The sequence below is a fragment of the Euprymna scolopes genome, chromosome 46, assembly GCF_053919585.1.
Source record: "Euprymna scolopes isolate OS-2025 chromosome 46, ASM5391958v1, whole genome shotgun sequence".
NCBI classification, from domain to species: domain Eukaryota; kingdom Metazoa; phylum Mollusca; class Cephalopoda; order Sepiida; family Sepiolidae; genus Euprymna; species Euprymna scolopes.
In genome coordinates, this window is record NC_136527.1 from 157205541 (window position 1) to 157277629 (window position 72089).

General features: G+C 29.1%; 1 non-coding gene across 1 annotated transcript; it reads right to left on the reverse strand.

Annotated features, from left to right (window-relative positions):
• Positions 1–30946: 30946 nt before the first annotated feature.
• LOC145271522 (U1 spliceosomal RNA) lies at positions 30947–31109 on the reverse strand. The gene has a single exon (XR_013865933.1). It is a non-coding gene; the product is annotated as a U1 spliceosomal RNA (small nuclear RNA).
• Positions 31110–72089: the final 40980 nt, after the last annotated feature.

Below are 72089 nucleotides of genomic sequence, written 5' to 3' on the forward strand. Positions count from 1 at the left end.
AAAAAATAACAAATGTAGCAATATGAACTTAGATAAAACAACAGTTTTCATAAAGTTGAATTATAACTTCTTATGCCTTTTTTATGTCTTTTTTAAACTTAATATTCTGTTATATTCTAACTTCAGGTTAACTAAAGTGAAGTACCGATATATCATCGATGCTGACAAGTGTGCTATTTGCAACAGTGAGTTTTCCAGTAATGAAGAAACATTCATTGTCAGCCAGAAGGGAACCGATTCCATTAACAGACCTGGAGAGAAGATCATAATTCAGATTATTCAACAGCTTTACAGGAATTTCAAACAACATTGGATCAACCTAAGATACATAGAAATAGACCATGATGAAATGCTATCCCATGCAATCTGCTCTTTGTGTGTGTTTTACTTTAAGGAATATTGTTTTTGTGGTTCTCGAGTAAAATCTAATACAAAGAAAAGATATGTTCATGTAAAAACTATCGAATTTGCAGTGTTAAATTTTGTGAGAAAATCCGAAAAAATAATGGCTAGGCATCTACTGTTAAAATGGAATAGGTTCTGTAGCTGAGCTTGTTTCACAAGAAGCACGTTATCATAGAACATGTTGTAAACAATGTGATTCCAATAAAAAACATTCATTCTTCTGCTGATTCTTCTAAGAAACACACCTTGGTAGACCAGAGAATTTAGAGAGAAAGCAGGCATTTCTGGAAGTTGTTAATTATTTGCAGCAAAATAATGAGAAGCAACTCACCATATTCGATCTTGTTAAAAATATGGATGAAATTCTCGAGGACACTGGTTTTGAAGCATACATGAAATCTCGATTGCTAGAACATTTCAAAGACAAAATCATTCTGAGTGAAATTAAAAATGTTGTTGCATTCTTAAATACAGAAAAATGTATTTCCAATGACTTTTATGCATAGAGTCGCTCAACAGACGATACAAAATCAGAGGCAATTACAATGATAGAGAGGGCAGATAAGTTTATCAAGATATAAATGATATAGTTAAAAATATTACCCATCTAAGAATGATGCGATTCTTACATATGTTTCTAAAACATTATTGATCATTATCAGGAAATACTTGCAGCAATCATATGAAACTTGCGTCAGTAGGACAAGCGATAATGCAGACTGTTAGACCCAAAGTTCTCCTTGCAGTGGAAACGAATGACCAATTTAGATCGAGGTTCTTAATTAACAATGTACAATGTGTTAGTATGTTATAAATGCAATGTAATTAACTTAATCTGAATAAGCATGGCTTCTCTTCATCTTACACAGAAGTCCAGAAATTCAAAAGAAGTGCTGCTCTTGTTGAACTGAATTTATGCAGTTCATAGCTGATAATGTGGACCATAATGTAAGGATTCAACACATTCCACAGCGTTGTCATCATACCATCATTTACGTCCGGGAAAGTTAAAGCAAACCCAATCCCAAGGATTCAGATCCTTTCAGAACATATAACATGAGTTAGAAGGATCAACATCAAGTACCTGGATTCACCGAACACCAACAAATCACCAGTTAAATTTAAAGACCTCCAAAGGCCAAGAAAGTTGTCGAATTCACTTCTAATGTTGACATATTTTTCTGGAGGTTTCACTAATTTTACATCAGTTCAGACCCGCATGGTCAGGCCATATGCAATCAGTGCACAACTAAACATATAATCGACATGGATCGTGATAATCCAACATGCATGTACTAAACGGTATTCGTTTACAGCAATTCTAACCTTTGTCTAGCTACTTTGGTATGAAGCAATGGTGGTAGTGGAGTCACAGCCTAATTCCATATGAGCTTGCTGGGGTCAATTGGTAATTTGATGACAAGTTCTGTATTGCAAGAACGTTTTGTACTTGTGTGTGCTGAAAACACAGTCAAGCGTCTTCTTTGTGCAAGAGCCATTTTTGCTCATTTGATGATGCACTGAATGCTATTTTTTAGCAAAAGCCTATGATTTGCCAGTTTGTTCAAAATGTAGACCTGAAGGAAGCTCAGAGGTTATTGAAAGATCTCTTTAATGAGATTAAGAAACTGAACAATGTTCTGTCATCAGAGTCTGTGACAAAAATTGCTCAGAGAATCAATGTGAAGGATGTGATGCTTGGCCAGCAAAATTATGGATTCAATACCTTGATATGATGAAGATCTTGCAATTGTTTATCAAGGCAGAGCGCATCAGAAACTGGGAATTTCACCGTGTAAGGAAAATGCTGCCAATGTCGGCCTACGTGTACTTGCAGCAAATTGAACGGCTGCTGAAAAGCCATCCTGAAGTGTACCAGGAATTTTCTGAAAGATTTCATGCGATTAGACAGAGTTATCACTACTGGGATGGTTTTTTGACAGATTTGATTATTAAGAAAGTAACAATGAGAAGCATGAAGCTAGAAGTCTTACTCTTGACAGAGGAATGGACAAAATTCAACGATTGATTTGGACACAATTACTGCCAGCCTGCCCTGAAATCAAGTTAAAATGCAAGCAATCATTAAATGAATATAACACTATTCTTAACAAAGTAATTATAAAATTCATATTACACTAATCAAATAATGATAAAATGCATATGACAATATTAACCAAATAATTATAAAAGTCATATGACAATATTCACCAAATAATTATAAAATACATATGACACTATTAACAAAAAAATTATAAAAGGCATATGACACTATTAACCAAATAATTATAAAATACATATGACACTATTAACCGAATAATTATGAAATGCATCTGATACTATTAACCAACTAATTATAAAATGCATATGACACTATTAACCAAATAATTATAAAATACATATGACACTATTAACCAAATAATTATAAAATGCATATGACACTATTAACCAAATAATTATAAAATGCATATGACACTATTATAAACCAAACAATTATAAAATGCTTATTACACTATAAACTAAATAATCATAAAATGCATATGAGACTATTAACCAAACAATTATACAATGCATATGACACTATAAACTAAATAATCATAAAATGCATATGAGACGATAAACCAACAAATTATTAAATGCATATAACACTATTATTAACAAAGTAATTATAAAATGCATATTACACCAATCAAATAATCATAAAATGCATATGAGACTATTAACCAAATAATTATGAAATGCATATGACACTATTAACCAAATAATTATAAAATGCATATGACACTATTAACCAAATAATTATAAAATGCATATAACACTATTAACCAAATAATTATAAAATATATATAAAACCATAATCCAAATAATAATAAAATGCATATGACACTATTAACCAAATAATTATAAAGTGCATATGACACTATTAACCAAATAATTATAAAATGCATATGAGACTATTAACCAAATAATTATAAAATGCATATGACACTATTTACCAAATAATTATAAAATGCATATGACACTATTATTAACCAGTATTTATAAAATGCATATGAGACTATTAACTAAATACTTTATAAAATGCATATGACACTATTAACCAAATAATTATAAAATGCGTATGACACTATTAACCAAATAATTATAAAATGCATATGATACTATTAACCAAATAATTATAAAATGCATATGACACTATAAACCAAATAATTATAAAATGTACATGACACTATTAACCAAATAATTATAAAATACATATAACACTATTAACAAAAAATTATAAAATGCATAGGACACTTTGACCAAATAATTATAAAATACATATGACACTATTAACCAAATAATTATACAATGCATATGATACTACTAACCAAATTATAAAATGCATATGACACTATTAACCGAATTATAAAATACATATGACACTATAAACCAAATAATTATAAAATGCATAAGACATTATTAATCGAATAATTATAAAAGGCATATGACACTATTAACCAAATAATTATAAAATGCATATGACACTATTCACAAAATAATTATAAAATGCATATGACACTATTAACCAAATAATCATAAAATGCATATGACACTATTATTAACCAAACAATTATAAAATGCTTATTACACTATAAACCAAATAATCATAATATGTATATGAGACTATTAACCAAACAATTATAAAATGTATATGACACTATAAACCAAATAATCATAAAATGCATATGAGACTATTAACCAAATAATTATAAATGCATATGACACTATTGACCAAATAATTATAAAATGCATATGACACTATTAACCAAATAATTATAAAATGCATATGACACTATTAACCAAATAATTATAAATGCATATGACACTATTAACCAAATAATTATAAAATACATATAACACTATTAACCAAATAATTATAAAATTCATATGACACTATTAACCAAATAATTATAACATGCATATGACACTATTAACCAAATAATTATAAAATGCATATGACACTATTATTAACAAAGTAATTATAAAATGCATATGAGACTATAAACCAAATAATTATAAAATGCATGACACTATTAACCAAACAATTTGTCCACTATTAACCAAATAATTAAAAAATGCATATGACACTATTATTAACCAAATAATTATAAAATGCATATGACACTATTAACCAAATAATTATAAAATACATATGACACCATTAACAAAAAAATTATAAAAGGCGTATGACACTATTAACCAAATAATTATAAAATACATATGACACTATAAACCAAATAATTATGAAATGCATATGATACTATTAACCAAATAATTATAAAATGCATATGACACTATTATTAACCAAATAATTATAAAATGCATATGACACTATTATTAACCAAATAATTATAAAATGCATAAGACACTATTATTTACCAAATAATCATAAAATGCATATGACACTATTATTAACCAAATACTAATAAAATGCATATGACACTATTAACCAGACAATTATAAAATGCATATGACACTATTATTAACCAAACAATTATAAAATACATATGACACTATTAATCAAATAAGCATAAAATGCATATGACACTATTAACCAAATAATTATAAAATGCATATGACACTATTAACCAAATAATTATAAAATGCAGATGACACTATTAACCAAAAAAATTATAAAATGCATATGACACTATTAACCAAATAATTATAAAATGCATATGACACTATTATTAACCAAATAATCATAAAATGCATATGACACTATTATTAACCAAATAATTATGAAATACATATGACACTATTAACAAAATAATTATAAAATGCATATGACACTATTAACCAAAACCAAGAGGATACTACAGCAAGAAAAGAGCGAGATTTGAAAGATGCATGGAAGCTCTTTGTGTTTCTTTATTTCTCCAATAATAACATTTCACATGGAGTAACTCGAGACAAAAAGCAACCTCCATAGAAGAGGCAATCAGAGCTCCAATGCTTGGAGAAAATGTCAACGAGTACACTTTTTTAAAAAGGATCATGCAATTACACATGTGTTAAAAGTTTCGCTCAGCAAAGATTAAGCAGTTGAAACTCATAAACAACTCCAATTCCAGAAATGGTGTGCGCTATCTACCAATAAACCTTCAACTCCGCAGCAGCATGAACGTTTCTAGTATGAGCTTTGTGGTTACCTACCTGCGCTTTTTGATTATTTTAGACTACTGCAAGAGGCAAAAAACGGTTTGGCAGATGAATATGGGAACTAACTTCCCTGTACAATCAGGTCCACGGTATTCAGATCCACAATATCTCTTAGATGGGTGATGACTACTTCAACGTCTCCCATGGAAAAAATGTCACACATTTGATGGGATCTGTGCGCAGTACTGCAGGTATGCCACAATTAGATATAGAAAACCATGCATTGTCTTTGATGGGTATGAACGTGGTCCATCCATTAAAGAGGCGACTAACAAATGTAGAACAAGGGGTCTTTGTTCGTCTAAATGTGTCACTGACCCTTTTAATGAATTTCATATTAAGAAAGGATGTTTTTCTTGTTAATCAACAAAACGAACAAGTGTTCCTCAACTTGCTGGGAAGGATGAAGGAAGCTTTACAATATCCAATTCATCTTGAGATGCTGAAGTATTCATTGTGAAACTACTGTAGAACTGACACAGACCTGAGCAACCACTAAGATAACAGATAACACTGATTTATTGTTCGTTCAATGTAATCATGCCAATAGAGATGATGATTACAATATGTTCACGCAACAAGCAAAGGTTCGTGCAAAAAGTGTGAAAGTCTGAAACATCAAAGAGATGAGAAAATCTTTGGGAGATGAGGAATTCTCCAACATTCTTTTAATCCATGCACAACTGGGTTATGATTCTGCATCCAGGTTTCATAGAATTGGGAAGGCAGCATCTCCTCAAAAGCTGTCCAAGGTGATGAACAATAGAAACTTCCTCAAACTGGCAGAAGTGTTTGTCAAAGAAAAATGTGCAAAAGAGTTTACTGAACTAGGGAAAAGGTTTTGGTGTGCATATACAATATTAATGACGGGGAAAAATATCAATCATCTCCGACTGATGCGGTTTAAGGAAAAGGTTGAAAAAGCTTAAATATTGAGGCAAAATCATTGCTACAAATAAGAGCAGCTACAAAATTCCACAGCCGTCGAATTTACTTGAGAAAATCTTTTAGGGATGTGGAATGTTCCAACATCCTTGTAATCCATGTACTATTGGGTTATGATTCTGCATCCAGTTTTCATGACCTCCAATCTGTAGTGGAATGGGGACATAAATGGATGGTCACATTCAATGCTGCCAAGACTGAACTGGTTTCCTTCAATAATTACAAGAAACCTTCTCTGCCACCAATAGCAATGGCCAGTGACTCCCTGTGTTTTTTTTGTCAAGAAAAAACGTTTATTTTTGTCAATTATCGTCAGGAAATGTCAGGAATTTTATGTTTCCAAATTTTAATGTTAAGATGTATTATAAAGATAGCGGCAAGGTTAATTGTGGCAAACATTGTTTTTCTTTCTGAAATAGAGGTTATTTATGCCGAATAGGCAAGTTAAAAATCGTTGCTAGTAATTTGTTTGAGGTAAAATACAGCTAGATTGTAAAGATGTGCGAATATTTTTTCTACATAAAGTTACTGCTTATTTGTGATGGCCAATAAATATGTGCTCATTTTATGTAAATTTTATAAAAGAAATTCATCCTTATTGTAAAATATTAAATACTGGATAAAACACAAAAAATCAAACGTAATTCTCCAGCTATATAACAGGTAAGAGTTGACAGGAAACATTTTTAATCTAAAAACAATTAAATACAGAAAAAAAGTGTTGTTAATAATTCGATAAACTTCAAATTAAATTATTATATCTATACGAAGCATCTTTACTTTCTCTGAAATCAAATTTTCTAAAATTACAAAGATTTTTTTATAATCTCAATGTCAGATTGAATAATATAATTCTTTTTTAATCGGATTCATATTTTTTATTGGCGTTTGTTTTAAAGAATGACATAATTAATATTTTTTAAATATTTTATCATAAAAGCTATTGATTAGATGTTTTTAAAGAAAGAAAAGATAAAAATTATAATATTTTTTATTGGATGACAATAAAAATAAATTTATTTAAATGTTTAAGATTATTGTAAAAGTTATTTAATAGAATTTAAATTGCTTTAATAGTTATTGAATTATTTTTTTTAGTTTAAATAAAAAAAGATAGAAACAATATTTTTTATTGGATTGCAATTTATTTTAATGTGGTGAATTAATATTTTCAAGTTAAATTAAACGTTTAAAAAATAATATTCTTTGACAAAATCTAAATATCAGATTTAAAAAAATATATTTTTAAGAGATTTTTTTAAAAATCAGAGATTCATACGTTATTATTTGAGCACGGTAACATAAATGCATAAGTGGCATTTTTCTTTTTTTAATTGGAGATTCATACTTTTATGCAAATGCACTTATTGATCCGCGCTATTTTTTTAAATAATATTTTCCAGTTTAATTAGAGTTTTATGGGTCTTTTTTTATTTATTAGATCTACATCATAGGTAGGAAAAACCCCTCCCCATGTAAAGAATCGCTTTCTAAATAATAACGTTATTATCTCAGCACGGATCAATAAGTGCAGTAGTACCCTTTTTTAAAACACATCCGTTATAAAGCATATTTTATTGCAATAAGAATGAACTTATTTTAATGTTTAAGATTATTTAAAAGTTTATTGAACAACATTTTTAGTGTAAATAAAACGAAAAAAATACAAACTTACCTTTTTTTTCCGTGAATTCAATACAAAAACAAAAAATCGGGATGAATTCTGTTTTTTCTTTTGTATTCAAAACAGAAAATTTGTTTTCTTAAGTTTCTTTAGTAAATTGATAAAACTTTTGTTTTGTGTGTCCAATTCTTTAAAAAATAAAATATATGAAAATATTAAAGAATAAAAATTAAATAAAAATACGATCTAAACGTGAAATCATTAAAAAGAAAGGTAACTGCTAAAGACCAATGGATGTAGATCATCGTAACACGGTGTAATCATTATTTCGTTCCTCCTGTAAAAATATCCGTCTGTTACGGCGTGGGACCAGATCAACATCAACTATCATCACTGCTACGGCGGTGAACATTTAAAACGGCAGTTGTCGCCGGTATTAATATGTTGATGAGACTACGTTTTTCTCTCGACATCAACAAAATATTAAAAACGTGTCAAAATCAGCATCAAGACGAAGTCGAATATAACACTAATAATACGGTTTTTATTTAACATAATAAAGAGTAATGAGTCATGTTTTTATTGTTGATGTTTTTTTTTATGCAACACACGAGTAAGAAAGTAATAAATTAATAAATCGTCCGATATTTTTAATATGTAAAAATGTTCTGGAAAGAAATTTCTGAAATAAAGCACAGTTTATAACTATGTATAGTCACTAGGACTCTTTATATATTTTAAAAACAGTCTGACAGGATTTAAATTTAAATATAAATAAATGCAAGAGAAAGAAATCTTTCTCTGATTGAGGCAGAATGTAATTTTTGCAAAATAAATCTTTCTTTTCTTTTACGAAAAGGAAAAGTTTGTTATTTTAATCGGTTCCATGAATATATCTGATGCAATACAAAGTTGTATAACTTTCAGGTGCAAGGTGCAAAAAAATCATATTAACGATTTTTACGTTGCGAGACAGAGCAAGTGTCGAGGTGCTTGTCTGCACTACAAGGGAATTCTGTCTCCACTGGTTGGGTATCGCGCACAGTGCCTTTTTTATAGGTGCCAGACTGGCTCCAGCGAAAGCTGTTAGAAAAATATTTTTGAAATTCGCTTTCTTTGAATGCCGATTGGATGAAAAGTCAACACGCTATCACGTGATACTGCTATTAACTACGTCCATGACAATTGCCAAGTTTTAGTATTTATACCCGCATAATTTGCGTGGGTGTAAATAATAGATATACGAACAACTGGACTGCTCCTTGTCTTTAATGTCTGTGATGGGTCGCAACATGTTCTTTAGCTTAGTGTGCTGAATTGTTTTCCTATCAAATTTAGATTATATTTGTCGATGTTTAAGGCTTGTGGGGATTGCTTTATTAAAGTTATCTTCTGTGTGTCCAATTAATCACACACACACACATTTACTCACATAAATTAATATACGGAAGTATAAATTTATGCCTTAACTTTAAGTATTTACTTCAACAGGGCTCAATACGTAGGTAGAGCTAGTTAGTAAGTTATAAAATATATATGGCGATTGAGCTACACTGAATATTCCGTGTTTCATCCACTATAGGATTCTTCAGGCTCATATTCTGTTTTTCTATGTTCATATTTTTCCCGTGTTTTCATGAAAATGTGTAGCGTATTTTCATCAGTTACATTGTTAGGAATCCTATACTCCACATATATTCTCATTTTTATATCAGTGCAGAATACATGAATACGAAAATGAAGTTCACAAAACTACTAAAAGACAATCATACCATAATGTGAACATTGGTTAAAAACTAAGAAAATATAGTAATAGACATTATCATTATTATTATTATTATTATTATTATTTCACTCAGGAGACCAAATGACAACAAGTCTCCCAGATTTCCAGTGTTCTCCACCTCTTGACCACTTGTGCAGATGATTGCACGTTATCGCAGCGGTTGTCTTTGATTTCTCGTTGGCATCGGTCATTGGTGTTTCCTGGGGTTAAGGTAACAAAATGCCTCCCCAAGGTACTAGATTTGAACCGCACGCTTCCAGTGAAGATCTGCTTAGTACTCTCCCACCTCGGTCTTTCCATCCTCCCTTACCCTTCACAATTAGTTGATGTGGCGCCAGATGACGCTGTCTACACCAATTTTTTTATTATTATTTTGATAATGATGATGATGATGATAATAAAGGTGCTTGTGCAGTGTATGCACGTGCATGTTAAATAGAATTTCAAAGTTAAATTAAATTTTTATGGTATATTTTGGGGTGTTTGTTATACTATACACAGATTCGAAAAAGTTGTCGAAAAACAAATATATAACAAATAAATGTTATCTAAGGCAAGCTAAGTAACTGTTCAAACGAACTGAATAAGGTTTTAGTGTTTTTGTTTAATGTAAAATGTTTATGTTGTTCGAAAATCATAGTGTTTATTGATATGTCATCCTATGTCACGGTATACATATATTGACTGAGTTTCTAACAGTATTTTGTATAGTTTTTTAGATTTCCCAAACAAGGTATTCAACAGTGAGTTCGCCGCCATTTGAGTTTTTCAAATATATCCCTTATATATTTGTCTTCTTTGACAACATTTTCGAATCTGTGTATAGTTAAACAATCCCCTTTTTCATTAAATTGTTATGTGAAAGTGCATAATAGTTACGAAGCCTCCCCACGTTAAAAATGGCTTTCTCAATAATATTATTTCAGCACAGTGCAAACAACATTTATTTATAAGATAAAACACAATAATGTACTCTTTATTTTTAGTTCATATAAAAACATTAATTAAAACTGATTAGTTAATGAATTTTAATTAATTTGTGTTGTTTCTCGGGAGAGAATAGAAAATTTCCTTAACTCTAACTGCTTTTCGAATATTTGTTCATTCATTTTTTTCTCTTCCTTATTTTTCTTCCAAATATTTCATCAAATTTAAATGTTTCTTTTCGTTTTGTTTCTGTATTGCCAATTGTTTCTCTTCGTTTTGCTTCTGTATAGCCAATTGTTTATCTCGTATTGCCAATTGCTTTTTTGGAACCTTTTTTCAAGTTCTAATCGCTGACTTTGTTGGAATTTAACCATTTCCAAATTTTGTTTGCAAAATTGTCCATTTTGATTGTTTTTGGACGGTATGGAATTACTTAATATGACAAAATGAGTTTTTTTCAGAAACAACCACATTCCTTGATTTACTTTTCTTATAGGATCGACTCTATAGGAAATAAAAATCTTTACACAGTTCGTATTAAGGAATATTTATTTCATATTTATTTCTTCGTGTGGCAATTTTTCTGAGAAAATAATTTGGCGTTTTCATTTATACAGAAAGCAGTAGATTTCCTTTGTCATTTTATCAATTTTCATAACGTGTAGGTACTGGGTTAAATTCCTTGTTGATCCTACATATTTTTTCCGCTTTTGTCTTTTAATTATTTTTCTGTAAAAGAGAGTTTATAGCATTTATTCAATATTGGCTTGCCTTTTTGATCTCTGTACGAAAAAAAGGTTCTTTTCTCGGTAAAACTTTATTTATCATGTTTAGCGAAATCGTTGTTTCTTCTTTTACATGCAATCCCATCGACCAGTGAAAAGATTATTTTAATCGGAGTAAAATCTGACGATTTAAAAAATATTCTGTAAATACCTGCTTTAGCCAATAAAATAAAATATACTATCAGTTACTTTTTCAGTAGTTTTTTTTTCATTTTCCAACGCTAATATCTTTTAACCATACGATGTATAAGCTTTTTAGGACGACAAAGTCTTTTTTCTTCATTACTTTTTTATAGGGATGGAAAAAGTTATTGAAAACTTGATGTCCTAAATTCAGTAGTAATAATTCTCCATGCAATTCGTCCTATGCGTTCTGTTTCAACTCGTAGTTATAACCAAGATATTTACAATATTTTACAGTATTTTTCAGTACAAACTTTTCAGCTGATTGAGATTTGTACATAGTCATCCTATAGCATTTCCATTTTTATATCTGCTGTGCTTTTGATATACTTTATCTATACTGCTTTCATATGAATATCGTTTATTTTAGTGAGACATTCACTCAATTCTTTTCGTGGTACACATGCTTTGACGGAATTTTTTTTTGTTAATTAATAATTATTTTTGCAATATTTTTTTACGAGAAATTGATTCCCCCCGCGGGAGCTACTTTTTTTTATTTCAGTTTTGTGCTTTTTTACAGCAGTTGAATATTTCAGGGATTGTATCTTGGTAATTTTTTATGCCAAACATTCTCTTCTTATTTCAGTTACTCCAACCAAGAGATCTTTTTAGGATTTTAACCGTCCCTGTAAGTACCATTGTTTGTATTTCCCTCGCAATTGGTTCCCTGGGTATATTCGCCAGATAGTTGATGCAATTATTTTGCTCATATAATGACTAAAATGATTGACATGTAAATATTCCAGTTTCTTTTCATGTTGTATATAGGTCTTTGGTTTTCTCCCTCTCAATTCTGTTCAGGCCAGAACCATTAAGGATGTTTACTTTAAATTGATATGCTAAATACTCCCTCTTGTCCTATATAACTATGTCAGGCTAAAGAGCTCCGTTTTCCAGGTATATAGCTGTAAAACGTTTGTAATCATAGTGGATGGTGTATGACTTATTTCCAACTGTCTTTTCTGGTACATATGATACCTAGACGTTCTACTACATTTGATATTCATGTTTTAAGAGATTTTTACTAGAGATATTAACGCACTCTATTTTATTGCATTGTATGCTATCGCCCAAGAAGACTTTACAACGGGACGTCCGTGTGAGTCCTCATATGTCTCACTAAAGATGATTTTAGAGAACAAGAAAATCCACACACTTCACAAGAATGTGGCTTCTCCCCAGTGTGAGTTCTCATATGATTCAGTAAAGATGATTTTTGAGAACAAGAAAATCCACACACTTCACAAGAATGTGGCTTCTCTCCAGAGTGAGTTCTCATATGTGTCACTAAATTTGACTTTACAGAAAAAGAATACCCGCATACTTCACAGGAATGTGGTTTTTCCCCAGTGTGAATTCTCATATGTTTCACTAAATTTGACTTTTCAAAAGTAGAATATCGACACACTGCACAAGAATGTGGTTTTTCCCCAGTGTGGGTTCTCATATGTCTCGCTAAATTTGATTTTTCAGAACAAGAATATTCACACGCTTCACAAGAATATGTCTTTTCACAAGAGTGTGTTCTTATATGTATAACTAGCGATGCTTTTAAGGAACAAGTATATCCACACACTTCACAAGTATGTAGCTTTTTCCCAGTGTGAATTCTCATATGTCTCACTAAACATGATTTATGAGAAGAAGTATATTCACACACTTCACAAGAATATGGTTTTTCTCCAGTGTGCGTCCTAATATGATTTAGTAACTTTGATTTTTCAGAACAAGAATACCCACATACTTCACAAGAATGTGGCTTTTCTCCAGTGTGAGTCCTAATATGACTTAATAGGTTTGATTTTTCAGAAAAAGAATGGCCGCATACTTCACAAGTATGTGGCTTTTCCCCAGTGTGACGTCTCATATGTTTCATTAAATTATATTTTTCGGAACAAGAATAACCACACACTACACAAGAATGTGGCTTTTCCCCAGTATGCCTTCTCCTATGTCTCACTAAAGATGATTTTTCAGAACAAGAATATCCACACACTTCACAAGAATATGGCTATTCCCCAGTGTGAATTCTCATATGTATTACTAACTTTGATTTTTGAGAAGAGGAAAAATCACACACTTTACAATAATGTGCCTTTTAAATAGTGTTATCACTCATTTTTGTCACTATCGTTTATTTATTAAAACAAGATTATTCTCCCACTTCACAAGAAGTTCGCTTTTTTAAGGGTGTGTCATAATATGTTTAAAAATCTGTTGTTTTAGAACAATAATATAAACAATTTACAACAAAGTCGTATTTCTCCAGCGTGTGTATTTATATGACTTGTTCTATTGTATTTGGTAAAGTAATTATATCTACATACTTTATATGAATGGAAAATTTCCATATATCTCAATAACAGATTCTACACATATTATAAGAATGTTGTTATTTATTTATTTCAATTTTCTTATTAATTTGTTCAAGTTTGAACAGCCTACCAGATGCCAAGTATTAAGACATAATTTTATACATTTTTATTGAGCGAACTTTGCATTCATATGGTGTTACTTTTCTATGAGATTTTTTGAAGTTTTGTAGTTTCCCGTAGTGTAGAAAATATTGTCTTTTTAACTTTGAATCGATCTCTTGTTACCTTCTAATGTATTCGGACATTAAACACATATTTAAGAACAAAATATATTACCTTTTACATGTGTCATGATATCACACGTTTCCAAAAAATTGTTAATAGTCTCAGTATAAGAAATCCTTCAACAAATGTTGCCATAGTCTTCCAAATAAAGTAATGTTTGTAATGTTTAATGAAAAAAATACTCCACTAAAATTGAATAGTTATGCTCAATCAGGAACATCTGTAAAAAATATAAAATAATTCAATATTTTTAATATTTTCATACACATATAAGTATTCTCTTTGTTTTTGTCAATATTATTGCATTAAACTTACCTCTACATTCATTTAATATAAATAATATGAGACATGTTAGAAAAGGGACCACATATTTCCTAACTTAACACCAAGCTAGTTGATACAGCTTTTGTTTAAGATATAGTTGAAATTAGTTATGAGATCTTAATGAGGAATGAAATGTTTAAACTTATATATAAAATACTACACTATACAATACTAAAATACAATATATACATACATATATATATATATATATATATATATATATATATATATAGACATCCACAAACAGTATTGTTTTGCTGTTTCATAGCTCATCAGTGCAGCTAGACAGGCAACTACCTTAAGCCAGGATAGAAACCCGATCGCCGAAATGGCAGTCAAGGCTCACCATTACACTATATGGCTGATACTGAGTGGGCTATGCATTAACGATGTTTTGATATATATACATATATATATATATATATATATATATATATATATATATACATATATATTGTATTTTATAATATTGTATGTGTATATATATATACATATATATATATATATATATATATATTATTTCATATTAATATATATAGTGTATTTTACAGTAAGGTATATATATATGTACTATAAAATACAATATATATTGTATTTTTAGTATTAGATATTGTATAATTGTATCTATAAGTGTAATCGTTTTATATATATATATATGTATATATATGAATGAATGAATAGATGTTAATGTAAATTATATATCCAATATATATATACATACATATATATATATGTGTGTGTGTGTATCTTATGGTAACAATGTGAGTAACTTGCAATAGTTCTATCAAAAAGTATTTATTGAAGACAAGTTTTCCGACTTATAATTTATTTATTAAAAAAGCTACAACGAAATTCTATACATTTTTATTTTGTATTTTTATAGCGTTTTGTTTTTATCTTATATATTTGTCAATTTGTCAATCCATTATTTCATCTAAGGTTTGTTTGAGAAAATGTATCCGTTCTTTATAGGGTTTTGTTTTTATCTTATATATTTGTCAATTTGTCAATTCTATTATTTCATCTAAGATTTGTTTGAGAAAATATATTCGTTCACCTCTAATGCATCTGAATATAAAAGATTTGCAAAGTCGTTTAACTTGTATACGTGTTAATTCTTCAGCTGCTTTTAAATATCAGTAAAATAAATGTTTATTTTATTAATTATACATAATGGAAATAATTTGAGGACTTAGCCAACCTTGAAAAAGTCTTTGTTTTCTCAACATTTTAATAAAATAACTTTTAACTGAGAGTATTATAAACGTCCACAAAGCCCACATCAACATATGCATTGGTTATTGTTTTCATATATGGGCGGGTAAAACAATCCAAATTATCTTCGTCATAGACAAGGTTAAAAAGGAGTCTTACTAAGCTCCTATATCACATCGCAACAATATTACACTCCTATGACTTTTTTACAAGTTATTTAATAGTATATACATTGATGAATGTATAGTAATTGTACACCCATTCAAATACATTGATGAATTTATAGTAATTGTACACCCATTCAAAGTACAGTGATGAATTTATAGTAATTGTACACCCATTCAAAGTACATTGATGAATTTATAGTAATTGTACACCCATTCAAAGTACATTGATGAATTTATAGTAATTGTACACCCATTCAAAGTACATTGATGAATTTATAGTAATTGTACACCCATTCAAAGTACATTGATGAATTTATAGTAATTGTACACCCATTCAAAGTACATTGATGAATTTATAGTAATTGTACACCCATTCAAAGTACATTGATGAATGTATAGTAATTGTACACCCATTCAAAGTACATTAATGAATTTATAGTAATTGTACACCCATTCAAAGTACATACTTCCTAATACCCCTGCAAGAAAAGGATACTCCTATCCTTGCGGACGTCTCTATATGTTAAAAAGCCTTTTACTCTAAGAGGTGTCTCCTTTGGACTGACAAATTGCAATTCCCTACATGTTATCTGCTTACCTGACTAATGAAATGCAATAGTTTAAATTTATGTGTACAGACGCCGGTCTGCTACTCGCTTAGTAATAGTACGTCTACTAAATAGTACTCCTTCACATCCAGATGGAAATACGTTTTCTTTGGATTGAAATTAACAGAAACACTGTCTTGAATGTTTTATCTTTAAATATCTGTTCACGTCTAATTCATATGAACGTGAAATATTTAAATCAGATGCGTTTAACTTATAAACATGAATGTTAGTTCTGTAAAATTTGGTAAGATTAAATATTTAAAATTCCATGAAAAGATTATAAAATTTATATCAATCTTATTATTTAAGTATTCAATACAACTAAGGCATGTAGATTGATGATGTCATTTTCTATTTATATATTTCAAAATTTTTCAAATCCTATTATTCCAAACTAATGTTTTATAGGAGTAATATCCATCTTATCTCCAATTCAGCTTAACATAAAATTATTTGTAATTATAATCGTTTACCTTATTAGACTTTTAATGTTTTATCTTTAATGATTTCATTTCTATTATTTAAAGAATATATTTTTTGTAGATATTGAGGATATTACAAAGACTGTTTCAAAGTGGGTTTTCTCCACATTACTATAAAATTATTTTTAACTGACAGTATTATAAACGTCTACAAAGCCCATACTAGCATATGCATTGGTTATTGTTGCCATCTCTGGGTGGGTAAAACTACCAAAATTATCTTCGTAGTAAACAATTGTAACAATGTACTATTATCGTTAAAATACTTTTTCATATATTTCTAAGTAGATTGTAACAATTTATTACTTTTAATGAATAACTTATTTGGATTTTAGAAATCATGTCAATGGAATTGATTAAAGTAAGAGTAAGTCAGCTTGTTTATATGAAAGTCACTACATAAAAAGCACAAAACGTCTTGATATAAGTAATAAAAACTAAAGTAAGTTAAAGCAATATCAATTGATATAAATAATAAAAAACTGAAAATAGTTAAAGCAATGGCAACTGATACCTTGTTACCTTAGTCTAGAAAAGACGAAGGTAAAAAGGTAAGAAAATCAGAGTAAGAATAGAATTCCACATAGGATATAAGAATATGATTGTGTTTTTTTTTATTTAATCAAAGGATAGCTTAATACTAGGCACCGCCAAAACTAGGGGGGGCAGGTCAGTACTTTTTGACGGACCGTCTTTTTAAAAATCTACCAAAAATCAGGTAATTATCCAATCAATACGAAATTTTCAGCGATTATTAGGAGAAGAATGAACTTTATAACAGTGTACTTATTTTTCATAAACGATATTTATATATATATATTTTTTTGCTTACAAACCCCCCCCTTGTTTTGAAGTGGGAACAAATATGCTTAAAATAATCATCTGAAACTGAACAAAACATATTGTGTTGTTGTAAGGGACAGAATTATAGATAAAAAAAAATTGTTTGCATACCTTATTTTGACGTCTGAATATCAGAACTTCGATTGTGTTTAATTATCCCGCTTTTGAGTTTTGAAATGTGAAATTCGGTGAATATGTTAAGTAAAATAATTAATTTAAGTTAAGCAAAACAAAAAAAAAAAATTTTTTATATTTATACGAAAAAAGCCATTTTAAAATTTTTGATAAATAAATTAACAATTTTTTTTTAGCGAGCCGAATAATGCATGACCATTATTAAACAGAGCATGCTTTGAATAATCGATACAAAAAAAAAAAAATCGATAAATATTGTGCCCTTTGTGTTAAAAATAGCATCATTTTTTTCGATCTCGTTTGAAAACGTTTGCCGCCTTTCGACTACGGTGGACCAAACGCGCTGAAATAATTTTTTTTTATTCTGCTTTAAATTGCCCCCTCCCCCCATTTTGGGGAGCCTGGCCCCCACACACATACACATTAAAAACCAAACTCATACAAATGGTCACCCATCTGGTACTGGCCAGCCTCAGCTTAATAATACATTGAAATTTTCGTCACTGAAAAATAATTTTTTTTGGCCTGTTTAGTCTTCCATAGTTTTCGTCTCATCGAAAGAAAACGTAAACAGAGTCGATCTGAACTCTTCGGCGACGCGAAATATCTGGTTACATATATGAATAAGTGGAATTATTTGAAATTCAGGTACTTATATTATAATATTTTTGCATATTCTCTTAGAAAATCATCCTAAATCTTAGTTAGACAATAAATGAATAAATAAATTATTTCAAAAACCCTTTTTTTTAAATATTTAAGTACGTTTTTTGTGCAAGACAAAAAATAACAATTGTTAACTTTTTGGGAAAATTTAACATTTAAAATTGAATTAAAAATAGAAGAAAAAGTTTTACATTATTCTGTTTTCTATATGATAAAATTCAGGGTTTTATCTTTCTGGAAAAAAAAAAGTTACTCAGAAATAATGGATTTTAATAAATGTAATTTAGTTTTAAAAAACAACAACAACTTGATTTTGCGGCCATTTTTGGCGGTGCCTACTTAATACTGATAAGAAAGTGTTAGTTTTGAAACGATCAACTGTTTAGTGCTTATGTTGTGCATAACGTCTTCAAAACCTTGATCAACTGTTTAGAGCTTATGTTATGCATAACGTCTTCAAAACGATCAATTGTTTAGTGCTAATGTTATGCATAACGTCTTCAAAACCTTGATCAACTGTTTAGAGCTTATGCTATGCATAACATCTTCAAAACGATCAACTGTTTAGTGCTAATGTTATGCATAACGTCTTCAAAACCTTGATAATCGCCCCAAATTTCAACATTATCAACTAATTTAGAGATTTATTTTTAACATAACTAATTTTTATTTATAACCTGATATATTGATTTCAAATCAATATATCAGGCTATGAATAAAAATTAGTTATGTTAAAAATAAATTTTTTAAAAATCGATTTTCCTTTGTAGACTACTGCCCAGTTGAGGGTGAAGGAATTAATGTTTTGGCTAATTTTTCGATGTTTGTCGCCCGAGACATCAAACCTCACGCTGATACCGATCTCATGAAAACAGTCGTCTCGGACCAAAGTTTTAGGTAAACATACAAACATACATTTAAACAGACAGGTCAGATTTATATAATAGATAACATTATTATTTAGAAAGCTATTATTAAAATGGGGAATGGATTCCTTACTAAATAATTTGTACATTCATCTAACAATTAAATAAATTAAAAAGTGCATTAAGTAGTCAACAAAAAAACCCAAAAAAACTGGACAAAAAAAACTATAGCAAATGATTGCTATTAAAGGCAACATAATTAACTCTTCTACCTACTTGGATGAGATTTTTGTGTTTTAACTTATTTTTAAGCGTTTATTTAATTTTCAAAAATTTTTTACCGAGTCTTATGGTAGAAGTAAAATTGGCTGATATAAAACAGTCATCTAGGATGTCACGATAATCGCTTAAAAATCGATACTTAAATAAAATACTGGTAGAAAACCATAAAATTAACACTTTTGAAAAGTTGTGTTATGTCCAACAATTTTTAAGGTATCTTTGGTTTATTAAATTATTAAGTGAAATTCCAAATAGTTAACAACTAAAAAAAAAAACGTAAGAAGGCAAAAAAAAAAAATGATATGAGCCACCCATCTCTTCCCCATTCAACCAAAAATTGAAAACTACAAATGATTACAGGTATTATTGCCTGCTAACTGGTCATTAAATCGATGCTCATTTTATGTTAAATTTATAAAGGAAAGTGATTCCACGTCCTAAAATCTTAAATATTTATTATTATTTGTCGTGTCTTTGAACGATATTTTTTTAAACATTGTTGAAACGTAATAGCCAAAATACTTAATTTTTATTCATTTATTATTTTTTTTTAGAGAGTAAATAACGCGGGGTTACTTTGTAAAAGATTTACAAATGTATGTTTCTACATTAAGTTACTAATAATTAATGATGGTCAATAAATATTTGATCATCTTATGTAAACTTTATAAGAGAAAGCGATCCCCATTCTAAAATTACTTTATTTATTTATTTATTGTTTTAGAGAGTAAACAACGCTGAGTTACATTGTAACGATTTACAAATATATTTTTATACATTAAGTTACTAATAATTAATGATGGTCAATAAATATTTAATCATTTTATGTAAACTTTATAAAAGAAAGTGATCCCCATTCTAAAATTTTAAATATGTAATAAAACATACAAAATAAAACGAAATTCTCTAGCGGCATAATAGGTAAGTGTAGACAGAAAAAAATATTGTAATGTTAAAACAATTAGGTACTTGTGCACTTATGTTACCGCGCTGAAATAACAACCTTATTATTCAGAAAGTTATTCCTAACATGGAGAGAGAAAAGTGTTTTGCAACTATTCTGTACTTCCACCTAATAATTTAATAAAATAACATCTCGTAAAATTCGAATTTAACTTAAAAATCAGATTTTTAAAAATAGAACAAAAACATAATTGGATAATCATTAACAATTAAATACCGGAAATTATTATTATTATTATTATTATTATTATTATTATCATTATTATTATTATTTTTATTATTATTATCATTATTATTATTATTATTATTTTCATTATTATTTTCATTATTATTATTATTTATTTTGTGATCAGTTTTCTTCGAATTGAATTATTGTGTTTACGGTTACAGGTGTGTATTACTTTTATTTGGTTTATTTTTAAGTGTTTAAATCTAAATTAATGTCGGGTTTGTATTACTCTACACATAGATTCCAAAAAGTCGTCAAACAACAAATATATAACAAATAAATGTTATCAAAGGCAAGATAAGTTACTTTTCTACTTAACTGGATAATTTTCTAGTGTTTTTATTTAATGTAACATGTTTATTCAGCTCGAAAAACATACAGTGTTTACCGATGTATTGGAAAATTTAAAATTGCGCCCACCTCTCTCTCTCTCTCTCTCTCTCTCTCTCACACACACACACACACACACACACACACAGTTTGAGAAAAGAAGTTTAAAATAAAAAAAAACACTAGACAAAATATTCTTAGAAACTCGCTCAATATATGTTACCGTGATACAGGCTGACATATATTCGGTGGGTTTTAACAGTATTTTGTATAGTTTTTTAAATTTTTAACTCCTTTTCTCAAATTTTCCGTGTGAAAGAGAGAGTCGGGAACCATTTTAAATTTTACAAGACATCGGTAAACACTATGCTTTTCGAGCTGAATAAACATGTTAAATTAAATAAAAACACTAGAAAATTATCCTTTAGGTAGAAAAATAACTTATCTTGCCTTTGATAACATTTATTCGTTATATATTTGTTTTCTGACAATTTTTTCGAATCTATGCGTACAGTAACACACACACACTTATCTTTTATCCCAGGAATTAAAGCAAATAAAGTGGGAAATCACACTTTATATTCACGTTTCTTATAACTCATATAGAATCAATATTTTTATTGCATTGCAAAAAAAAAAAAATGAAATGAATAAACATAATTTAATATTTAAGGTTATTAAAAAAATCGGATTAGAAATGTAAACAAAACATATTTAAAAACTTATTTGGTTTTTGACAACTTTTTCGAATCTATGTGTACAGTAATACAAACCCAAAACTATTTAAAAACTTACCTTTCATTCCAGTTCCAATACGAAAAAAAAATATTTTAAAACTTACCTTTCATTCCAGTTTCAATACGAAAAAAAAAATCGGGTTGAATTCTTTGTTCTTTTTTGTTCAAAACAGAAAATTTGTCAGAATTTCTTTAGTAAATTGATACAACTTTTGTTTTGTGTGTCGAATTCATTAAGAAATAAAATATATGAAAATATAAAAGAATCAAAATTAAAAGATGAAAAACACGATTTAAACATGAAATTATTTAAATAGAAAATCAACTGCTAAAGAACAAAAAACTTAAGGTCATCGTAATAACACGGTGAAATTATTATTTCGTTCCTCGTGTAAAAACGTCTGTTTATTATTAAAACGTATCGAATTGTTTTCCTATCAAGTTCGGATTATATTTGTCAATGATTAAAGCTTGTTTTCGATATCTTTTGTAAATTTCTATTTTGTATGCCTAATTCATTAAAAATTAAAATATATGAAAACATAAAAATTAAAATATACGAAAACATAAAAATCAAAAATATATGAAAACATAAAAATCAGTAAAAACTGAACATTTCATTATTATTTTAATTAGTCAAACTACCGTTAACATCCAAAATGAAAATAGTAGTCTAAATAATCCAATATATAATATAATATAATATAATATAATATAATCCTTATAATAAAAACAACAACAGAACACGCGAATTTAGTAAAATTACTAGCATATTTGGACCAAGAAAGTAAACTATAATCATTACATTATGAAACTTGAAACTGATTCGGTTGAACTTAAGATTCCAGCCCAACAAATGTCACAGTAACATTTATTGAGTAGTTTTCTACCAATATTTTGTTTTATTTCTTATTTTGAAGCGATTATCGAGTCTTCAAAGACATTGCGGTAAGCTTTTCTTGTTCTCCAACAGCGTTCAACATTACATGTTTTTCGCCTTCGGGACAAGATCACAGTGTAGTATCTGTTCTTCAGATGCTGCACTTCAATTTCTTGTTCTCTGTCAGTGGAGGAGAAATCCTTCACGACTGAGACAATTTTAATTTTTGTTCCTTTTCTCCACGTTAAAAACAACCTTGGTGTCTAACTCTGTCCCATGCGGAGACATTGTAAGTATGAACATTATACATTAACTAAAAACACTGCAAACGTATCCATTTACTAGGAAAGATATCCGCGCTTCTTCGCATGGGACTTTGCTGCGCACTCGCCCTTCCCCCGCCGACCTCCCCCCAATGTAAACGAAATGTTTTTTTTTTGTTTTTTTATTTTTTTGGTGGGGGTGCACGATATCTTTTGTAAATTTCTATTTTGTATGTCTAATTCATTAAAATTAAAATATACGCCAATTATGTAAACACAATTTTCATCTCGCAATTTCATTATTTTCGTACGATGAAAATTTTATTAAAAATTATTACTGGTTTACTTTGCCCTTCTTTTAAATGGTACAAAAGTTATATTGATAATATTAATTTATAATAAAGTTACATCGTTTTACATATAGTGGGGGTAATTCAGTGGTGACTTTAGGTAGTGCCTAGTGGTATCATATATGGTAAAAAAATTATATTTTATATTAAATAAATTATAAAGAAAACCTGTTTCGCAGGCAATTGAATACACTTGCTATGGTATAATTACAATAAATCCAATTTGTGTTAACTATACGAACTATGGAAATTAAAATAAATCCTGGACAATTTTATAAACAAAAAAGAAGCAGATAATGTATGGGATGATGGTTTTTGACATATGTAAAATTGGCCTTGTGTCTGACTATCTCTGTCCTCGTGGGTATGCAAGTAAATAAGGACATTAGTTTTAATTATTTATCTCTAACCCCATACCCACCCTTCTCCCGGGCATCGGCGTTGAAAATAAGGGGAAATTATGTATTCTGGGGCAGAAGTTAAAAAAAAACAACAACTTATGAATTATATGGGCGTAATTATAGTTTAAATGAGCAAAGAAAACTAGGGTAAATATGAATAATCACCCTTGAAAATTCCTTTAAAATTAACAATTAATAAGGTTTTCGGGGGATAAAAACGAAAATAACGTTTGAAATTACGGCAAATGAGTAGTTTCCAAGATATGAAGAAATGTTAGTTTTAAAAAAGTGGGTGGGGTCACTTTTCTATAATAATGTAACGTAAAATGAGCACCCACTTTGTGATTACCACACGATGAGAGGTGGATGACAAAGGAAGAAATAAACAAATGCGGAGGAAAAAATCTAACAAAAAAAAACGAGGGGTTAAGAAATGGGTTGAATGGAGAATAGTTGTAAGAGAATTAAAATAAATGAGGGATTTGGGAGTGAGTGGAAGGAAGAGTAGTTTCGAGGAAGAGAGAATGAGATTAGGAGAGAGGCAGAATTAGAAAAAAGAGAGGGAGAAAGATAGAATGAAAAAAGATATATTAGGTAAATGAGGGAGAGAGAAAGGAGAAATAGAAGAAGGGGTGAAGCAACAGAGGAAGACAGACATTTTGAAAAAAAAGAAAGCAACTGACGAAGCGCGGTGGGAGGGAGAGAGAGAGAGAGAGAGAGAGAGAGAGAGAAAGGGCAGTAGGAAAATAGATATTTAGATCTTCACTTTAAGTTGATGTTTAAAGTAAACAACCAGATCCCGATCGGAAACAGATTCAACCCCATAGACAATTTTAAGACTTGAAACCCACGTCACTAACCTAGCTACGGCTTGGATAACGAGAAACAATAACCGTTTCTCCCCCAATGAACGGCGGATCCATGTTGTCGACGACGTACGCTAAATCAAGTGCCACCAACCGCTCGGGGTCGATGTGAGCGGTTACCTCTCAGAACTCCGCTGCAAAGAAAAAAGGCGTGATAAGGAAGAGAGAACCAGACTAGGAGAGAGGCAGAGTTAGAAAAGAGAGAGGGATAAAGAAAAAGGATAAAAATAGAATAAAAAGATATATTAGGTAAATGAGGGAGAGAGAAAGGAGAAATAGAAGGAGAGATGAACGCGAATGTGATGGAGCAATAGAAAGCAACAGAGGAAGACAGAGATTTCGAAAAAAAAAAGAAACAGATGGAGTGGAGCGCAGTAGAGAGGGGGAGAGGGGGTAATAGTAAAAAATATATTGAGAAAAACAGGATAAAAAATCGATACGGTATGAAATCATTGTTTATTTGCCAGACACAACACCAGAAAATCCCTTTACAATTAAGTTGAGAGAATTGAGTTTTTTCACGGTTAATCTGTCTATAATGTCCGCCTCCTCTAAATTCATAATTTTGGTAACTGAAAATATCCGTACGCATCGTTCAAATTGGTTTAAATGTTTAATTTTCTGGGTCATGTGTGGAGTTCAACCAACAGACACCCAAATTTGTTATGATTTCTTTAGTAAATTGATACAACTTTTGTTTTGTGTGTCCAATTCATTAAGAAATAAAATATATGAAAATATAAGAGAATCAAAAACACAAAATTATTTAAAGAAAAAATCAACTGCTAAAGAACAAAGAACTTAAGGTCATCGTAATAACACGGTGAAATTATTATTTCGTTCCTCGTGTAAAAATGTCTATTTATTATTAAAACGTATCGAATTGTTTTCCTATCAAGTTCGGATTATATTTGTCAATGATTAAAGCTTGTTTTCGATATCTTTTGTAAATTTCTATTTTGTATGTCTAATTCATTAAAAATTAAAATATATGAAAACATAAAAATTAAAATATATGAAAACATAAAAATCAGAAAAAACTGAACATTTCATTATTATTCTAATTAGTCAAACTACCGTTAACATAAAAACTTGATAATTTTAGTCTAAATAATTCAATATATAATATAATATAATATAATATAATATAATCCTTATAAAAAAACGCGAAGTTAGTAAAATTACAAGAAAATATTTTGGACTAAGAAAGTAAACTATAATCATTACATTATGAAACTTGAAAGTGATTCGGTTAAACGTAAGATTCCCGCCTAACAAATGTCACCAGTAAAATTTATTGAGTGGTTTTTCTAGCAACATTTTGTTTTATTTCTTATTTTGAAGCGATTATCGAGTCTTCAAAGACATTGCGGTAAGCTTTTCTTGTTCTTCAACCGCGTTCAACATTACTTGTTTTTCGAACGGATTAAATATTATACATTAACTAAAAACACTGAAAACGTATCCATTTACTAGGAAATATACCCGCGCTTTCGCAGGGGACTTTGCTACACACTCGGACCCCTACCCCCACCGGCTGACATACCCCCGCTGAAATAGAAACAAAATGTTTTTTTTATTTTTGGGTGGGGGTCAACGAGTGGGTGCTCATGTTAGTTTAAATGATTATAGAAAAGTGATCCCCCACTTTATTGAAACTAACATTTCTTCAAAAGTCCCACGGTCCTGGAGTTCATACCATGCAAACGGTAAATTTGCGACGGGTTTGATTACCAGACTTGGTGCCAGAAAAAAAAAAATCGGTTTGTATCCACGAGCAAGGGCTGCCATCTTGCTAGCCAAGCTGTAGTGATTACGTGGGATAAAGAATGTCTTCAAATATGAATAACTACTCGTTTGCGCAAGAAATAAATGCGATATTCGTTCTCAGCGTAGCCCAAAACCAGACAAAGTCGACAATTCAAAGGTGAATGCCGAGGGGTCGGTAAACAACAACAAAAAATACTGTTTTATGGTAATAATTATACCATATAGCGATGTATGTGATATCATATATGGTAAAAAAAATATATATATATTTTATATTAAATAAATTATAAAGAAAATCGGTTTCGCATGCAATTAAACACACTTGCTAATGTATAATTATAATAAATCCTGAGCAACACCGATTAAATTTTATAAACAAAAAACAAACAAAAATTAATGTATGGAATGATGGATTTTGCCCTCGTGGGGATGCAAGTAAATGAGGACATGGATTTTAATTATTTTTTTCTAACCCCATACCTCCATCCCCCGGGCATCGGCGTTGAAAATAAGGAAAATTATGTATTCTGGGGCAGAAGTTTAAAAAAAAAACAACAACTTATGAATTATATGGGCGTATTTATAGTTTAAAATGACCAATTAATAAGGTTTTCGGGGGATAAAAACGAAAATAACGTTTGAAATTACGGCAAATGAGTAGTTTCCAAGATATGAAGAAATCTTAGTTTTAAAATAAGTGGGGGATCACTTTTCTATAATAATTCAACGTAAAATGAGAACCCACTTTGTGATTAGCACATGATGAGAGGTGGATAACAAAGGATAAACAGATGCGGAGGAAAAAAATCGAACAAAAAAAAAACGAGGGGTTGAGAAATGGGTGGAATGGAGAATAGTTGTAAGAGAATTAGAATAAATGAGGGATTTGGGAGTGAGTGAAAGGAAGAGTAGTTTCGAGGAAGAGAGAATGAGATTAGGAGAGAGGCAGAATTTGAAAAGAGAGGGGGATAAAGATAGAATGAAACAATATATATTAGGTAAATGAGGGAGAGAGAAAGGAGAAATAGAAGAAGGGGTGAAGCAACAGAGGAAGACAGACATTTTGAAAAAAAAGAAAGCAACTGACGAAGCGCGGTAGAGAGTAATGGGAGACAGAGAGAGAGAGAGAGAGAGAGAGAGAGAGAGAGAGAGAGAGAGAGAGAGAGAGAGAGAGAGAGAGAGAGAGGAAAATAGATATTGAGATCTTCACTTTAAGTTGATGTTTAAATAAACAACCAGATCCCGATCGGAAACAGATTCAACCCCATAGACAATTTTAAGACGTGAAACTCACGTCACTAACCTAGCTACGGCTTGGATAACGAGAAACACCAACCGTTTTCTCCCCAGTGAACGAACGGCAGATCAATGTTGTCGACGACGTACGCTAAATCAAGTGCCACCAACCGCTCGGGGTCGATGTGAGCCGTTACCTCTCCGACATACTCCCAGAGCCCCTGAACTCCGCTGCAAAGAAAAAAGGCGTGATAAGGAAGAGAGAACCAGACTAGGAGAGAGGCAGAATTAGAAAAGAGAGAGGGAGAAAGAGGAAGGATAAAAATAGAATAAAAAGATATATTAGGTAAATGAGAGAGAGAGAAAGGATAAATAGAAGAAGAGATGAACGCGAATGTGATGGAGCAATAGAAAGCAAAAGAGGAAGACAGAGATTTCGAAAAAAGAAAGCAACAGATGGAGCGCAGTAGAGAGGGGGGAGGGGGGTAATAGTAAAAAATATATTGAGAAAAACAGGATAAAAAATCGATAGCGTATGAAATCATTGTTTATTTGCCAGACACAACACCAGAAAATCCCTTTACAATTAAGTTGAGAGAATCGAGTCTTTTCACGGTTAATATGTCTATAATTTCCGCCTCCTATAAATTCATAATTTGTGAAAGTGAAAATATCCGTACGCATCGTTCAAATTTGTTTAAATGTTTAATTTCCGGGGTCATGGGTGGTGTTCAACCAATAGACACACGAATTATGTTGGAGGTTGTTAGACATTTTAGTTCATAGATCTACAGGATGTGACATAAATACTGTTACAAAATAAAACTCAGATTTATTCCAACAAAATAATTTATTACAAAACAAAATTACAGAAAATGATTAGCAAATAATGAAGTAAAAATATAGCATAATATGATTCAAAATGTTTGCTTTGAATGTTCACTAAACTACGAAGTATTTTAGGTGAAATTATCTATAGCATAACATCTAATGACATTTTCTATCAGCATTTGTTCAATTTTATTTTATTTAAGGTGATCCAAGATTAAAGTTGAATAGTTTGGCTTGTCGCGCCATCTTGCAATCAGCAGACATCCTAATTGTAATCTCTGAACGTATATACCATGTGCCGGACAAATAAAGGGTGGGTAGAGCGGTAGCTCTAGATATATCAAAGGTTGTTGACAGGGTATGGCATGAAGGTCTTCTCAAGAAAATCAGATCATATGGTATCACTGAAAAAATACATGACATAATTAAATCCTTCTTAGAGAAGAGAAAAATCCAGGTTGACCTCGATGGTCGTACATCTAAACAATATGATATAAATGCGTGAGTGCGTGAGTGCCTCAGGGGTCTACCCTTGAACCTGTATTATTCCTAATCTTCATAAATGACCTCTCTGAAAAAATTGTTTGTGAGATGGATATATATACTGATGACACCACTCTCTATAACAGACACGACAGGTAAACAAATGAACACATATCTAAAGAAATGGCAGAAAAACTAGAGGATGACCTCCAATCTGTACTGGAATGGAAACAAAAATGGATGGTCACATTCAATGCCACCAAGACTAAACTTGTTTTATTCAATAACTACAAGAAACCTCCTCTAGAATAGAAATTGGCAAAGACTCTTTATCTGAAAGTTAATCTTTTAAACTCCTTGGCCTAACGTTTACAGGAAACATGAGTTGGAAAAATTACATTAAGAGCCTTGCCAGAAACTCTGCGAAAAAGCGCCCTACAACAAAGTGACAATGTGCCTTGTTTCGGGTGAAAATGTAATAAAAGAAAATCATTTATAAAAAGATACAGAATTATACCATGGGGGTAGTGCACGTTTAAAAATCTCCTTAATGTAACTTTCTTTGTTAAGAAAAAGGAAAAAATAGTCTATTGGCATTTTTAAAAAAGTGGTGGAGATTTCCCTCTTTCAGAAATGGCTGCTCAGATCATCACTGATGATTTCTTCATTTTGAAATCTTTTCTGCATTATCAGGTATCTTCGCAAGGACTTTTTCATTTTGATGCTTGTGGGATGTTGAAGTGAGAATAACTTTTCATATGTGAAGATGATGTTATTGAGCGTGCCTTGTCTGATAATAAGGTTTAACAAGAGTCGATTTCTGATGAGTTTCTTTGCAATTGTGGGTGCGGAGAGAATCTGTCGCTTTTGGAGCTTATAAGGTGGCATTAATAGATCACTTCGACATATCCTTTTCTCATAGATCATTTTGGATTTCGTATGATTTTTTCCTTAGTTTTTTAATAAGTTTGAGTGTTCCTAAGTTGTGGGGACGTTGTCTATCTTTGATCAACGAAGTTTCCAGGTAATAAGTAATCGTCCTTTTTTATGAACATTTTGTTGATTTTGAGTTTTGTTTCCCCAACTTGAATATTTCTTGTGCCGTACGTCATTCTCATGTTGCTCTATGGTTAATCTTCTCTCCAATTCAACAGACATTGTTTAAAAATTTACATCTTTTGTTTCTAAAAAAAATTAGAAATCATACATTACATTATCATATAATGACAATTAAATAGTAAATTTATTTTAATATTATCATAAGAAATAGTTCAGAAATTTTGTAACAGGGCTTATGTCCACACTGTATATCGAAAGAAGACACTTTCAGTAGCTGTAGACGACAGCTAGACGAATTCCTCACGATTAAACGTTGATTACATTTACATGCAAATTAGATACAATCAGAACGTTGGAATTGAAGTGGATAATAAAATGGTCGAGAGAAATGGAGTATTTCTTGGTATTACAGAGATTAAGCGGAGGGAGTACAAACCTACGAGTGAGAGGTACTTGGAAGAAGTAGGGAAGGATTTCTGATTTTGATTGTATTATCGGGGTGAGCGCGAACGCAGACCCCACACTTAGAAATAGCATGTCCGAGTCATCCACATTTGGGACGATCGCAAAGGTCAACCCAACCGCAGTGCAATGGATGGGCCTCGCTCTGGGGGAACGACCATAATGATCACCGTTACCCCTACATCAGGTAAGTATATTTTTTTATACGCGCACCACTGTTTTTATATCACACTTCTATACTAACCATCAACAAACACCAATAAAAAACTAAAATACCTCCACATAATTCTCACCAATATCAGTATATCAGAACATTTCATTCACTAATAACAACAATCATAACAAATAATTTACTATCATTTAAACTTACCAACATTTTCACAAAATAACTCAATTCTTAACGGAACTAAAATTATATTGTACGTACCCGTTATGGAATGAAGTTTTCTGAAAAAAAGTAACTTAATTTGATCGAGTACTTTTTTTTATAGAGGAAATCAACTTTTATTGTAATCGATCTATCACCGCCATTTGGCTATTTAGGGACACGAGGAGGGGTGGCTTTATACAAATAACAAAATGAAAAAATGATTTTAAAAAAACACAGAAATTCTGTAAAATAAGTGAAAAATATATATCTAAGCATTTTTTCTGCTCATGTTTCAAAACAAAATAATCTCGTCAAAATTTGACAAACTAAGCGATGATTGGAGTTATCTTCTCCTGGCGTTCCTTTCTCCTAAGCGAAAAAAAAGATGGCCGTTACCTGATCGATCTCATTAAAATTTGATTTTCCTTCGTAAAACAAAAAAAATAAATAAAAATAAAAAAATAACTGCTGGACCAAATCAAGTGATTTCTTTTTTCATGAAAACTTTAATCCATAACGAGTACATACAATATATTTTTTTCAATATTTTTATTTTTTGATGTCTTGATTAAAGTGTACAAGCATCCATTATCATATCAAAGCACGGATGAAACAAAAATAAAATAAAAATTATGATCTAAAGAGTTATTTTCTCTTACATGAGCAGTAATTTAAAAAAAATACTAATAGACGCTATATATATTTTTTCATATATTAATCTCATAGAATAATTTGCGTCGTCGTCGTCGTCGTCGTCGTCGTCGTCGAGGTAATCGATAATATAGCATAGTTCCTGGCTTTACTATAACAGTTATTTTGGGCAAACAACGCTTATAATTAATGTAAATGATATAAAATATACTTTTAAAAGTTGTATTTGTACCGACAGAAGGAAAACAGGTTTAGTTTATCAATTTTAATGTAATTACGAAAAAAAAACACCAATTATTTATTCTGCTAATTTGCTATCGATCTTTCAGAAACAAATTAAAAATAATCACATTTTTATGTGTAATTATTTTATACACTAGAATCATGTATACATATTTTTGTACAAATAAATTTTATTCACTTTTATTTTTGAGAAAAAATATTTTTCTCAGTACGCCACACACAGTTTTATGTACACACACATAATCGGACACCTACTATACACACACACATACACACATATACACACGCGCGCGCGCGCGTGTGTGTGCGTGTGTGTGTGTGTGTGTTTGTGTGTGTATAGTAGGTGTCCGATTATGTTTGTTTCATTATATGATACAGGATGAGCCTTATTAAAAAAGACACCAGAAGACAAGAAACATTTAAGCGTGGTAAGCCATGGAGCAAGTCCATGTATTTATTTTTACTAACCACAAGGGACGCAACTCTTGTATTGTTTTATATTAAAAAGTTGACCGAAGGGGACATAACTCATAATATGACATCCCTCTTTTCCAAAAAAAAAAAAATAATAAAACAAAAAGAATAAAAATTCCATAAGGAAGGAACGTTGACACTAGTACAATAGTGTGAGAGTCCAACTAAGGGCTGTTCTCATCATAAGAAAATCTTTTGAGTGGTCTTATTATACGACCGGATCTGGATACTTTCTGAGTTCCAGGATGAGTGTTCAGTGTTTTGTGGGATGATCAGATTTTAGGACGATGTGGTAGTCACTTTTAAAATGTCCTATGCGATCGAACTGACTTGCATATGCATTTTTTAATTCGATGACGGAGTTAATCGGATCTTTCTTTTGTTGAATGGTGCAGTGGAGGCTTATCAGCTCCAAGTCTCTGAGAGAAGGTAATCCTATGATTGTAGGCCCTTCTGTTGTGACAACAAAGAATTTTTAAGTTTTCAACTTGTCTTTGTGTCCGCATTGTATGTAGATCGATCCATGCTGTATTATGTTTGAGCCGTTGTATGCTGTCAGAATCGTGTGCTCTTTCTTTGTGGAGCCTGGAATGGGTTGTCCTACGTCATAAACTCTGTTGGGAAACATGTTTCGAAAAGTTCGTAGAGGAAGCGTATTCCCTTCTGCACCTGTGTCCACCTTTGCTTTGAGTATACGAGTGCCTGGTCTATTGGGAAGCTTTATTTTAAGTTCCGTTATTTTTTCAGTACGCTCGTCTTTTGGCTGATGAATCGCATTAAAGTTTAACTGCTCAAATTCTCTATACATCTCCTTGGGCTCAGATTTTACTGAGCAGATTTTACTGTTCCGCTTTCTGTATCTGTTTTCTTGCGGCTGCTTTTGGCTGTTCGTCGTTTTTGTTTGGCTGTATTTTCTTGTGCCCTCCTTTTTGTTAGTGCAGACTTTCGCCCAGTGGTTCTTTTTGCCACACGCTGAACATGTGGTGCCCCAGGCTGGACATTTTTCTTTTTCATGTTTATTTCCACAACGTCGACATTAGCTTGTTTTTAATGCACTAATTTCCTGACAATCACCTCGAATTTCATCCATTTGCCGCGTGTGGTTAAGGGACGCTTCGTGCGTTCTACCACTATTTAAGGCCTCTTGGAGTATAAGCTCCATGCCTTTCAAAAGTAGAAGTTTTTGTAACTCCGGGTGTCTAGTGCCGGTAATCATTTGTTCAATGAGACGTCCTTCAGTCTCTTGGTTATCCCTACACCTGCATTTTTTTGCCTGTAGTTTACATCTCGCCATGAAGTCGTTGTTGCTTTCCATATTCTTCTGTTTATATTCACGCAGATAGAAACGTGCAATACGAAAATGGTTTGGGGCTCTAGACGCTTCTCAAATTTACACCAAATTGCCTTCGGGTTCGTCCGGTCAGCATCATCGTCAAATGTCCAGGCGTTATATCGTCGTAATCCTTCCTCACCAGAAAGCAGTACAATGTGGTCGACCTGCTTCTCGACGGGAATGTTTTTTACTGAGAAATATAATGCGCACCGCACCGTTGCTTGAAGAATCTGAACGATTCAAATAGATTATCAGACCCCCAGTGCATAACGGGTTCGCTTGCATTAGAACTCATTTTACTTTAATTCAATTATTGTTTTTTTTTATATTAGTATTATACTAATACCCCCTTTTTAAAATAAAAAAAACAAAGAAAACAAAACAATGGCATGACTGAATGAAATTGACAAACTTATTTGTGCATCGACTGTTGTTTTCTTTTGCGTTCATTCTATTAGTGGATGGATTTCTTTTCTTTCTTTTTTTAAAGAAAATCCCCGTTCGATGTTCGATTATGTTTGTTTCATTATATGATATTATATTATGTGAGTGGGATCATTTTACAACATTGCACTACTTCTTTATCAAAGGAGGAGGTAATACATGGGAAGGCGCAAAACATTACAAGGAAAGCCAGAATGGTGACAACGCGACACATGGCTAAAATGCGCAAACAAACTAGAAACAGGTACTACACTTCTATCGTTAGTTGTTGATTGCATGTAAAACATCAGATTTAAGTCTGGAATTATAAGTTAAGGTCATCGTAAAGTTAATGGAATCGAATCTGATAAAAATAAGTCGCAATTTTAATAATGTAATCATGTGATTATTGTTTTGTTTCTTGTTGGTTCAAATCTATTTTTTGTTATTTGATTGACTTCGCTATTTGTTCAATTCCATCCTTTTTTAATTGTTTATGTGAAATATTCAGTTTTGCATTTTTTTATATTTGGATTATTTGGATTGCTGTTCTCATCTTGGATGTAAACAGTAGTTCGACTAATCCAAATCATAATGAAATGTTCAATCTTTTACACGAGGAACAAAATAATGATTACACCGTTTTACGATGAACATAAGTTCTTTGTTCTGAAGCAGTTGATTTTTTCTTCTTCTTATAATAATTTCACGTTTAAATTGTGTTTTTTATCTTTTAATTTTGATTCTTTTATATTTTCATATATTTAATTGCTTAATGAATTGGACACACAAGACAAAATTTGTATCAATTTACTAAAGATTATATTAAGAAATCATAACAAACAAACAAATTTTCTGCGTTGGATACAAAAGAAAAACGATTTTTTTTTCGTATGAAATTCCTGGAATGGAAGGTAAGTTTTTTTTTGTTTTTTTTTTACTTTACAACAATATTATTCAACAACTTCAAAATAATCTTAAATATTAAAATGAGTTTATTTTTTTTATTGCAATCCAATAAAAAAAAATTGGTTTCATGAATAAAATATATATGAAATGTGACCATGTGGGTCAATGTCAAGTTTCTTTCCAACTCCTCAAAAATCTTTAAACTGACGACTTTTCTAGGTTTTCAATGGTGCTGAAAACGAATATCACATGTAAATTTGGGGCAGATAAGTAGTTTTCATGATATGAAGAAATTACTTTTTTTTTTAAAGTATTGGATAATGGATCACTGTCTTATATAAATTTAGCGTAAAAAAAGCACCCACTTTCTGGTCACCTAATAATTTCGTCATATAAAACAAATTTGAAAATGAAAAAAATAAACAAATTTCTCAGTAAAAAACAGCGCCGGTTTTTGGGGATGCTGAAAGCGAATATCACAATTTAAAATTGCTTTATGATATGAAGAAATTACTAAGTGACCAGAAAGTGGGTGCTCATTCTACGTAACTTTTATATAGAAAAGTGATCCCCCACTTATTGCAAAAGTTATTTCTTTATATCATGAAAACTACTTATCTGACTCAAATTTAAATGTGATATTCGTGTTCGGCATAACCGAAAACCTATTCGTCGTCATATTAAAGTTTTTTGAGGAGTTGGACAGAAACTTGACATTGACCGAAATGTGTTTATTTAAGTAAAATTTAAATGTTAAAATACGTTTACAATATGAAAGGTAAGTTATTTTTTTACGCTTTAAAAAAATCCCATTCAATAACTTTTAACATAATCTAAAACACTATTTTTTTTTTTTTTGCAATCTCCCTCAAAAATATTGATTCTTAAAATTATATTAAACATAAAAAAGGTTTAAATTTTATTGGAATCCAATAAAAATATTGATTTCGTCAATAAAAATGTGGGTGCTCATGCAGAGAGTGAGCCGTGCTGAAATAATAAGGTTATTATTTTAAAAAAGCCATTCTTAACATGGGGAGGGTGTTTTGTACCTATTCTATACTTTAACCTTACACTTGAATAAAAAAAACATAAAACTTTAATTAAACTTGGAAGTACGATTTAAAAAATAGCGCGGATCAGTTAGTGCACTAGCACCGTCTATTTAATATATATATATATATATATATATATATATATATATATGTATATATATATATATATATATATATATATACATACACATATATATATATATAATGTGTGTGTTTAGATTGGATAATATGTTACCCACACATAACTAACGAACTTTTGTAGCTTTTAATCTTGTATATATATATATATATATATATATATATATATATATATATATATATATATATATATATATATATATATATATATATATATATCGATTGTTGATCTCTCTGAACGAAAGCCGCATTGAGATTCTGGGTAGATTCGGTCGGCAAGAACGTTTAGTCGCAGTAATACTATACGTGCGAATAACTTGCCAATGAAGCTCAACAGTGAGATACTGCGGTAGTTGTTGCAGTCACCGCGGTCCCCTTTGTGTTTGTAGAGAGTGATGATATTTGCGTCTCTCATGCCCTGAGGCACTGAGCCTTCTCTCCAACACTGTATCAGAAGACTATGGAGGGGCTCAAGCAGGCTAGCCTTTCCACTTTTTAAGACCTCTGCTGGAATATAGTCCTTTCCTGAGGCTTTTCCTGATGGCAGTCTGTCTATTGCCCTCGATAGTTCTTCTATGGAAGGCTCCCCATCGAACTCATGCATCAGCGATAGACGATCAATGGCATCCAGGGCGGACTGATGTACCATGTTTTCCCTGGAGTAAAGCTCGGAGTATTGTTCAACCCATCTGTCTAGCTGTTTAACTTTGTCTAGTATGTGTTCACCCGATTTAGACTTCAGTGAAGCAGTTTTGTTAATTATGGGCCCTGTAGCTCTCCTGATCCCGTTATACATATTTTTTTATATTTCCTGTATCAGCTGCATGCTGGATAGACTTGGAGAGCTCCATCCAGTAGTTGTTTGCAGCTTCTCTTACAGCCTTTAACTGCCCTTTTGGAAAGCCTCAGTGCAGCCAGCGATGTAGAAGATGGGTTGGCCTTGTATGAGAGCAAGGACAAACGCTTTGCCTCAATCAGAGGGTTGAGGGTAGCAGAGTTGGCATCATACCAGTCATTGCGTTTGCTACCTGTCCTCCTCCCAAAGACTTTGAGAGCTGTAGAATGGATGGCATTTTTCAGTGTTTTCCACTGTTCAGATGCAGTCCGGGTGTTATCTCCTTTGAAGGTGGAGGATAACATCTCGATATGATCTTCTCCCTCCGCCAACATCAAGAGAAGTGCAGAGAGCAAAACCAGCCTCTGCATGTTGCCTTCATAGACCTGACCAAGGCATTCGATCTCGTGAGAAGAGATGGACTATTCAAAATTCTCCCACTGATCGGATGCCCACCAAAACTCCTCAGCATCATAAAATCCTTTCATGATGGCATGAGGAGCACTGTGCAATTTAATGGTATCATGTCTGCTGAGGTCGGGGTGAGGAGTGGTGTCAAACAGGGTTTTGTGTTGGCCCCAACACTCTTCGGCATTTTCTTCTCCCTACTCCTGAAGCATGCTTTCAAGAACACAACGGATGGTATCTGCTTGCACTCCAGGTCAGATGGTGGTCTCTTTAACATCGCCAGACTCCGCTCCAGGACAAAGACTAGGACAGTTCGGATAAGAGACATGCTGTTTGCCGATGATGTAGCTATAGCATCGCATCAGGAAGATGGTCTTCAAAGACTGATGGACAGGTTTGCTAATGCTTGCAGCCTGTTCGGTCTCACTATCAGCCAGAAGAAAACCCAAGTCATGGGACAAGCAACCGCCTCTCCACCCAGCATCACAATCCAAGGCACACCACTAGAGGTCGTATGCCAGTTTCAATATCTAGGCTCCACTGCTTCAGACACCCTCTCATTGGACGTGGAGCTAAACAAAAGGATTGGAAAGGCATCCACAACCCTCTCTAAACTAACTAAAAGAGTCTGGGAAAACAGGCACCTTACCACTTCCACCAAGATGACCGTCTACAGAGCGTGCATCCTCAGTGTTCTACTGTATGGGAGTGAATCCTGGACTACATACTCAACACAAGAGAGGAAACTCCAGGTCTTCCATATGAGGTGTATACGTAGGATGCTTGGTATCACATGGCAGGACAGAGTGAGTAATACTGATTTTCTGCAGAGAGCGGGCATCCCATCCATTTACTCCCTACTGCGTGAGCGACGTCTTTGCTGGCTGGGCCATGTGCGCAGGATGGATGATGGGCGCATCCCTAAAAACCTTCTCTATGGCGAGCTTGCCTCAGGCTCAAGAAAGAGGGGGCGACCCCATCTTCGCTACAGGGATGTCTGCAGGCGTGATGAAGGCTTTCTCAGTGGACAGGAATACATGGGAAGCCTCTGCAGCTGACAGAACTGCCTGGAGAAACTGATACGCCAGGGGATTATCATCAGCGAGAGGACCCTCCATGTTGAAAACGCTGCAAAGAGAGCTAGGAGAGGAGCGAGTGTACAGGCGGAACAGCCAGACGAAGTGGCAAATTGCATAACAACCTTCATATGTCAAGGCTGTGGCAGATTATGCAAATCAAGAATTGGTCTCTACAGTCACACAAAAGGATGCATACAGGCAACATCTTAATACGGCGCTGATCCATAGTCGTTTTGACTGACGGATGCCACACACACACACACACACACACACACACACACACACACACACACACATATATGTGTGTGTGTGTGTTTAGAAATAGTTTTCTGTCCTAATTTTCCTATTATGTCGCTAGATAATTGCGTTTGAATTTTTATATTTTATTCAATGTTTTAGGTTTAGGAATACTGGAATAAGGATTCTTTTATTACGTTTACATAAAATGATCATTTTATTACGTTTACATAAAATGATTTTTTTATTTTGTTTACATAAAATGTTTCTTTTATTTCGTTTACATAAAATGATTCTTTTATTACGTTTACATAAAATGGTTATTTTATTTCGTTTACATGAAATGATTCTTTTATTACGTTTACATAAAATGATTCTTTTATTACGTTTACATAAAATGGTTATTTTATTTCGTTTACATGAAATGATTCTTTTATTACGTTTACATAAAATGGTTATTTTATTTCGTTTACATGAAATGATTCTTTTATTTTGTTTACATAAAATTATTATTTTATTTCGTTTACATAAAATGATTCTTTCATTTCGTTTACATAAAATGATTCTTTTATTTCGTTTACATAAAATGATTCTTTTATTACGTTTACATAAAATGATTATTTTATTTCGTTTACATAAAATGATTTTTTTATTACGTTTACATGAAATGATTCTTTTATTACGTTTAAATAAAATGATTCTTTTATTTCGTTTACATAAAATGATTATTTTATTTCGTTTACATGAAATGATTCTTTTATTACGTTTAAATAAAATGATTCTTTTATTTCGTTTACATAAAATGATTCTTTTATTTCGTTTACATAAAATGAGCACTTAACAGAAACTTAATAGAGACAAAATAATTGGTAAATATTTACCATCGAATCCAACGTAGTTTTAGTGCTAAAAAAATAAATAAAAATGTATTTTTTGTTTGCCATTACGTCTGAAAGCCATTAAAAATATTGCGAAAAATAGAATGAAAAACACAAAAGTTAAATATGTAAGACTTCGTTTTATAAATTAAACTTAAAATGAGCACGCACCCTTTCGTAATCTTTCTAATAATAGATTATTCAATCTGATATTTAGATTTTTATAAAAATTTTGTGTTTATTTACTTTAGTGATTTCTGAGAAAATAATAATGTTTACCATGAACAAAATAAGTTGATCCAAAGTTTGTCGAATAAGGATAATTTTCTTTTAATAAAGTTTTACATAAAATGAGCCCTCATTATTGGTCATCAGCAATTAACAGAAACTGAATATAGAACAAAATAATTGGTAAATATTTACAATCGAAATCAGCAAAGTTTTTCAGTATTCCATTGTTTTTTTTAGTTTTTTTTTACTTTTAGAAATAGTTTCTTTTTTATTTTTTTACACAGTGATCACCACTTATCAAGGCCCAGAAGCCACTCAGGGATGAGGGTTATTGCAAGTACAGTACGTTAGTGTGGAGATTTGATGAAGTGTTTACTTAAGGGGCGGTTCATTAGGAATTTGTTAACATTGAACTTAAAGACATTCAGGATCCTATTTGTTATTTGCCAAAACTGGTGGGGACCAAGCCGCTGATCAGCTACCTTGGATTTAACAGACTGGGCATATAGCTCTCTTGCATTTTTTTTATTACTCTTTTACAGTGGTTGCTGGCATTCCTGAAAGCAGCTTTAGTCTCAGTGCATCTATTACGTTGGTAGCTATGGAAAAAGTGATTTCTGTGCGCGATAGCAGCAGCACATTCTGGGGAGTAGCATGGCTGGCTGTTAGGTTTTTGTTGGAATTTTTTAGATGGTATGAATTGGTCTATGCCTACAATTAACCATTCGGTTAGATCTGATACTATAGAGGACACTTCCTTTTTAAACATGGAATGCAGAGGTAAATCAGATATGAATGTATGGAAGCTATCCCAATCAGCTATAGAGTATCGGTATACAGTACGGTGAAGAGGTACGTCTGGGGACTTCTTACATTTCGTTTTTATCTTAACTGATACGACGGAGTGGTCGGAGGATCCTAGAGGAGAATGAACAGAGTATGAATATAGCTCAGGGGAAGTTGAGAGAAAAAGGTCTAGGAGGCTTGCATATTGACTGGGTGTATTGGGCACACGGGTGGGCTCGCGAACAATCTGAGTGATGTCACAAGCAATGACAAAATCATGACAAAACTTCCCCTCATCATCTGTCTTATTTGAATGGGTCAGCCATTCCACGTTATGAATGTTGAAGTCACCACAGATGTGGATGTTAGCCGAGGGATGTGCAGACAGTATGTGGTCTATTTTCTCAGATATGCTCTTAAAGATAGTAACTCTGCTATTGTGGGGCTGATAGAGCGCAAATATAAATGCAGTGGTGTTAGTAAGTGCAACCCTGAAGGGTAAATTAGGATCTTCTCTAGAGATATCCCTGCCACATGGGAAGCCATCCTTAATGTAGGCACATATTCCATGCCCATGGCGATCTTGGGGGTCAGATATAGCTGTTAAGTTAGAGTATCCGTTAATTATGAACTCATCTAGGGAAGTGGTCGGCCCTATTCCAGTTTCACTTAGAAATAATATGTTCGGTTTCGTCTCCTGTAATTGGATTTCAACCTCTGGAAGGTTGGAACGTAGACGCCTGATGTTGGAGAAGGAAACTTGGTAGTAGGGGTCTACGTTGGAAGATGGGGTTCTAGGTTTAATCGAGTTTTTATTCTGGAGATATTTCATGTTGAGGTTTTTGGGATTTGTGGAATAGGTTGGCATACTTGGTTAGAGCAGTACAGAGAGGGAAAGTAAGAGAGAAAAAGACAGGAAAATGTTTTTTTATAGCACAGGAAAAGGTAAAGCCGTAACAATTACCCATTAGTATGGCATCGACAGGCACTACCAGAGACTACTGCATGGTCCAAAGCTTTTTCTTCACCCTTTGTCAGAAAAATCACTCATTGAATGAGGACTGAGAGACAAAAAAAAAGAAGCTAGAGTTACTGGAGCTGCCGATAACACATCTACTCTCGATTTAAAAAAAAGGGGGGAGGAGGGGAATGGGTACAAGTGACTTATTTATATCTAAGTAGTAAGTCCGGTGCTAAGTTAAAAATTCAGGACACTTTTGATGATAATCTCCCCTCCCATTTTAATGGGTGGAAGTTTCTCGTTATCTATCGAGTTTGAATCATTGGAGTTTCACCTTATAATTAATTAAAGTCCAATAATTAATTTTTATCAATTTGTAAAGTCGGCTTAATATTAATTTACATTCGAGTTGAGATAATTATTCAAGGTTTTACTTTAGGAGGTTCGTTTTCATTGGTAACTTTTTCTTTGCTAATGGCACTGTATTATATTTCGAATGTAATTGAAAATAAGGCTAACTATATTAGATTGGCTAACCAAAAAGCAAGCATTTTCAATATAGGCAAACTTACAGTAATAGTATATATTAAATATACTACTTAAATAAAGTCCTAACTTTATCTACTCTTATAGAGAATAATTTACGGTATTTTTTTTATCGTTAGTTTCTGGCATTTTGTTTTTTTATCGTTTACTTTGTAGCATGGCGGGGTGACGAATAAGACAGGAGAATACAGAAAAATACATAAATAAAACAAGAAAAACAAGTTAAAAACAAGGTAACATAAAAACATTTAGGATGAGTTTTAAGAAAATACTTAACGTGTTTGCCATAATGTTCTGTCCGCCGTCTTTTTGCCAACTGGTAGCTGGCATGTTGTCGTGTCTTTCTAGAGCGTAAGAAGATTTCTGTTTCCGGATAACTTGGACGAGTGCCTATCTATTTATAGATTAAAAGTCGTTTTATTGTTAAAAAAGTTCTAACCTTTTTTTTATATAAAGTCCTAACTTTATCTACTCTAATAGAGAATAATTTCCGGCAAAGTAGTTTTCTGTCCACAATTATCTATTATTATAAATTTACATTTTTACGTGGTTTTCCTGTTTGGTTTTACCATTTTTTTTTATTACACCAAACAAGGCACATTGCCACTTTGATGTATGGGGCTATGATCAGGGACCTAAGTTGCAGGCCTACTATGTAGGGAGTTTAGCAGCAAAATGTCTGTTTACATTACACTTGAATTTCTGCATGCCAGTACAGTTGGAGAAGCAAGAAACCAGGGATCTTTACTCTGTATGGGTGGGACTTTGCTGCTTGTCGGGTTTGTCAGGGGTATTTTCAGAAAGGGGGTACAAGAGCCTTTAGTTCGTCAGAGAACCCACCATTAAAATACTTGTAAAACAAGCGAAGGGATGCAATATTTTGTTGATGGGACAGTGGCTGAAGCTTAGATGACAGTTCAGGATCTATTAGGTTGGCGACTCTCTTTTGAACACTGCCCAGAAGCGATTGACTAGTAGCCGATGCACCAGCCCAAATGTCACAACAATATCCCATACATAGGCGAATGGTAGCTTTGCACCAACCCAAATGTCAATACGCCATACATGGGCGAATGGTATCTTTGTAGAGGTATAGGATATTTTCAAGTGTAAGTAACTTTCTAGCAGGATAGAGAGAGCCCACCTTCTTCGCAGCAGTCTTGGCAATCATCTCGATGTATCTATTCCAACTCATGTTTCCTTCCTTTCACAGAGTTAAAAGTAGACTTCGTAGTCTAGTGGGTGGTGCAATTTTCTCTTCCCTGCAAACTCTTTCTCATAGCCTGTCTCTGCATTATAATTATTTTCATGGTACGTGCTGAGTTTCAGTCTATAGCCCCCCTGCCAAACTTTCACAAGAAACACTCGTCTAGCTGAAAAAATTATCAATAATTTCCCCCACTCTTAATCTGTGCCTAAACATAAACATAGATTCCATGAACAAAGTTTCTTTCTTAGAATGCACACCTTTCAAGCTGACTATAATATGGTCATTTTCATGTTCAACCTAAACATGTTCTTAATGATGCGTTTCTCTTAAGTAATCCAATTTACCAATAATTACGACGACAGTGTTACATTGACCACTGTATGCTTATTAACCCCTATTCTCGAGTGGCATCTGGGCCTTAATAATGGTGACTCTTTTGTAAAAAACATCATAAGTCAAACGTTGATATCTAACATTTCAAATGTAAAATTTTCACTGACTCAAAAAAATATCATAATTTATTATGATTTGTTAAACTTGAAAAAATATATTAATTATTGTGTAGAAACAACTAGTAAAAATAACAAATGTTACACACTATTAAAAACTGTTAAAAACTATTAAAAACTGTTACAAATTAGTAAAAACTGGGATCGAAAATTTAAATCCAACATGTTTCAGCATTTTGTAAGAACATATTCTGTGGAGATCATAAAATTCTATAAAGTTTCTTCCGTTAACAGCATGTGTTCTAGTTATAATTAAATAACTTTATATCTATTAAGTCTGCACTTTATAAACCACACACAAAAGGCATAGTGCCAGCACAGAAATGTTAGGTAAGCCTATCTAATCCAATGCTCACCAAACAATGAAGTACAACCGCACAATATATATATTGTCTGGTTATTATGTGAAGATTATTATTAAGATGAATTAGTATTGATACAGCACATAAACATTTTAAGGCCCAATCGATTTGGCAGGTTAATTGTTACACATTCATAACACATAATACAATTTAATGTCCGGGCAAGTCTGCTATACAAACAGTGAAGATGATATTTAATGACAATATGGATACTTAGGGTTCGTTGAATTAGCATATCTTTCAATATAGCACTTAAAAACATTCGATGTTAAGGGAGAAACACTTTAAAGTCGTTAACAAATTATAATCATATGAAATAATATTTAATTCAATAAAAAACTCAATAATAATGAAAATCATATAAAATAATATTTAATTCAATAAAAAAACTCAATAGTAATGATAATCATATGAAATAATATTTAATTCAATAAAAACTCAATAATGATGAAAAATATATGAAATCATATTTAATTAAAAAAACTCAAAGATAATGATAATCATATGAAATAATATTTAATTCAATAAAAACTCAATAATAATGAAAATCATGTGAAATCATATTTAATTCAATAAAAAAACTCCATAATAATGATAATCATATGAAATAATATTTAATTAAATAAATAACTCAATAATAATGATAATCATATGAAATAATATTTAATTCAATAAAAACTCAATAATAATGGTAATCAGATGAACTATTTGATTCAATAAAAAACACAATAATAAAGATAATCATATGAAATAATATTTAATTCAATAAAAAACTCAATAATAATGATAATCACATGAACCATTTTATTCAATAAAAAAATCAATAATAATGATAATCATATGAAATAATATTCAATTCAAGTAAAACTCAATAACAATGATAATCATATGAAATAATATTTAATTCAATAAAAAAGTAATATAATAATGATAATCATATGAAATAATATTTAATTCAATAAAAAAACTCAATAATAATAATAATATGAAATAATATTTAATTCAATACAAAACTCAATAATAATTATAATCATATGAAATAATATTTAATTCAATAAAAAACTCAATAATGATTATAATCATAGGAAATCATATTTAATTCAATAAAAAACACAATAATAATAACCATATGAAATAATATTTAATTCAATAAAAACTCAATAATATTATAATCATATGAAATAATATTTTATTCAATAAAAAAACTCAATTTAATGATAATAATATGAAATCTTATTTTATTCAATAAAAAACTCAATAATAATGATCATCATATGAAATAATATTTAATTCAATAAAAACTCAATAATATTGATAATCATATGAAATATTATTAAATTCAATAAAAAACTCAATAATAATTATATTCATATTAAATAATATTTAATTCAATAAAAACTCAATAATAATGATAATCATATGAAATAATATTTAATTAATAAAATACTTTATAATAATGATAATCATACGAAACTCAAAATTAATAATAAACATATGAAATAATATTTAATTCAATAAAAAAAACTAATAATAATAAATTAATTTAATAAAAACCTCAATGATAATGATAATCATATGAAATAATGTTTAATTCAATAAAAACACAATAATATTGATAATCAAATGACATCCTTTTTTATTCAATAAAAACTCTGTAATAATGATAATCATATGAAATAATATTTTATTCAATAAAAAACTCAATAATAATGATGATTATATAAAATACTATTTAATTCAATAAAAAAACTCAATAATAATGATAATCATATGAAATCTTATTTATTAAAAAATAATGATAATCATATAAATGTATGAATTTTATTCAGTAATAATGATAATCATATGACATCTTATTTTATTCAATACAAACTCAATAATAATAATCATATGAAATAATATTTAATTCAATAAAAATTAAATAATAATGATAATCATATGAAATAATATTTAATTCAAGTAAAACTCAATAATAATGATAATCATATGAAATAATATTTAATTCAATAAAAATCAAAAATAATGAAAATCATATGAAATAATATTTAATTCAATAAAAGTCAATAATAATGATAATCATATGAAATAATATTTAATTCAATAAAAAATCAATAATAATGATAATCATATGAAATAATATTAAATTCAATTAAAACTCAATAATAATGATAATAATATGAAATAATATTTACTTCAATAAAAACCCCAATAATGATTATAATCATAGGAAATCATATTTAATTCAATAAAAACCTCAATAATAATAATCATATGAAATAATATTTTATTCAATAAAAAACTCAATTTAATGATAATCCTATGAAATCTTATTTTATTCAATAAAAAACTCAATAATAATGATAATCATATGAAATTTTATTTATTCAATAATAATGATAATCATATGAATGTATGAATTTTATTCAATAATAATGATAATCATATGAAATCTTATTTTATTCAATAAAAGAGTCAATAATAATGATAATCATATGAAAGAATATTTAATTCAATAAAAACTCAATAATATTGATAATCGTATGAAATATTATCAAATTCTATTAAAAAAAACTCAATAATAATTATATTCATATTAAATAATAATAAATTCAATTAAAACTCAGTAATAATGATAATCATATGAAATAATATTTAATTCATAAAATACTTTATAATAATGATAATCATATGAAATAATATTTAATTCAATAAAAAACACTCAATAATAATAATCATATGAAATAATATTTAATTCAATAAAAAAACTCAATAATAATGATAATCATATGAAATAATATTTTATTCAATTAAAACTCAATAATATTGATAATCATATGAAATACTATTTTATTTAATAAAAACTCAATAATAATGATAATTATATGAAATTCTATTTAATTCAATAAAAAACTTAATAATAATGATAATCATATGAAATCTTATTTATTCAAAAATAATGATAATCATATGAATGTATGAATTTTATTCAGTAATAATGATAATCATATGACATCTTATTTTATTCAATAAAAAACTCAATAATAATAATAATCATATGAAATAATATTTAATTCGATAAAAACTAAATAATAATGATAATCATATGAAATAATATTTAATTCAATAAAAACTAAATAATAATGATAATACTATGAAATAATATTTAATTCAATAAAAACTCAATAATAATGATAATCGTATGAAATAATATTTTATTCAATATAAAATCAATTATAATGACAAGTTTGTGCTCGTTTGACTTCATTGCCTGTAACAATTCACTATAAAATCTCTAAAAACCATATTCCTTAAAAATAGGAACCAGAATTAACTTTCTAAATATAAAACCATTTTTATAGATTTATTATTAAATGTGCTGATCTTACATGTGATTAAGTTTTAAAAAATATATTAAGCTGAATTAGAGATGAACAGATATTTTTCTTTATTGGTTTGGAATAATGGGATTGACACATTGAGAAATACACGAGAAGAAATAGAAAATGTAATTGTCTTAAGCAGAGAAAATATCAATCTATACGTGGTAGTTGTATTGTTATAACATGTTTAGTTAAAAATCAAAATGATATAGGTTTAGTGTTTGTGTATGTTAATAATAATTTAACTATTTTGTCTTACTAATATTAAATATAAAACATTAAAGTCGCTTATAAGTTAAACGTCTATGATTACAAATAATTTGAACGTTTAGATGAATTAAGAATGAACAAATATTTTAAAATAAACATTCCAACGCAAATTTTCACTAGTTTCGTCTTAAACAGTAGAAGCCTTACAAGCAAAAAACAAACTCTTTCTGATGAACCTCGATATATTTCTCTCATAACAATCGTAAATATTACATGACGATTTTCACGTTGTATATAATGTATATATTCAATAAACATATGTTAAAATTGCAACGGTTTATTTCTCTCATAACAATGGTAAATATAACATGACGTAACTTTATTAAACATTGAATTCGCATACATATTGTTTAAATTACTGCGTCTTACACGTGTTTCATTGCATAAACCATAAAAATCATCAGACTTTTCATTCATCAAAGAAAATGTTCATTTTTCTTGGTTAAAAAATGAAACGTAATTTTAAAGCGAATTAACAAGGATTAAAAGATATAAATATCCCAAAGCACGTACAAAAAGTTAAGGAAAAGTAATTTTAAAACGAATTAAAAAGGTTTAAAAGACAGTAAAATATCTACTGGTTATAGATACAACATTAATATGCAGAAGAAAGAAAGAAGTTGTTCGTAGACCATGGGTTGAATAGGCTAATTTTACAGGTAATATTTAAATTCATATTAAGCATTTCTTAGCTCAAAAGGGGAGCCCTACACCACGATCAGGAAAGGGTTATAATGGCTGCTCAAGACCAGGGATTGATGAGCAATGCATTCAAGAAAATGGCAAGTATCAGTAATGACAACAGATGCAGGTTCTGCCATACAGAATTGGAATGTGTGAGTCAGCGTTAATATGCAGAAGAAAGAGAGAGGATTAGTTCGTAGACGATGAGTTGAATAGTTGAATTTCACAGGACATATTTAAATTCATATTAAGCTTTCAACATTAATACATTTTAATAATTTATACTATTAGAAGGTGGAAACAATTAGTATACAAATCATTAAAAAAATAAAATAATATACGAATAAATAAAATATGCTAAAAAAAGTTGGATGAAATAATTCGTTGAATGCTAGTAACAATTTCTTTAATTTAAAAAAATTAAGAAATTATTTTTATAAAGTTTAAAATAACTACTAAGAATATATACAATAATAAGAACATAATGTATATGGTATACGAATATGTATTACCAGACGTTGATTAAAAAAATGAAATTCTGATAATCGATTATTACAATTGCTGATATTATTTGTATAATAAAATATGGGAATGATAATAATGCATTCAAAACGTTGTATGAAATAATTTCATTGTATGTATTGTATGAAATAATTTCATTTCTAAAATAAAAGTAAAAAAATAACCTAATTCTGTTGCATTAAATTTGTTATTATTAATATTAACAAATATGTAATGTTAGGAAAATATCCAGTTTAATATCAAACATATTATGAATAAGTGGCTATATTTCCACACATATGACTTAAAACGAAAGCTATTTTAAAAGACCATATTAGTATCCATTGCTAAGTAACTAGATTATATATTGATTTGTATTATTAACTTTAATTTACTAAATATTTAAATTCACTTTTCCTGTATTATAAACTCATTATATTTCTATTATTAGAAATATATTTTTATTATTATCTGTAGCAACTATGGTAGTTGTATGCTTATTGTTTTTACAAATTATTACTATATTATTGTGTATTTTACTTTATTAATTGCATAATTCGTTTATCTATTACAAAATACGATGAATAGGATTTAACATTTATTAACTTTAATTTACTGAGTATTTACATCCATTTTTATTGTATTATAAACTTATTATATTTCTATCGTTAGCAATATATTTTTATTATTACCAGTAGCAACTATAGTAGTTGTATGTTTACTGTTTCTATAAATTCTTACTATTTTTATTATTATCACTAGCAAATTCTTACTACATTATTGTTTATTTTACTTTATTGATTACATAATTCCTTTATCTATTACAAAATACTATGAATATTATTTTACATCTAAACAATATGAATGTGAATTAAGTGTTTATTTCTGTGATTTTTAAATGTTATAAAGTTATGTTTCTGGTTTTGTTGGTATGATTAAAATAAACAATGATATTACAATATTAAATTTCATTTTTGTTTTATTTGCAGACGTTCCTGTTTGAATGTTTAAGGGACCATCATTCTTGAACAGTATTCTATATAGCAGACAACTTTATTAGACATATATGTGTGAAGATGTTTTTTTCTGGATTGTTAAGCAAATAGCGATAAGAACACATATTTAAATTTGTGAAATTTCTGTTTAATGTTTTAATAAATAATAAGATATCTAATTTAACATTTCAGAAAAATATGCTGATTTACAAAATAGAATATTTTAACTTTTACACAACGAAATATCTCTTATCAAACGAATGAAAAGTTATACAATTAAAATTTCTTAAGCATAAATCTAACTTCCATAAAACTGGATATTTACACTACGAAATATCACTTATCCACCCAATTAAGCGATAGAAATTGAAATTTCTTTAGGATAAAATAAAACTTGCATAAACAACTCCAGATTAAAACTGATAAGTAAGGATAAAATATCATATTGCCTATAACTTGGTTGTGATAACTTGCGCTAGGAGCAATTTAATTTTAATATAAATGTAAACATTACAGAAAAGCCACATTATTGTCAAGTTTTTGGCTATTCTTGTTATAAGAAATCAAAATTAGTGATACATATGAGAACTCACCCTGGGCAAAACAACATTCTTGTGAAGTGTGTGGATATTCTTTTATTGAAAAATAAAAGTTAGTGATACATATGAGAGCTCACATTGGGGAAAAGCCACATTCTTGTGAAGTGTGTGGATATTCTTGTTCTAAAAAATCAGTATTAGTGAAACATATGAGAACTCACACTGGAGAAAAGCCACATTCTTGTGAAGTGTGTGGATATTCTTGTTCTCACAAATCATCATTCGTAGAGCATATGAGAACTCACACTGGAGAAAAGCCACATTCTTGTCAAGTGTGTGGATATTCTAGTTCTCAAAAATCATCATTAGTAAGACATATGAGAACTCACACTGGGGAAAAGCCACATTCTTGTGACGTGTGTGGATATTCTTATTCTGACAAATTATCATTAGTGAGACATATGAGCACTCACACTGGGGAAAAGCCACATTCTTGTGAAGTGTGTGGATATTCTTATTCTGACAAATTATCATTAGTGAGACATATGAGAACTCACACTGGGGAAAAGTTATATTCTTGTGAAGTGTGTGGATATTCTTATTCTCACAAATCATCATTAGTGAGACATATGAGCACTCACACTGGGGAAAAGCCACATTCTTGTGAAGTATGTGGATATTCTTGTTCTCGAAAATCAGATTTAGTGAGACATATGAGCACTCACACTGGGGAAAAGCCACATTCTTGTCAAGTGTGCGGATATTCTTGTTCTCAAAAATCAAATTTAGTGATACATATGAGAACTCACACTGGGGAAAAGCCACATTCTTGTGACGTGTGTGGATATTCTTGTTCTGACAAATCATCATTGGTGAAACATATGAGAACTCACACTGGAGAAAAGCCACATTCTTGTCAAGTGTGTGGATATTCTAGTTCTCAAAAATCATCATTAGTAAGACATATGAGAACTCACACTGGGGAAAAGCCACATTCTTGTGAAGTGTGTGGATATTCTTATTCTGACAAATTATCATTAGTGAGACATATGAGCACTCACACTGGGGAAAAGCCACATTCTTGTGAAGTGTGTGGGTATTCTTATTCTGACAAATTATCATTAGTGAGACATATGAGAACTCACACTGGGGAAAAGACATATTCTTGTGACGTGTGTGGATATTCTTGTTTGCGAAAATCATCATTAGTGATACATATGAGCACTCACACTGGGGAAAAGCCACATTCTTGTGAGGTATGTGGATATTCTTGTTCTCAAAAATCACATTTAATGTCTCATATGAGAACTCACACTGGTGAAAAGCCACATTCTTGTCAAGTGTGCGGATATTCTTGTTCTCAAAAATCATACTTAGTTACACATATGAGAACTCACACAGGGGAAAAGCCACATTCTTGTGACGTGTGTGGATATTCTTGTTCTCAAAAATCAAATTTATTGAAGCATATGAGCACTCACACTGGGGAAAAGCCATATTCTTGTGACGTGTGTGGATATTCTTGTTTGCGAAAATCATTATTAATTACACATATGAGAACTCACGCTGAGGAGAATTGAATGCCTACTAGACACCAACCTCGGGTGTCTTCAGTCTCACTATAGAGGGGTTTACCAGGGACTCTGATATGAGAATACTTTTAATTTGCAATTTAAAGTAAAACGTGATCAAATATTCGAATTTAAATGAAAATGAAAAATAAAACTAAATCAACAAACTGGCAGGATGTCGCCCAGGTAAAAAGATCCCATCAGCTAATCACGGAGTCATAGGAAAATAACGGCGCATCTTCTCCTAGGTATGTTGCCACAAATAACAACACTAAGCTGGACACATCAGTCAAATTCTTGTCCTGTAATCCGGCAAACAAAGACTACGAGGAAAAGACAATATGACAAAGTAAATGGGTCTATTCGGTAAAAGAAAACATTTTTTTATTGTCTCCTATACTAAACGTATGAGATATGGGGAGGAAAAAGCTAAAGTATTTGACGCCCAATTTAAATCGACAACCTTACTAAAAGAGAAAACTTCACTAAGAACTTACTTTCAATTGTATCCCAAGTACATAAATATCTCTCAAAAGATGTTAGAGAGTCAATGAAGAAGACAGTTTTTAGTGAAGCAGCGATTAATGTTACCAAATAGAACAATGCATAATTTGCCCAAATCCAGTGGAGTAGAGAGGATTTGGTTTATGGAATATGCCAAAATAAAATATAAAAAACTAACAGAAAGTTGTAAGCAATGGAAAAATATTTTTCAACACCACTGTCCAGACAAGAAAGAGATTAAGAAGGAAAAGATAACATGTCAGAAGTCTTATTTTCTGAGGAACATTTTTTTCTGTGGAGCAAATATCCCAGCTAAAAGAAGATGTCCAGGAAATGACTAAAAACAATATTTGTCCAATCCGTAATCCCGTCCCTATACCCAAGATCTGGCAAACCCAACAGGAAGACACTACAACAAATTCTCACCTGACACAACTCCCTGAGACAATGCCAACAAGTTCAAGTCTTAGATGTCTACCAAAAACAAACCAGAAATATACCCGACGTGTCACTGCAACTAATAATGCAACATCTTCACAGGAATGACTCCCAGCAGACCCAACACAATTTAAACATGAGCAGACATACCAACAGTATGTCCCTCTGTTACATGTGACACTGGACGCGGACCAGTTGGACCTGGAGGGAGAGCTAGCATCCAGGATATAAGTGGCATGAAGTCTGACTGTTGAAGATCGGCCAAGACTGATAAAAAATTCAGTCTTGAAAGGTGCTTGTTGGGAATCTGACGATGTTCACGAAACAGAGTGTAAACATATGCAGAGTGGCTGAAATGGCCTCAAACCACAGTCAAGGAATGCGACTAGATACAGCCCAAGTGATGAGGGTACGTAAAACCAGTTGAGTGAAGGAACCTGTCTCCAAAAGAACATGTCTTTTGTGGTTATACACACGTGCCTAAACACAGCAGATCGCAAACTGGGGCATGCATGCAGCAAGAAGGACGACGCGAAAACAGCGACACACCACACGAACAAATGAAAACAAGAAGATCGTTGCACCTCAACCACGAGTATATCAATTAGACACATCATCATCAGAGAAGGATGAAGATTACACCTACTAGGTGAATACAATAAAACCGCCAAAGACAAAACAGTAAAATGAGGTCAAATGCCTTATGCTTTTGAATAAAAAAGTTCTTTTTCAGATTGAGACAGGGACATCTATAATTACTCTCACTGAAAAGTTTTCCAAGAGGATGTAATCTTATAAAGAGGTTTCATCAATGTTGAACAAGTCGTTGATGAGACCACTCGTTGTAGATCATCAAGATATTGGCATGTTGAGCTCGATGATGCATCCACCTTTCAGAATGCTTTGACCAATACTGTTGGCGTCGGTTATATTTGACCTGAACTCCTCAGCAAACATATTCAACAGAAAGCTGAATGAACAATTTCAAGTCATACAGGGAGTAGTTATTGTAGATGATCTAGTAATTTATTGGAAATTCGAAAAAGAACATAACAGGCGGCTCCCCAAATTATTCCAGAAATGGTAAACAATAGGAGTAAAACGTAATCCAGAAAAACTAGAGACCCAACTAAACGGGATCTCTTTCATGGGCATCATATCACCAAAAATTCGACCTAGAAAAAGTGAGGCCTATCATGCACTTGTTTAACGTTGGCAAAAAGTGTTGATTCTAATGGTTTTTTATTTAAATCAATATTTGTTTTACTTAAGCTGAGTTTAAACGTTTAAAACCGTAAAAACTTTTTTCAACCCAATAATTTTCCCCCACCTTTAGAAGACTAGTATGTAAGTAGCCTCGTACAAAGGCAAATAAAAATTATTTTATACAATTTTCTTTTTGATTTTAATACTGCATATAACATGATTCTTGTTCTTTTCTCAAAAAAGAAAAACTATTTGCTTGTTTTATTTTGTTTTTATTTTAACTCCAAACTCTCTTTTGCATTCATGGTTGGTATTTTTGGATTATTAAAAATATCAATAAATTTAGTGCATTCGTATATACAAACAACTATCAAGTTTAATCCGAAATTTTTATGGAAAAAAGTTTTTGATTGTGTTCTTTTAAAACTATTTTTTCAATAAGCATACCCTTTTATGATACATCAAATTGCAATTAAACAAAATTAAATTTTTCAATGCATTTTTGGTAATATGCCATATAAATGTCTTATTTTTTTATTTTTAGATAAACTTTTTTCGGTGGAGTTTAAAAGAAGTACTTTCAGGCAATGTGTTCTTGGCCATTGCTATTAGTGGTAGAGAAGGTTTCTTGTAGTTATTGAAGGAAACAAGCTTAGTCTTCGCAGCATTGAATGTAGCCATCCATTTTTGTCCCCATTCCACTACAGAGGTCATTTTCTAGTGTTTCTGCCATTTCCTTGGATATGTGTTCATTTGTTTTCCCCTCATATCTGTTATAGAGAGTGGTGTCATCGGCAATATACCCATCTCCGAAACAATATTATCAGGGAGGTCATTTATGAATAGCAGGAATAATAGAGGTCCAAGGATAGATCCCTGAGGTACTCCCGCATTTATGTCATATTGTTTAGATGTACGATCGTCGAGGACAACTTTGATTTTTCTATTACTTAAGAAGGATTTAATTACATTATGAGTTCTTTAATTGATTCCATATGATCTCATTTTCCTTAGAAGACCATCGTGCCATACCTGTCAAACCCCTTAGATATATCAAGGGTTACCGCTCTACCATCCCCTGTTTTGTCCAATGAGCGGTATATACGTTCAAAGACTACAGTTAAGATATCTGCTGTTGAATGGGCTTACAATTCGTGTCATCCATAATTTTAGTGAAATTTATTCTATTTAAATAAGCATACCTTTTTATGATACATCAAATTGCAATTAAACAAAATTATGACAATTCGTGTAATCCATAATTTTTTGTGAAAATTCTTCTATTAAAATAAGCATACCCTTTTATGATACATCAAATTGCAATTAAACGAAATTAAATTTTTCAATGCATTTTTGGTAATATGCCATATAAATGTCTTTTTATTTTTTATTTTCAGATAAACATTTTTTCGGTGATTGTAGCTATACATGGATTAGACAGAAGTATTTGGTTGTCTGAAATCTCAAACTAATAAATATGTGACTGATTTTTTTATATTTATTTTTAATAAGAATAAAACATGCAATTTAGTATCAGTTCAAAGTTAAATCAGTTTTAAGATTATCATGAAAAACGTGTTCTAAGAGATTCATTATATAATAAGATCACGACTAAGAAGTCAGTTTACCATAAAAAACGTGTTCTAAGAGATTCGTTGTGTAATAGGATCGCGACTAAGATCAACTTCCTATGACAAATAGTACAATTATGTCTATTCATAGACTGCTACAATCTTAAACTGATATCAACATAAAAATGTATATTTACTGATTTTACAATGAAAATCTCATCAATTTTCTTATACAAACGAGAAGTTTCCATTATTGGTTTAGATGAACGATTAAAAATCGAACAGCATGAACAAATTATTATTCATCCTTAAAAGTTCAATCTTTGATAAATAAAGAAACAAAGTTATACAGTGATGAAATAATTTTATTTTCAAACTTTCGAAGTTATTCAACCGAGAAATAGTTATAAAAATAGAATTGAAAAAATACAAAAATTTACCAAACAATTAAAACATGACAATGAAATTAGAAAGCATGTAGAATATCGATGGTATCAACCAGAACCATTAATATATGTGTGGCATTTGTTGGCATGTAGTATGCTGTCGTTTTCTTCAATGCCAATGTATTTCTAGGGTTCGTGCTCTTCTAGATCTCTGATGTCAGTGTTTTCATTCCTCGTATATATCTTTTTTCCAGATCTGAGCTGCATATTCTTGGTATAGATCTTTTTCTGAGCATACACTTGGCTCATTCATCTCGGCCAAACTTCATTCTGATGACATTGGAGAAGTGTTATTCAGTGCATCTATTTCTATATAAAAAAATAAGAGACGTTTACATAAGAAATGATTGTCTTTCCTCCTTGTGACTTCGTAGTATGGTTGTTTTCCACACCGGATGGATCTTGCATATTTCAAGGCACCAAAGTAATAATGACTGTCAAATGCCTTATGGTTATGTATCCATAAAATGTGATTCACACTTGAACTCTATATGAGATACATACATATTCGAATATTCATTTGGAATTCTTTATCTCTAAAAACACTGAGTTAGTTAAGGAATTGAGAACATAATTTTCCTCCCCCAACTAACCATTTTTATATGTTGTCGTATATCTTTAATTTTGGTCTCTTGGTCTTACTGGATTCCGGGACAAGAATTCATCTAGTCTAGTTGAGTATTCAGCTTTATGCTATTACTTTGCGTAACATTTGGAGATGGAGCTCCGTTCTTCATAAAAGATAATGTGAGTTAGCCAGTATGGGTAGATCTTATTTGGGCAGAAAATACTATGTGATTTTGAATATTTAGTCAGTGTTTACTTCTATAGAAATAGTATCCTCATGCCAGGTTGTTCTGACAAACTTATGTTCAGAAAGAACTTAGACACTCAAGGATAGTGTCTAGTAGGCATTCAAGTTCTCTTTTTACTAGGGTGGTTGGGACATCCAACCAAATGTCTGAGATTTACCCCTAATTTAGTGAGTCAATCCAAGAGATCTCTTTAGCCGTCATTTTCAGTGCATTTGTTTTTATCTCACTTGCACTTGGTTCATCGGGTATAGTTTCTAAGTACTTTTTAAAGTGTTTTTCATGAGCCCAATTGTGGCTATGATGGCTAGTAGAATTGAAACTTTATTTAGTCTCCAATATCGTTTCATGTCATACATAAGTCCTTGATACTTTGTTATCTTTCCCTCTCAGCTCTGTTACGCCCTGTATACACCGACCTCTTTTATGGTCGCTTTTTATTTGCTCTGTCCCAAATGACTAGATCTGGTTAAGCGGCTGCGTTTTCTAGATATGTACCAGCAGGAATTATGTAGCAATAGTGGATGGTGTAGGTTTCATTCCCAACAGTTCGTTCGGGTATTTTTACTACACTGAACGTTTAGTTTCTTACATATCTTCCAATAAAGGTATTTGCAAACTCAATTATGGCGACCTGGGGAAGGTTATTATGATAACCATCTCCGAGTGGGATTTTGCAACTAGAGATCAGGTGGTCCATACTCTAAACCTCAGTGTTGCAGAACTTGCTTTTATTGTTATTGCTTAAATCACTCATCTTTTTGAAGGGGTTCATCATGAGGCCCTAGTCTTGTGCAGTAAATGTTAACCTCTCTCTCTCTCTTTACATCGTAATGAAGGTAACCATGTCTATCAATATATTCTTGGGCTCATTATGAATGTTGCCCGTTTATGGTTGGACATTCTTCTGTTTTAATTCTCATTTGTGGGGCAGTCCTTTCCTAAATAAATAGCAAGTTGTGTTATGGACGTTGTAATACTTTCTTGATTCTCTAGATGATCTTTAATTTTCATCAGGTATGGGTTACAGGAATTTAATATGTACTGGCCTATGCTGAAAATTGTAGCAATATGGTTAACTTCTTAGAGTCCCATAACTCCTTCTCGTCTAAGTATGTACAATCAAAGCATGCACTGGTTTCAAGAAATTACTCGGTGCAAGCTTAACATTTTCCGTGTCTTTGTGTCAAGCCAATTTATATCTGAATAATGCTACACTTGCATGACAAGTTAATTAATTGTTCTAACTTTATTCTTGTTAGTAACTTGGGTTTTACAAATTTTCCTTACCCGGCGTAAATATTCTTGGCTTAACTTCTCTCTTATATTGTCATGCTGGATGGCCTCATTTTCATCAATGCCGAGGTATTTGCATTGTTTTTGATTTTACCACGTTCATCGAGCTGTATGTTTCAGCGGATGTCCTGTTGCCATCTTTCAGAGTATATTAACCACACTAATCCATCCCTTTTGGCATCATTGGAAAACGTGTGGACAACTTTTAATAGATGACATAACTCCTTATCCGAGCTGTCATCAATGGGAAATAAATAGTTTATTATCTTGTGTGATTCGTTTTGGCTGTTGTAGTTTAGATTATAAGAACTTTGGCAGCTCTTTAGGAGCTTACTGAGTGGCTCAATTGCCAAGCAAAAGAATAGAGGAGATAAACTTTCTCCTTTGAAGATTCCATTATTTTATTAGTATCCAGGAAGTGGGTGCACTATCAAATGCTTCCTGATAATCTATCCATGCCATGTTAAGATTCCTTTTTCTTTTCTGCAATTTTCCAAAATGGTCTTGTTGATGAGCAATTTATCTTTGGTTTCCAGGCAGTTTTTTTTTTCCTGCATTCTGTTTGTTCTTCCTCAAGATAATCTCCGGATGCGAAAAGATGTTCATAAACGTTATCAACTATCAATCCAGTGAATAGCTTGTAAGTCGTGGCCAGGAAGTTTATTGGACGATATTTGCTAGGGTTTTTGGTTTCCGTGCTTGTATTGCCTTTTATTAGCCAGGTTGGTGTCGGTTCATAAGCTTTAAATATTCTGGTGAAGCATCTGCTATAATGATCGTGTAGTAATGTGAACTGTTTTAACCAGAAATTGGATATGTTGTCAATGCCAGGTTTTTTTGTTTTGCAACTCGTGCCAGCTTTCATCCAATTTTATCTGGTGTTTTTTTTCTGTAGAAAGTTTAACTCTATATGAGATACATAGATATTTGAATGTTCCATTAAAGTTATTTATCTTTAGTGTGAGTTCTCATATGTCTGATTAAATTTGATTTATCAGAAAAAACATATCCACAAACTTGACAAGAATGTGGCTTTTCACCAGTGTGAGTTCGCATATGTATGGCTAAATTACGTTTAGCAGAAAACGATTTTCCACAAACTTGACAGGAATGTGGCTTTTCACCAGTGTGAGTTCTCATGTGTATAACTAGGACTGATTTTCGGGAATAAGAATTTCCACAGACTTTACAGGTATGTGGCTTTTCCCCAGTGTGAGTTCTCATATGTGTCATTAGGTCTGATTTTGCAGAAAAAGAATGTCCACACACTTCACATGAGTGTGGCTTTTCACCTGTGTGAGTACTCATATGTTTCACTAACGCTGATTTTTGAGAACAAGAATATCAACATACTTTACAAGAATGAGGCTTTTCCCCAGTGTGAATTCTTATATGCATAACTAATGCTGATTTTTGAGAAAAAGAATATCCACACACTTCACAAGAATGTGGCTTTTCCCCAGTGTGAGTTCTCATATGTCTCACTAATGATGATTTTCGAGAACAAGAATATCCACACATATCACAAGAAAGTGGCTTTTCACTAGTGTGGGATGCCATATGTCTCACTAACCCGGATTTATATAAAAAAGAATGCCCACAAACTTCACAAGCATGCGGCTTTTCCATGGCGTGAGTTTTTATACACCTCACTAAATGTGATTCTCGAGAAATTTGCTTTTTATAACGTCGGACTTGCACGTTTTTCTAAAATTGACCTGGAATAAGATTATTAACTGAGTTCTAAATAATATACTTTTTATCATTGTTTTCTAAATTCACAGATGTTTAAGCAAATTCGCGAACAGACACATACCATTCCCAGAAAATAACATTTATTTTACATGCTTAAGATATATTTATGGTGCTACGGTTTCTCATATTACATACAATCTAGTTTTCTTTTGGCAAAGACATATGTTTTGCCATTTGTGATTTGATCTGTTCCTTTTGATTCATTTGAACATTAAACACAAATTTCAGAAACAAAATCTTCCAGAATTTGTTAAATTAAAAAATCCCGAGAAATACATTTCCAAACAATAACTTTGTTTCTCCACGTATAATTCAATAATTTTTACAGAATATTGTTTAACGATTATGATGATCTATTTAGATTCAATATAGGCGTTCAGGCAGGAACATCTGTAAATAAAAAAGATATATGAAATTCAATATTTTAAGTATAACCATTCACATATTAAAGTTCTGTTTTTTGTTCTTGTTGCCAATCTTAATAGATTGAACTCATGAAATCTAGATTATTCTTATAGAAATATACATAAGACACATAAGAAAAATATTTTTTTGAAAAAGAACGAGTCGATACAGACGTGCTTAAGGATATAGTGTAGAGAAAATTAAACATAGAATTACATATGATTATAAAGAAACGTTTAAGTTTTAGGCATATTTTATTGAATTAAATAGAATTACATATGATTATCAAGAAACGTTTAAGTTTTAGGCATATTTTATTGAATTAAATAGAATTACATATGATTATCAAGAAACGTTTAAGTTTTAGGCATATTTTATTGAATTAAATAGAATTACATATGATTATAAAGAAACGTTTAAGTTTTAGGCATATTTTATTGAATTAAATAGAATTACATATGATTATCAAGAAACGTTTAAGTTTTAGGCATATTTTATTGAATTAAATAGAATTACATATGATTATCAAGAAACGTTTAAGTTTTAGGCATATTTTATTGAATTAAATAGAATTACATATGATTATAAAGAAACGTTTAAGTTTTAGGCATATTTTATTGAATTAAATAGAATTACATATGATTATCAAGAAACGTTTAAGTTTTAGGCATATTTTATTGAATTAAATAGAATTACATATGATCATCAAGAAACGTTTAAGTTTTAGGCATATTTTATTGAATTACATAGAATTACATATGATTATAAAGAAACGTTTTAGTTTTAGGCATATTTTATTGAATTAAATAGAATTACATATGATTATAAAGAAACGTTTTAGTTTTAGGCATATTTTATTGAATTAAATAGAATTACATATGATTATAAAGAAACGTTTTAGTTTTAGGCATATTTTATTGAATTAAATAGAATTACATATGATTATAAAGAAACGTTTAAGTTTTAGGCATATTTTATTGAATTAAATAGAATTACATATGATTATAAAGAAGCGTTTACGTTTTAGGTATATTTTATTGAATTAAATAGAATTACATATGATTATAAAGAAGCGTTTAAGTTTTAGGTATATTTTATTGAATTAAATAGAATTACATATGATTATAAAGAAACGTTTTAGTTTTAGGCATATTTTATTGAATTAAATAGAATTACATATTATTATAAAGAAACGTTTAAGTTTTAGGCATATTTTATTGAATTAAATAGAATTACATATGATTATAAAGAAACGTTTTAGTTTTAGGCCTATTTTATTGAATTAAATAGAATTACATATGATTATAAAGACACGTTTAAGTTTTAGGCATATTATATTGAATTAAATAGAATTACATATGATTATAAAGAAGCGTTAAAGTTTTAGGTATATTTTATTGAATTAAATAGAATTACATATGATTATAAAGAAACGTTTTAGTTTTAGGCATATTTTATTGAATTAAATAGAATTACATATGATTATAAAGAAACGTTTAAGTTTTAGGCATATTTTATTGAATTAAATAGAATTACATATGATTATAAAGAAACGTTTTAGTTTTAGGCATATTTTATTGAATTAAATAGAATTACATATGATTATAAAGAAACGTTTTAGTTTTAGGCATATTTTATTGAATTAAATAGAATTAAATATGATTATAAAGAGACGTTTTTGTTTTAGGCATATTTTATTGAATTAAATAGAATTACATATGATTATAAAGAAACGTTTTAGTTTTAGGCATATTTTATTGAATTAAATAGAATTACATATGATTATAAAGAAACGTTTTAGTTTTAGGCATATTTTATTGAATTAAATAGAATTACATATGATTATAAAGAAACGTTTAAGTTTTAGGCATATTTTATTGAATTAAATAGAATTACATATGATTATAAAGAAACGTTTTAGTTTTAGGCATATTTTATTGAATTAAATAGAATTACATATGATTATAAAGAAACGTTTTAGTTTTAGGCATATTTTATTGAATTAAATAGAATTACATATGATTATAAAGAAACGTTTAAGTTTTAGGCATATTTTATTGAATTAAATAGAATTACATATGATTATAAAGAAGCGTTTACGTTTTAGGTATATTTTATTGAATTAAATAGAATTACATATGATTATAAAGAAGCGTTTAAGTTTTAGGTATATTTTATTGAATTAAATAGAATTACATATGATTATAAAGAAACGTTTTAGTTTTAGGCATATTTTATTGAATTAAATAGAATTACATATTATTATAAAGAAACGTTTAAGTTTTAGGCATATTTTATTGAATTAAATAGAATTACATATGATTATAAAGAAGCGTTTAAGTTTTAGGTATATTTTATTGAATTAAATAGAATTACATATGATTATAAAGAAACGTTTTAGTTTTAGGCATATTTTATTGAATTAAATAGAATTACATATGATTATAAAGAAACGTTTAAGTTTTAGGCATATTATATTGAATTAAATAGAATTACATATGATTATAAAGAAGCGTTTAAGTTTAAGGTATATTTTATTGAATTAAATAGAATTACATATGATTATAAAGAAACGTTTTAGTTTTAGGCATATTTTATTGAATTAAATAGAATTACATATGATTATAAAGAAACGTTTAAGTTTTAGGCATATTTTATTGAATTAAATAGTATTACATATGATTATAAAGAAACGTTTTAGTTTTAGGCATATTTTATTGAATTAAATAGAATTACATATGATTATAAAGAAACGTTTTAGTTTTAGGCATATTTTATTGAATTAAATAGAATTAAATATGATTATAAAGAAACGTTTTTGTTTTAGGCATATTTTATTGAATTAAATAGAATTACATATGATTATAAAGAAACGTTTTAGTTTTAGGCATATTTTATTGAATTAAATAGAATTACATATGATTATAAAGAAACGTTTTAGTTTTAGGCATATTTTATTGAATTAAATAGAATTACATATGATTATAAAGAAACGTTTAAGTTTTAGGCATATTTTATTGAATTAAATAGAATTACATATGATTATAAAGAAACGTTTTAGTTTTAGGCATATTTTATTGAATTAAATAGAATTACATATGATTATAAAGAAACGTTTTAGTTTTAGGCATATTTTATTGAATTAAATAGAATTACATATGATTATAAAGAAACGTTTAAGTTTTAGGCATATTTTATTGAATTAAATAGAATTACATATGATTATAAAGAAACGTTTTAGTTTTAGGCATATTTTATTGAATTAAATAGAATTACATATGATTATAAAGAAACGTTTTAGTTTTAGGCATATTTTATTGAATTAAATAGAATTACATATGATTATAAAGAAACGTTTAAGTTTTAGGCATATTTTATTGAATTAAATAGAATTACATATGATTATAAAGAAGCGTTTACGTTTTAGGTATATTTTATTGAATTAAATAGAATTACATATGATTATAAAGAAGCGTTTAAGTTTTAGGTATATTTTATTGAATTAAATAGAATTACATATGATTATAAAGAAACGTTTTAGTTTTAGGCATATTTTATTGAATTAAATAGAATTACATATTATTATAAAGAAACGTTTAAGTTTTAGGCATATTTTATTGAATTAAATAGAGTTACATATGATTATAAAGAAGCGTTTAAGTTTTAGGTATATTTTATTGAATTAAATAGAATTACATATGATTATAAAGAAACGTTTTAGTTTTAGGCATATTTTATTGAATTAAATAGAATTACATATGATTATAAAGAAACGTTTTAGTTTTAGGCATATTTTATTGAATTAAATAGAATTACATATGATTATAAAGAAACGTTTAAGTTTTAGGCATATTTTATTGAATTAAATAGAATTACATATGATTATAAAGAAACGTTTTAGTTTTAGGCATATTTTATTGAATTAAATAGAATTACATATGATTATAAAGAAACGTTTTAGTTTTAGGCATATTTTATTGAATCAAATAGAATTACATATGATTATAAAGAAACGTTTTAGTTTTAGGCATATTTTATTGAATTAAATAGAATTACATATGATTATAAAGAAACGTTTTAGTTTTAGGCATATTTTATTGAATTAAATAGAATTACATATGATTATCAAGAAAAGTTTTAGTTTTAGGCATATTTTATTGAATTAAATAGAATTACATATGATTATAAAGAAACGTTTAAGTTTTAGGCATATTTTATTGAATTAAATAGAATTACATATGATTATAAAGAAACGTTTAAGTTTTAGGCATATTTTATTGAATTAAATAGAATTACATATGATTATAAAGAAACGTTTAAGTTTTAGGCATATTTTATTGAATTAAATAGAATTACATATGATTATAAAGAAACGTTTAAGTTTTAGGCATATTTTATTGAATTAAATAGAATTACATATGATTATAAAGAAACGTTTTAGTTTTAGGCATATTTCATTGAATTAAATAGAATTACATATGATTATAAAGAAACGTTTTAGTTTTAGGCATATTTTATTGAATTAAATAGAATTACATATGATTATAAAGAAACGTTTTAGTTTTAGAATATGTTATTGAATTAAATAGAATTACATATGGTTATAAAGAAACGTTTAAGTTTTAGGCATATTTTATTGAATTAAATAGAATTACATATGGTTATAAAGAAACGTTTAAGTTTTAGGCATATTTTATTGAATTAAATAGAATTACATATGATTATAAAGAAACGTTTAGGTTTTAGGCATATTTTATTGAATTAAATAGAATTACATATGATTATAAAGAAACGTTTAAGTTTTAGGCATATTTTATTGAATTAAATAGAATTACATATGATTATAAAGAAACGTTTTAGTTTTAGGCATATTTTATTGAATTAAATAGAATTACATATGATTATAAAGAAACGTTTTAGTTTTAGAATATGTTATTGAATTAAATAGAATTACATATGATTATAAAGAAACGTTTTAGTTTTAGGCATATTTTATTGAATTAAATAGAATTACATATGATTATAAAGAAATGTTTTAGTTTTAGAATATGTTATTGAATTAAATAGAATTACATATGGTTATAAAGAAACGTTTAAGTTTTAGGCATATTTTATTGAATTAAATAGAATTACATATGGTTATAAAGAAACGTTTAAGTTTTAGGCATATTTTATTGAATTAAATAGAATTACATATGATTATAAAGAAACGTTTAGGTTTTAGGCATATTTTATTGAATTAAATAGAATTACATATGATTATAAAGAAACGTTTAAGTTTTAGGCATATTTTATTGAATTAAATAGAATTACATATGATTATAAAGAAACGTTTTAGTTTTAGGCATATTTTATTGAATTAAATAGAATTACATATGATTATAAAGAAACGTTTTAGTTTTAGGCATATTTTATTGAATTAAATAGAATTACATATGATTATAAAGAAACGTTTTAGTTTTAGGCATATTTCATTGAATTAAATAGAATTACATATGATTATAAAGAAACGTTTTAGTTTTAGAATATGTTATTGAATTAAATAGAATTACATATGGTTATAAAGAAACGTTTAAGTTTTAGGCATATTTTATTGAATTAAATAGAATTACATATGGTTATAAAGAAACGTTTAAGTTTTAGGCATATTTTATTGAATTAAATAGAATTACATATGATTATAAAGAAACGTTTAGGTTTTAGGCATATTTTATTGAATTAAATAGAATTACATATGATTATAAAGAAACGTTTAAGTTTTAGGCATATTTTATTGAATTAAATAGAATTACATATGATTATAAAGAAACGTTTTAGTTTTAGGCATATTTTATTGAATTAAATAGAATTACATATGATTATAAAGAAACGTTTTAGTTTTAGAATATGTTATTGAATTAAATAGAATTACATATGGTTATAAAGAAACGTTTAAGTTTTAGGCATATTTTATTGAATTAAATAGAATTACATATGGTTATAAAGAAACGTTTAAGTTTTAGGCATATTTTATTGAATTAAATAGAATTACATATGATTATAAAGAAACGTTTAGGTTTTAGGCATATTTTATTGAATTAAATAGAATTACATATGATTATAAAGAAACGTTTAAGTTTTAGGCATATTTTATTGAATTAAATAGAATTACATATGATTATAAAGAAACGTTTTAGTTTTAGGCATATTTTATTGAATTAAATAGAATTACATATGATTATAAAGAAACGTTTTAGTTTTAGAATATGTTATTGAATTAAATAGAATTACATATGATTATAAAGAAACGTTTTAGTTTTAGGCATATTTTATTGAATTAAATAGAATTACATATGATTATAAAGAAACGTTTAAGTTTTAGGTTATATTTTATTGAATTAAATAGAATTACATATGATTATAAAGAAACGTTTTAGTTTTAGGCATATTTTATTGAATTAAATAGAATTACATATGATTATAAAGAAACGTTTAAGTTTTAGGTATATTTTATTGAATTAAATAGAATTACATATGATTATAAAGAAACGTTTTAGTTTTAGAATATTTTATTGAATTAAATAGAATTACATATGATTATAAAGGAACGTTTTAGTTTTAGGTATATTTTATTGAATTAAATAGAATTACATATGATTATAAAGAAACGTTTAAGTTTTAGGCATATTTTATTGAATTAAATAGAATTACATATGATTATAAAGAAACGTTTAAGTTTTAGGCATATTTTATTGAATTAAATAGAATTACATATGATTATAAAGAAACGTTTTAGTTTTAGGCATATTTTATTGAATTAAATAGAATTACATATGATTATAAAGAAACGTTTTAGTTTTAGGCATATTTTATTGAATTAAATAGAATTACATATGATTATAAAGAAACGTTTTAGTTTTAGGCATATTTTATTGAATTAAATAGAATTACATATGATTATAAAGAAACGTTTTAGTTTTAGGCATATTTTATTGAATTAAATAGAATTACATATGATTATAAAGAAACGTTTTAGTTTTAGGCATATTTTATTGAATTAAATAGAATTACATATGATTATAAAGAAACGTTTTAGTTTTAGGCATATTTTATTGAATTAAATAGAATTACATATGATTATAAAGAAACGTTTTAGTTTTAGGCATATTTTATTGAATTAAATAGAATTACATATGATTATAAAGAAACGTTTTAGTTTTAGGCATATTTTATTGAATTAAATAGAATTACATATGATTATAAAGAAACGTTTAAGTTTTAGGCATATTTTATTGAATTAAATAGAATTACATATGATTATAAAGAAACGTTTTAGTTTTAGGCATATTTTATTGAATTAAATAGAATTACATATGATTATAAAGAAACGTTTTAGTTTTAGGCATATTTTATTGAATTAAATAGAATTACATATGATTATAAAGAAACGTTTTAGTTTTAGGCATATTTTATTGAATTAAATAGAATTACATATGATTATAAAGAAACGTTTTAGTTTTAGGCATATTTTATTGAATTAAATAGAATTACATATGATTATAAAGAAACGTTTTAGTTTTAGGCATATTTTATTGAATTAAATAGAATTACATATGATTATAAAGAAACGTTTTAGTTTTAGAATATGTTATTGAATTAAATAGAATTACATATGATTATAAAGAAACGTTTTAGTTTTAGGCATATTTTATTGAATTAAATAGAATTACATATGATTATAAAGAAACGTTTTAGTTTTAGGCATATTTTATTGAATTAAATAGAATTACATATGATTATAAAGGAACGTTTTAGTTTTAGGCATATTTTATTGAATTAAATAGAATTACATATGATTATAAAGAAACGTTTTAGTTTTAGGCATATTTTATTGAATTAAATAGAATTACATATGATTATAAAGAAACGTTTTAGTTTTAGGCATATTTTATTGAATTAAATAGAATTACATATGATTATAAAGAAACGTTTTAGTTTTAGGCATATTTTATTGAATTAAATAGAATTACATATGATTATAAAGAAACGTTTTAGTTTTAGGCATATTTTATTGAATTAAATAGAATTACATATGATTATAAAGAAACGTTTTAGTTTTAGGCATATTTTATTGAATTAAATAGAATTACATATGATTATAAAGAAACGTTTTAGTTTTAGGCATATTTTATTGAATTAAATAGAATTACATATGATTATAAAGGAACGTTTTAGTTTTAGGCATATTTTATTGAATTAAATAGAATTACATATGATTATAAAGAAACGTTTTAGTTTTAGGCATATTTTATTGAATTAAATAGAATTACATATGATTATAAAGAAACGTTTTAGTTTTAGGCATATTTTATTGAATTAAATAGAATTACATATGATTATAAAGAAACGTTTTAGTTTTAGGCATATTTTATTGAATTAAATAGAATTACATATGATTATAAAGAAACGTTTTAGTTTTAGGCATATTTTATTGAATTAAATAGAATTACATATGATTATAAAGGAACGTTTTAGTTTTAGGCATATTTTATTGAATTAAATAGAATTACATATGATTATAAAGAAACGTTTTAGTTTTAGGCATATTTTATTGAATTAAATAGAATTACATATGATTATAAAGAAACGTTTTAGTTTTAGGCATATTTTATTGAATTAAATAGAATTACATATGATTATAAAGAAACGTTTTAGTTTTAGGCATATTTTATTGAATTAAATAGAATTACATATGATTATAAAGAAACGTTTTAGTTTTAGGCATATTTTATTGAATTAAATAGAATTACATATGATTATAAAGAAACGTTTTAGTTTTAGGCATATTTTATTGAATTAAATAGAATTACATATGATTATAAAGAAACGTTTTAGTTTTAGGCATATTTTATTGAATTAAATAGAATTACATATGATTATAAAGGAACGTTTTAGTTTTAGGCATATTTTATTGAATTAAATAGAATTACATATGATTATAAAGAAACGTTTTAGTTTTAGGCATATTTTATTGAATTAAATAGAATTACATATGATTATAAAGAAACGTTTTAGTTTTAGGCATATTTTATTGAATTAAATAGAATTACATATGATTATAAAGAAACGTTTTAGTTTTAGGCATATTTTATTGAATTAAATAGAATTACATATGATTATAAAGGAACGTTTTAGTTTTAGGCATATTTTATTGAATTAAATAGAATTACATATGATTATAAAGAAACGTTTTAGTTTTAGGCATATTTTATTGAATTAAATAGAATTACATATGATTATAAAGGAACGTTTTAGTTTTAGGCATATTTTATTGAATTAAATAGAATTACATATGATTATAAAGAAACGTTTTAGTTTTAGGCATATTTTATTGAATTAAATAGAATTACATATGATTATAAAGAAACGTTTTAGTTTTAGAATATTTTATTGAATTAAATAGAATTACATATGATTATAAAGAAACGTTTTAGTTTTAGAATATGTTATTGAATTAAATAGAATTACATATGATTATAAAGAAACGTTTTAGTTTTAGGCATATTTTATTGAATTAAATAGAATTACATATGATTATAAAGAAACGTTTTAGTTTTAGGCATATTTTATTGAATTAAATAGAATTACATATGATTATAAAGAAACGTTTAAGTTTTAGGCATATTTTATTGAATTAAATAGCATTACATATGATTATAAAGAAACGTTTAAGTTTTAGGCATATTTTATTGAATTAAATAGAATTACATATGATTATAAAGAAACGTTTAAGTTTTAGGCATATTTTATTGAATTAAATAGAATTACATATGATTATAAAGGAACGTTTTAGTTTTAGGCATATTTTATTGAATTAAATAGAATTACATATGATTATAAAGGAACGTTTTAGTTTTAGGCATATTTTATTGAATTAAATAGAATTACATATGATTATAAAGAAACGTTTTAGTTTTAGGCATATTTTATTGAATTAAATAGAATTACATATGATTATAAAGAAACGTTTTAGTTTTAGGCATATTTTATTGAATTAAATAGAATTACATATGATTATAAAGAAACGTTTTAGTTTTAGGCATATTTTATTGAATTAAATAGAATTACATATGATTATAAAGGAACGTTTTAGTTTTAGAATATGTTATTGAATTAAATAGAATTACATATGATTATAAAGAAACGTTTTAGTTTTAGGCATATTTTATTGAATTAAATAGAATTACATATGATTATAAAGGAACGTTTTAGTTTTAGGCATATTTTATTGAATTAAATAGAATTACATATGATTATAAAGAAACGTTTTAGTTTTAGGCATATTTTATTGAATTAAATAGAATTACATATGATTATAAAGAAACGTTTTAGTTTTAGGCATATTTTATTGAATTAAATAGAATTACATATGATTATAAAGAAACGTTTTAGTTTTAGGCATATTTTATTGAATTAAATAGAATTACATATGATTATAAAGGAACGTTTTAGTTTTAGGCATATTTTATTGAATTAAATAGAATTACATATGATTATCAAGAAACGTTTTAGTTTTAGGCATATTTTATTGAATTAAATAGAATTACATATGATTATAAAGAAACGTTTAAGTTTTAGGCATATTTTATTGAATTAAATAGAATTACATATGATTATAAAGAAACGTTTTAGTTTTAGGCATATTTTATTGAATTAAATAGAATTACATATGATTATAAAGAAACGTTTTAGTTTTAGTCATATTTTATTGAATTAAATAGAATTACATATGATTATAAAGAAACGTTTTAGTTTTAGAATATGTTATTGAATTAAATAGAATTACATATGATTATTAAGAACGTTTTAGTTTTAGGCATATTTTATTGAATTAAATAGAATTACATATGATTATAAAGAAACGTTTTAGTTTTAGGCATATTTTATTGAATTAAATAGAATTACATATGATATAAAGAAACGTTTTAGTTTTAGGCATATTTTATTGAATTAAATAGAATTACATATGATTATAAAGGAACGTTTTAGTTTTAGGCATATTTTATTGAATTAAATAGAATTACATATGATTATAAAGAAACGTTTTAGTTTTAGGCATATTTTATTGAATTAAATAGAATTACATATGATTATAAAGGAACGTTTTAGTTTTAGGCATATTTTA